Below are 72089 nucleotides of genomic sequence, written 5' to 3' on the forward strand. Positions count from 1 at the left end.
ATTAATTCTATTGGAAAAACTTCAACGATTATTATTGGAGGTTCTGAATTTCCTCTTCCTACTGTCAAGAAGAAATATGAAATTCTTATTGTTGGGGACATGCATATCCCCGTTGAGGTAACCTAGTGTTATTCAAAAATTCTCCGGTTTCATGCGATTCGGAAAGAGTTTGTTAACAAGACTTGATCAACCTAGTTAGTGGATTCCTTTTGATGAGCCTGAGATGGATGAAGTTAGAAAGCACAACTCTCTGTACCCTATTTTTACTTTCTGTTATTTAGATTAAATAAAGGAAAAATAGTATTTTCTATCTGTTTTCTGAATTAACCTTGCAATAAAAATACTCCAAAAATAAAATTTCTCCAAATGTCCTGAAAATTTTATATGATTTTTTCTAGAATATTTAAGAATTATTGGCACTGAGAACACACCTGGGGGCCACACCACCTGGCCACGAGGGTCCAGGGCGCGCCCCCTGCCTCGTGGACCCCACGTGGGCCCCCTCCACTTATTTTTGCACCCACACACTTCGTCTTCCTCCAGAAAAATCCTCCACCAGCTCAAACCCGAGTTCTAGCTCATCTTGCTGCCATTTTCGATCTCCTTGCTCAAAGCTCCATTAACAAAACTGCTTTGGGGGATTGATCTTCGGTATGTGACTCCTCCAATGGTCCAATTAGTTTCTGTTCTAGTGCTTTATTTATTGCAAATTTTTGCTGCTTAGGTGACCCTGTTCTTGAGCTTGCATGTCAAAATTATGTGGTCAAAAGTAGTTTTAATGCATGATATGGCCTCTAGGCACTTGTAGGAGTAGTTGCTATCAATCTTGTTGAGTTTGGTTCACTTTTATTTTGAGTCACTAAAATTTCAGAAATTTTTCAGAGGGAGAAATATGTTTAGGAAAATGTACCAAAGTGGTTCCTCAAGGAAGGAAGGCCCAAGGCCTGTGATACGTGAGCCAGACAATGAACTACCAAGGGAAGCTCTAGTGCGGCCTTGTGAATGACCGTCAGAGGATTTCATGGTCCAGGCAGGCATCAAGGATGAGTTTGACGCATATGTGCGTAACGCTGATCTTGAGAGCTTCGTGTCAGATAAGTGCCAGCAATACCTCTATCTAACTGATTCATTTGTGAGAAGGTTTAAATTTACATCCTCGCGCAATTCTCACACTGTCCTATTTGATCTTTATGATAAATCATATACCATGGACCTATAAGATTTAATACTGCTTGTAAACTCCCGCAGTGGGGCAATGTTAGTGAACCTCACAAATCTGAATATAAAGACTTTCTTGCTAGTATTGGTGTGGGGGAATCTAGGGAGGTTACACAAGCTACCATAGGGAGCATTCATTTCCCTTCCATACATTATTTTGCTCTCTTCATTGGTAGATGCATTAACGGTAAAGACGAGGCTTGTCACATGTGTGTTCCAGATCTTAGTGTCCTAAAGAGGGCGGTATTAGGTGATAAACAATATAATTTGGGGCCTATTGTTGCACGCAGGTTGCATCACAACACTATAAGTGGAGATTTGTTTGGTGGAATTTATGTAACTCATGTGGCTAGCTATCTTGATATACCCATACGTGGAAATGATATTGAGTTGCCTCCTGCTTACCTAGATTATAATGCCATGGTTCTCCATCAGTTTGTTGAGAGGAACGATTAGTTGCTCCAGTACAGACTAATCTTTGACAGACGGCGCACCATCCATGGTGCTCTCCCTGCTCCTGCTTACTTTGACTTTCAGGCAAAAAGGAGATATGTTATAACCAGGGAAGAGGCGAATGTGTACGAGAGGAGGATGGAGCTGCAACTCGTCAAGCAGTTCATCAGGCAGTAGCTACTGCATCTTAGTACGACCCAGCTTCAACTTCGGATATCCACCAGGCCAGTCATGGCCATAGACCAGCTTAGTCCAAAACCCTAGGCTTGGGGGAGTACGTATCTCTCACCGACATTACATTCATGTTCACACACTCATTCTACTTGTCGGTGCTCATACTTTTTGATTGTAAAATACATGCTAGTTTATTTTCTTTTTAAGCCTCCTTCTTGTGTGTTTGAAAAACCTTAAGAAAAACAAAAAAAATTAGTTGTAGCTTTTAACTAGTTTACTTTCCATGCTTGTAGTAGTAGTAATTAAAATAAAACCCAAAAGATTTCTCGTTCTTCTTTTGCTTGTTGGGAGCTTTCCCATGTAAATAGTTCTGTTTCTTTTCTTTTCTTTGGGGGTCGAGAGGAGAAGACCATGATGAAAATGTTGAGTGGCTCTCATATGAATTATTGTTGATCTGACAAAGAGCCTATATTACCTTGTCTTCTCCCATGTATTGAATGCTTGCAGATTCTAGCTTAGTCCAATGCACGTGCACTATTATTATTATCCACACCGTTCAGTTGTGCGAGTGAAAGGCAATAATGACGATATATGATGGACTGATTGAGATGAGAGAAGCTGGTATGAACTCGACCTATCTTTTTTTGTAAATATGACTAGTTCATCGTTCCTGATTCAGCCTATTATGAATGAAACATGTTTGCAATGACAATTAGAGATTATAGTTGCTCATGCCATGCTTAATTAGCTAGGAGTTTATAATAGTTTACCTTGCGTGCCAACATGCTATTAAAATGGTTGTGATGTGGTATGATAGGGAGGTATCCTCCTTTGAACGATGCGAGTGGCTTGACTTGGCACATGTTCACGCATGTAGTTGAAACAAAATCAACATAGCCTCCACGATATTTATGTTCATGGTGAATTATATCCTACTCATGCTTGCACTCAGTGTTGATTAATTTTAATGCATGTTCATGACTGTTGTCGCTCTCTAGTTGGTCGCTTCCCAGTCTCTTTCTAGCCTTCACTCGTAATAAGCGGGAATACGGCTTGTGCATCCACTTCCATAAACCCCGAAAGTTATTCCATATGAGTCCACCATACCTTCCTATATGAGGTATCTACCTGCCGTTCCAAGTAAATTTGTATGTGCCAAACTCTAAACCTTCAAATAAAATTCTATTTTGTATGCTCGAGTAGTTCAAGTATCAACTAGGGTTGTCTATATCTTCCATGCTAGGCGGGTTATTCTCAAGAGGAGTGGACTCCGCTCCTCACTCATGAGAAAATGGCTGGTAACCGGGATGCCCAGTCCCATGCTTAAATTGAAATAATTGCAAACAAAACTCCCCCAGGATTGTTGTTAGTTGGAGGAACCCGTTATTTCAGACAGGCCATGGATTGATGTTTGTTGGTGGTAGGGGGAGTATAAACTTTACCATTCTATTTGGGAACCACCTGTAATGTGTGTAGCATGGAAGCTATCGAGATCTCTCATTTGTTATGTTGACAATGAAATTATACCACTCAAAATATTATTTATCTCTATTTCAAAATCAAGCTCTGGCACCTCCACAAATCCCTACTTCCCTCTGAGAAGGGCCTATCTATTTACTTTTATGTTGAGTCATCATCCTCTTATTAAAAAGCACCAGTTGGAGAGCACTGCTATCATTTGCATACATTACTATTAGTTTACATTGAGTATGACTGTGACTGGATCTCTTTACCATAAATTACAATGTTTAGTCAGTCCTTGATCTTCAAAGGTGCTCTGCATTTATGTTTTGCGGTCTCGGAAAGGGCTAGCGAGATACCATCTTGTTATATCATATTATGATTGTTTTGAGAAAGTGTTGTCATCCAAGATTTATTATTATTGCTCGCTAGTTGATTATGCCATTGATATGAGTAAACATGAGACCTAAGTGTTATTGTGAATATGGTTAGTTCATAATCTTTGCTGAAAACTTGAATGCTGGCTTTACATATTTACAACAACAAGATCAAACCGATTTTGTAAAAGTTTTTTCTTTATCACTTTTAGTTTGTCAACTGAATTGCTTGAGGACAAGCAAAGGTTTAAGCTTGGGGGAGTTGATACGTCTCCATCGTATCTACTTTTCTAAATACTTTTGACCTTGTTTTGGACTCTAACTTGCATGATTTGAATGGAACTAACCCGGACTGATGCTATTTTCAACAGAATTTCCACGGTGTTATTTTTGTGCAGAAATAAAAGTTCTCAGAATGACCTCAAACTTCACGGAGAATATTTTTAGAATATATAAAAAATACTGGCGAAATAATCAACATCAGGGGGCCCACTCCCTGTCCACGAGGGTGGGGGCGCGCCCCCTATCTCATGGGCCCCCTGAGGCTCCACCGACCTCAACTCCAACTCTATATATTCATGTTCGGGGAGAAAAAAAATCAGAGAGAAGGATTCATCATGGTTTACGATACGGAGCTGCCGCCAAGCCCTAATCTATCTCGGGAGGGCTGATCTAGAGTCCGTTCGGGGCTACGGAGAGGGGAATCCGTCGTCATCGTCATCATCAACCTTCCTCCATCACCAATTTCATGATGCGCACCACCGTGCGTGAGTAATTCCATCGTAGGCTTGCTGGACGGTGATGGGTTGGATGAGATTTATCATCTAATCGAGTTAGTTTTGTTAGCGTTTGATCCCTAGTATCCATTATGTTCTGAGATTGATGTTGCAATGACTTTGCTATGCTTAATGCTTGTCACTAGGGCTCGGGGGCCATGATTTTAGATCTGAACCTATTATGTTTCCATCAATATATGTGAGTTCTTGATCCTATTTTGCAAGTCAATAGTCACCTACTATGTGTTATGATCCGGTAACCCTGAAGTGACAATAATCGGGACCACTCCTGGTCATGACTATAGTTTGATGAGTTCGTGTATTCACTAAGTGTTAATGCTTTGTTCCGGTACTCTTTTAAAAGGATGCCTTAATATCCCTTAGTTTCCAATAGGACCCCGCTGCCACGGGAGGGTAGGACAAAAGATGTCATGCAAGTTCTTTTCCATAAGCACGTATGACTATATTCGGAATACATGTCTACATTACATTGATGAACTGGAGCTAGTTCTGTGTCACCCTATGTTATAACTGTTACATGAGGAATCGCATCCGACATAATTATCCATCACTGATCCATTGCCTACGAGCTTTTCATATATTGATCGTTGCTTAGTTACTTTTATGTTGCTACTGTTACAATTACTATAAAACCAATACTGTTACTTTTGCCACCGTTACAATTACTTCCATATTACTTTGCTACTAAATACTTTGCTGCAGATATTATGTCTTTCAGGTGCGGTTGAATTGACAACTCAACTGTTAGTACTTGAGAATATTCTTTGGCTCCCCTTGTGTCAAATCAATAAATTTGGGTTGAATACTCTACCCTCGAAAACTGTTGCGATCCCCTATACTTGTGGGTTATCACACATGTTCTGTACGATGACATCCCTCGAGCTCTTGATCCAGTAGAGGGTCGAGGGAGAGTTCCGTCAGCACGACGGCGTGTCGACGGTGTTGGTGACGTGATCCGCGCAGGGCTTCGCCTAACCACTACGACAATATGACCGAGGTGGTAAACTGTGGAGGGGGGTACTGCACACGACTAAGAAACGACTGTTGTCCTTTGGGGTGCCCCTGCCCACGTATATAAAGGAGGGAGGGAGGAGGAGGCCGGCCCAAGGGGGGCGCGCCATGGGGGAGTCCTACTAGGACTCTGTTCCTAGTAGGATTCGGCCCCACTTTCCTTCCAACGGAGAGGGGGAAAGAGGAAGGGAGAGAGAGGGAGAAGGAAAGAGGGGGGGCACGCCCCCTCCCCTTGTCCAATTCGAATTGGGGAAAGGGGGGCGCGCGCCTCCGCCCATGGCCTGCCTCCTCTCCTCCACCATGGCCCATTAGGCCCATTAACTTTCCCGGGGGGTTTCGGTAGCCTCCCGGTACTCCGAAAAATCCCCGAACCATATCGGAACCATTCCGATGTCTGTATATAACCTTCCAATATATCAATATTTACCTCTCGACCATTTTGAGACACCTCGTCATCTCCATGATCTCATCCAGGACTCCGGGCAAACTTGGTCACCAAAACACATAACTCATAATACAAATCGTCATCGAACGTTAAGCGTGCGGACCCTATGGGTTCGAGAACTATGTAGACATGACCGAGACACATCTCTGGTTAATAACCAATAGCGGAACCTAGATGCACATATTGGTTCCTACATATTCTACGATATCGGTCAAACCGCATAACAACATACGTTATTCTCTTTGTCATCAGTATGTTACTTTCCCGAGATTCGATTGTCGGTATCAGCATGCCTAGTTCAATCTCGTTACCGGCAAGTCTCTTTACTCATCCTGTAATGTATCATCCCATAACTAACTCATTAGTCACATTGCTTGCAAGGCTTATAGTGATGTGCATTACTGAGAGGGCCCAGAGATACCTCTCCGATACACGGAGTGACGAATCCTAATCTCGATCTATGCCAATTCAACAAACACCTTCGGAGACACCTGTAGAGCATCTTTATAATCACCTAGTTACGTTGTGACGTTTGATAGCACACAAGGTGTTCCTCCGGTATTCCGGAGTTGCATCATCTCATAGTCAGAGGAATATGTATAAGTCATGAAGAAAGCAATAGCAATAAAACTAGATGATCATAATACTAAGCTAACAAATTGGTCTTGCCCATCACATGATTCTCTAATGATGTGATCTCGTTCATCAAATGACAACACACGTCTATAATCAGGAAACTTAACCATCTTTGATTAACGAGCTAGTCAAGTAGAGGCATACTAGGGACACTCTGTTTGTCTATGTATCCACACATGTACTAAGTTTCCCGTTAATACAATTCTATCATGAATAATAAACATTTATCATGATATAAGGAAATATAAATAGCAACTTTATTATTGCCTCTAGGGCATATTTCCTTCAGTCTCCCACTTGCACTAGAGTGAATAATCTAGATTACATAGTAATGATTCTAACACCCATGGAGTCTTGGTGTTGATCATGTTTTGCTCGTGAGAGAGGCTTAGTCAACGGATCTGCAACATTCAGATCCGTATGTATCTTGCAAATCTCTATGTCTCCCTCCTTGACTTGATCGCGGATGGAATTGAAGCGTCTCTTGATGTGTTTAGTTCTCTTGTGAAATATGGATTCCTTCGCGAAGGCAATTGCTCCAGTATTGTCACAAAAGATTTTCATTGGACCCGATGCACTAGGTATTACACGTAGATCGGATAAGAACTCCTTCATCCAGACTCCTTCATTTGCTACTTCCAAAGCAACTATGTACTCCGCTTCACACGTAGATCCCGCCACGACGCTCTACTTGGAACTGCGCCAACCTATAGCTCCACCATTCAATATAAATATGTATCCGGTTTGTGACTTAGAGTCATCCGGATCAGTGTCAAAGCTTGCATCGACGTAACCATTTACGACAAGCTCTTTGTCACCTCCATAAACGAGAAACATATCCTTAGTTCTTTTCAGGTATTTCAGGATGTTCTTCACCACTGTCCAGTCATCCACTCCTGGATTACTTTGGTACCTCCCTGCTAAACTTATAGCAAGGCACACATCAGGTCTGGTACACAGCATTGCAAACATGACAGAACCTATGGCTGAGGCATAGGGAATGACCTTCATTTTCTCTCTATCTTCTGCAGTGATCGGGCATTGAGTCTGACTCAACTTCAGACCTTGTAACACATGCAAGAACCCTTTCTTTGACTGATCCAATTTGAACTTCTTCAAAACTTTATCAAGGTATGTGCTTTGTGAAAGTCCAATTAAGCGTCTTGATCTATCTCTATAGATCTTGATGCCCAATATATAAGCAGCTTCACCGAGGTCTTTCATCAAAATTCTTATTCAAGTATCATTTTATGCTATCTAGAAATTCTGTATTATTTCCAATCAACAATATGTCATCCACATATAATATTAGAAATGTTACAGAGCTCCCACTCACTTTCTTGTAAATACAGGCTCCTCTAAAAGTCTGTATAAAACCATATGCTTTGATCACACTATCAAAGCGTATATTCCAACTCTGGGATGCTTGCACCAGTCCATAAATGGATCGATGGAGCTTGCACACTCTGTTTGCACCTTTAGGATCAACAAAACCTTCTGGTTGCATCATATACAACTCTTCTTTAAGATATCCATTAAGGAATGCAGTTTTGACATCCATTTGCCAAATTTCACAATCATAAAATGCGACAATTGCTAACATGTTTCAGATAGACTTAAGCATCGCTACGGGTGAGAAGGTCTCATCGTAGTCAACTCCTTGAACTTGTCGAAAACCTTTCGCAATAAGTCGACCTTTGTAGAGAGTAACATTACCGTCAGCATCAGTCTTCTTCTTGAAGATCCATTTATTCTCTATGGCTTGCCAATCATCGGGCAAGTCAACCAAAGTCCACACTTTGTTCTCATACATGGATCCCATCTCAGATTTCATGGCCTCAAGCCATTTCGCGGAATCTGGGCTCATCATCGCTTCCTCATAGTTCGTAGGTTCGTCATGGTCAAGTAACATGACCTCCAGAACAGGATTACTGTATTAATCTGGTGTGGATCATACTCTGGTTGACCTACATGGTTCAGTAGCAACTTGATCTGAAGTTGCATGATCATCATCATTAGCTTCCTCACTAATTGGTGTAGGAATCACTGGAACTGATTTCTGTGATGAACTACTTTCTAATTCAGGAGATGGTACAATTACCTCATCAAGTTCTACTTCCCTCCCACTCACTTCTTTCGAGAGAAACTCCTTCTCTAGAAAGGATCCACTCTTAGCAATGAATATCTTGCCTTCGGATCTGTGATAGAAGGTGTACTCAACAGTCTCCTTTGGGTATCCTATGAAGACACATTTCTCCGATTTGGGTTCGAGCTTATCAGGTTGAAGCTTTTTCACATAAGCATCATAGCCCCAAACTTTTAAGAAACGACAGCTTAGATTTCCTGCTAAACCATAGTTCATTTGGTGTTGCCTCAATGGATTTAGATGGTGCCCTATTTAACGCGAATGCAACCGTGCATCACCCCGGATACAACATTGCATATTTGTAACTCCGACTCTTGCCATTTTTGGCTTTAAGTTATGAGATTCCCTTCGTGGTTGGGTTTTGTCTTCCGTTTTGCATTTTGTTCATGTCATGCATTTCATATCATGTGCATCGCATTTGCATTCGTGTTCGTCTCATGCATCTGAGCATTTTCCCCGTTGTCCGTTTCGCAATCCGACACTCCCACATGCACCGGCGCACCCCTCTTGTCTATTTTCATGAGCGGGAGTTAATACGTTCTCAGAATGGGCTGAGATTTTTCAAGTGGCCTTGGTACAGCACCGGTAGACCGCCTGTCAAATTTCATTCCATTTGGAGGCCGTTTGATGCCCGAACGGTTAACCGGGTAATCACAAAGCCTCTTTTGTGTTGCAGCCCAACACCCCTCCAAAATAGCCCAATAACCCATCTAAACCATCTCCATGTCCTCCGTCGTCGGATCATGATCGTGTGCGCGAAAACCGCACCTCATTTGTACATTCCTACCTCCATCTACCTATAAATATGTGCCCCTCCCTGAAATTTCGCGCAGATGAACCCTAGCTTCTTCCTCCTCACGCCGCCGGACATGTCCGACCCGAACCGGACACGTCCGTCCACCGCCGCCCAGCAAATCGCGCGCCACCACCTCAGCTCCGCCACCTCCCGCGCCCAATCCACCGCCGCCACGTCACCCTCTCTCTGCCCCGCCGCCGCAGCCCACCAGGCCTAGATCCGGACGGCCCCCGGGCCGAACCGGGCTGCGCGCCCGTGCCGGCGTCGGAACCCCCCTGCCTCGCTGCCTTGGCTCCTCCAGCGATCCCCGCCAGCACAGGCCTCCACGAGCCCGCGCGCGCTGCCCTTCTTCATCAACCTGCCGCCCCGGAGATCTCTGCCCGAGCGTCGCCCGCCTGAGCGCCTCGCGCTGCGCCGCTCGACCTCGGCCTGCTCCACCCGACCCCGCCGCCTTCGCATCGTCGCTGGCGAGTAACTCCGGCAACCATGCACCGCCCCGCCACCGGACTTCACCGCGTGCGCCCGAGGCACCTGCTCTGGCCACCTCCTATGGCCTCCGCCGAACCGCGCCTCCTCACGCCATGCCCTCGCCCGGATCCGGCAAAGGTGCCGCCGGATCCGCCCGTCCCCGAGGCCACCTCATCTTCCGCACCCTTGTCGGAGTCGCCAGAATCCTCGTCGCCGAATCCATGGAAGATGGATCAGATCCACCATGTCGATGAACCAAACATGAACCCCGTCCCGGATCCCGCTATCCCGCTCGGCTTCGTCCAGCTTTCGTCCATGGGGTATAATTTTCCACTAAGTCTTTTCTAGTCCCTAACATTTTCATGCCTCCTGCATCATGTCGTATCTCGGTGACCGTGACTCCGATTCATGCATATGATATGTCAAAATCTTCGTCTCATTGAGCTCTTCATGTTAACAGCATATACATGCATGTTACTGTCGAGTATAATGCCATTTTCATTGTTGCAAGAGTGCTATAAAATGTTAGCTGTTGATACCTATCAAATCATGGTGATTTGTCATTTTTTTGCATTTGATGTGTGCATCCTTTGAGCATGAGGTCTACATGTGTTTGGAACTACATTATGCCATCTTTACATAGGTGCAAGTATTGTATTTTTGTGATATATGTGGTGACTAGCACAAGCATGCAAACTAGGCTCCATAATGTTGTTGTTTTCAGGGACTTAGGATTTTGCTAAGTCCTTTTCCTGCTGTTATTTTGATGCCATGTAAACTTGATGCTACCATGAGATACATGCTTAGTTTGAGATACTTCAGTAAGGATGTTTTGAACATGTGGTTATGCTCTATCCATTAATGCCTCTGGTGACAATTATGGAGTGCTCTAGCATGTTCTTTTCTTGCTCTACTTTTCCTATAAAATGTTCTTGGCAGATTGTTAACATGTTAATCAATATTTCCATGGTTGTTGCTAGTGATCCATGCATCCTATGAACTTGATCTTGCCATGGTTAGCTTCATGAACATGTCTTCTTACTGTTGGTATGCTTGTTTTGTCATGCAATACTTTGTCGTGAGTGGAATAAGCTCGCAAAGTTGCTATCGTAATTCTGTTTATGCCATGCTCTGTTTTTCTTTTAAGTCTGAAACTGTTAACAAAACTTGCTATCTTTACATGGGTGCCATCATATGTTCTGTGCCTTTTTGGCTCATGTGCAGTAAGGGACCTTTGTTCTATGCTTTTAGTAGAATCATGCCATGCCTTTATTTGCCATGATATGTTCCTGTAGCATGTTGTTTGCTTGCTCTAAACATTGTTTCCTGATGTTCTTTTGACATGTAAGTATTTTCACTAAGTCTGTGAAGCTGATATCTTTTGCACTTTTGCCATGCTTGTATTAGCCATAGCTCAGTGTTCATGTTTTGTCAAGAATCTCTTGTACATCACTGCCATATGTCTTGTTGATATGTTGGAGTGCAGTAACTTAGTTTGTTGTTGCATTCTAAGTGCTATCATGCTGTTAATCGCAGTTTTGTGTCATTCTTGTGATGCTTGCCATTTGCAAATGTGCATCCGTTTCCGGTGATCCTTATATCGATTTCGACCGAAATCACCTCATATTTCCATCGGCATACTTGGTTTTCCAAGTTGATTCCTTGATCATTCTTTCCATTCCGGAGCACGCATATGCATTGCATATCATATCTTGCATATCATGCCATGTATTGCATCATGTTTCTTGTGCATTGCACCATGATTGATTGTTGTTCCATTGCTTGTGTTCTTGACTTGGGTAGAGCCGAGAGACGAGTATGTGACCGAGGAACCTGTTGAGTACGCGTTCGAGGATCAAGCTTTCGACAACTCTGAGAACTTTGCAGACAAGATGATCATACCCTCGAAATCACTTCTATCTTTGCTTGCTAGTTGTTCGTTCTATCGCTATGTCGCACTACCTACCACTTGCTATATCATGCCTCCCATATTGCCATGTCAAGCCTCTAACCCACCTTTCCTAGCAAACCGTTGTTTGGCTATGTTACCGCTTTTGCTCAGCCCCTCTTATAGCGTTGTTAGTTGCAGGTGAAGTTGAAGTTTGTTCCATGTTGGAACATGGATATGTTGGGATATCACAATATCTATTATTTCAATTAATGCATCTATATACTTGGTAAAGGGTGGAAGTCTTGGCCTTATGCCTGGTGTTTTGTTCCACTCTTACCGCCCTAGTTTCTGTCATACCGGTGTTATGTTCCTTGATTTTGCGTTCCTTACGCGGTTGGGTGTTATGGGAACCCCTTGACAGTTCGCTTTGAATAAAACTCCTCTAGCAAGGCCCAACCTTGGTTTTACCATTTGCCTCACCACCACCTATACTTTTCCCTTGGGAGTCGCGCTCCCGAGGGTAATCTTTATTTTAAACCCCCCCCCCCCAGGCCAGTGCTTCTGTAAGTGTTGGTCCGAACTAGAGCCCCTTGAAGTGCCACCTCAGGTAAACTTGAGGGCTAGTTTTAGTTGTATGGATTGCTCATCCAGTGTGCCTTGAGAACGAGATATGTGCTGCTCCTATCGGGATTTGTCGGCACATTCGGGCTGTCTTGCTGGTCTTGTTTTACCATTGTTGAAATGTGTAGGATCGAAAGTATGTCTAGAGGGGGGGTGATTGGACTACTTGACCAATTAAAAATCTATCCTTTTCCCAATTTTAGTCTTTGGCAGATTTTAGCTATCTTAGCACAAGTCAAGCAATCTTAACACAATTCAAGCAAGCATGCAAAGAGTCTATGAGCAGCGGAAAGTAAAGCATGCAACTTGCAAGAATGTAAAGGGAAGGGTTTGGAGAATTCAAATGCAATTGGAGACACGGATGTTTTTTTCGTGGTTCCGATAGGTGGTGCTATCGTACATCCATGTTGATGGAGACTTCAACCCACGAAGGGTAACGGTTGCGCGAGTCCACGAAGGGCTCCACCCACGAAGGGTCCACGAAGAAGCAACCTTGTCTATCCCATCATGGGCATCGCCCACGAAGGACTTGCCTCACTAGCGGTAGATCTTCATGAAGTAGGCAATCTCCTTGACCTTACAAACTTCTTGGTTCAACTCCACAATCTTTGTCGGAGGCTCCCAAGTGACACCTAGCCAATCTACGAGACACCACTCTCCAAGAAGTAACAAATGGTGTGTTGATGATGAACTCCTTGCTCTTGTGCTTCAAATGATAGTCTCCCCAACACTCAACTCTCTCTCACAGGATATGGATTTGGTGGAAAGAAGATTTGAGTGGAAAGCAACTTGGGGAAGGCTAGAGATCAAGATTCATATGGTGTGAATGGAATATCTTGGCCTCAACACATGAGTAAGTGGTTCTCTCTCAGAAAATGTGTATTGGAAGTGTAGGTATGTTCTGATGGCTCCCTCCACGAATGAAGAGTGGGTGGAGGGGTATATATAGCCTCCACACAAAAACTAACCATTACACACAATTTATCAATCTCGGTGAGACTGAATTGAGAAACTCGGTCGGACCGATATAGCAAACCTAGTGACCGTTAGGATTTTCGGTGGGACTGAGATGCAACTCGGTAGGACCGATATGGTTAGGGTTAGGGCATAACGTAATCTCGGGGTGACCGATTACACAAACTCGATGGGACCGATTTTGGTAATAAGCTAACCAGAGAGTTGGTCAGGTAAACTTGGTGGGATCGATCGCTCATTTCGGTGGGACCGAAATGTTACAAAAGGGAAACAGAGAGTTTACATTGCAATCTCGGTGGGACCGATCGCTCATCTCGGTAGGACTGAAACGTTACGAAGGGAAACAGAGAGATTACAACTCCATCTCGGTGTGACCGAGATCCCTATCGGTGAGACCGATTTGCCTAGGGTTTGTGGCAGTGGCTATGGCATCTGAACTCGGTGGCGCCGGATAGAAAGAATCGGTGGGGCCGAGTTTGACTTTTGGTTTAGGTCATATATGGATGTGGGAAGGTAGTTGAGGGTTTTGGAGCATGTCACTAAGCACTATGAAGCAAGAACCTCATCAAGCAACACCTCATCCCTCCTTGATAGTATTGGCTTTTCCTATAGACTCAGTGTGATCTTGGATCACTAAAATATAAAATGTAGAATCTTGAGCTTTGAGCTTGACCCAAACTTTTTGTCCTTAGTATTTTGAGGGGTCCACTTTCCTCATCCATGCCATGCCATTCATTGAGATTTTCCTGAAATATTAGTCTTGGAATAGCATTACCTCAATGAGCTATATATTGTTAGGAATTACCAAAACCACCTAGGGATAGTTGCACTTTCAAAATGTCCTGTAACCGAGATTTCGAGACTGATCGGGTCTTCCCGAGAGAAGGAATATCCTTCGTTGACCATGAGAGCTTGTGATGGGCTAAGTTGGGACACCCCTGCAGGGTATAAACTTTTGAGAGCCGTGCCCGCGGTTATGTGGTAGATGGGAATTTGTTAATATCCAGTTGTAGAGAACTTGACACTTAACTTAATTAAAATGAATCAACCGCGTGTGTAGCCGTGATGGTCTCTTTTCGGCGGAGTCCGGGAAGTGAACATGGTCTTATGTTATGCTTGAACGTAAGTAGTTTCAGGATCACTTCTAGCTTCTCGACCATTGCGTTGATTCTATTCTCGCTCTTATTTGCGTATGTTAGCCACCATATGTGCTTAGTGCTTGCTGCAGCTCCACCTCACTACCTTCTCCTACCCATAAGCTTAAATAGTCTTGATCTCACGGGTGTGAGATTGCTGAGTCCTCGTGACTCATGCATACTTCCAAACAGTTTCAGGTGCCGATGATACCAGTGCAGGTGACACAACCGAGCTCAAGTGGGAGCTCGACGAAGATCTTGGTTGTTGTTATGTGTCTTTTCCGGATGATCAGTACCTGGAGCCCAGTTGGGATGATCGGGGATCTAGCATTTGGGGTTGTCTTCTATTTTTTGGTTCCATGGTCGGACATTGATTGTATTCTGGATGTTGTATGTTTAACTTGTTATCTGTGTGAAGTGACGATTGTAAGCCAATTCTTTATTCCTTTCTTATTCAGTACATGGGATTGTGTGAAGATTACCACTACAAAAAGAAGACACATCCATGACTTTTTGGGCCGAACGAAAAAAATTTCTATCATACATATGACACTTCTATGACGATAATTGTGACAAAACCCGGTATCATCATAGATGTGGTGGGTTACTTCTATGACAAAAAATCATGATAGAAAATGGGCTTTTCATCCTGGGCGGGCCGGAGACGCAGCTGCATGACATTCTTTGGGCTGTCCATGACGGAAAAAAACGTGGTAGAAGCGAGGGGGAGGAAAATTTCGGGGAGTTCCCGGTTACGGTGGGAGGTCGGGGGCCGAGCGATGCGCGTTTCTCTCGTACACGTACGCGCGTGTGTGCGAGGCGTTGGCTCTAACTGAACCCGAGCGAGGCGTTGGGCTCTAACTGAACCCGAGCGATTGCATTGCAGGCTACGTGTTACTGAACCCGAGCGATCGATCGATGGATGTTAACTGAACCCGATAGAGCGATCCCTTTGCTACTGCTGCTAACTGAAGTCGATCGATGCTGCCTCTCGGATGAACAGTGAGCGTTGGGGAGGGGGGTTGGATGAACAGTGAGCGGTGGTGTTGCCTCTGGATGAACAGGACCCCGTGGTGTGGTGGAGGGCTGGATGAACAGTAGACGGTGGAGGGGTGCCCGTGGAGGGGTGGTTGAACAGGACCCCGTGGTGTGGAGGGCTGGATGAACAGTAGACGGTGGAGGGGTGGTTGAACAGTAGCCGGTGGAGTAGCGCGCGGTGGAGGCTGGATGAACAGGAGCCCGTGGAGGCTGGAGGAGGTCGACGATGGCCCGTGGAAGCTGGAGGAGGATGACGGTAGCCCGTGGAGGCTGGAGGGGATCGACGGTGGAGATGAACAGTATCCCGTGGAGTCCCGTTTTGCGGTACGCCACACCCCTCCCGATGAACAGGACCCCCGTTTTGACCGTAGGATGTCCGTTTCGTCCGTTTTACGGTATGCCACACCCCTCCCGATCAACAGGACCCCCGTTTCGACCGTAGGAGGTCCGTTTCCTTCGTTTTGCGGTATGCCACACCCCTCCCAATCAACAGGACCCCCCATTTCGACCCTAGGAGGTCTGTTTCCTCCGTTTTGCGGTACGCCAGACCCCTCGCTATGAACAGGATCCCGTTTGGAACGTGGTCGGTCGAACACAAGGCCGTTTCCTCCGTTTTGCAGTATGCCAGGCCTCGTTTCCATCGCCTGCTCCGTCCAAGCCCTCCAGATGAAAACAACCACGCATTCCGTTCCGACCCAGCCGGTTGGCTCCCACGCGTTCCGTTGCCTCCCGATGAACACGACGCATTTCGTTGCCTCCCCATGAACACGACGCATTCCGTTGCCTCCCCATGAACACGACGACGACGCTGTTTCTCTGTACCGACCCAGCCATGTACACGAGCCCTGGCCATACGTATGCGCGAGTAGGCGTTTGAGACCCTGCTCGTATGTACGTACGTGGCCGTATTTTCTTTCTTGCACCCTGGCCGCTGTACGTACGTGTACATGCTATGTGCGCGCCTCTACTACGACACGTACGCGCCTCTACTACGACACGTGCGTGCCTCTACATCAACTAGTATATATGTACGTACACGTTCGCGACCAGGATGACAACGCTACGTATGCTTCTACCAGTTGGGTCCCGACTGTCAGGCACTTCCTTGCCTGCGAAGATGTAGCTGGTGGGTCCCAGCAGTCAGGGGGGCAAATCGTTTTGTTTTTTTTGCCCGGACGCACTTCCTTGCGTGCAAAGATGTAGTTGCTGGGTCCCAGCAGTCAGGGGGGAATCGTTTTTTTTTCGGAGGCACTTCCTTGCGTGCGAAGATGTAGCTGGTGGGTCCCAGCAGTCAGGGGGGCGAATCATTTTTTTTTGGACGCACTTCCTTGCGTGCGAAGATGTAGCTGGTGGGTCCCAGCGGTCGGGGGGCGAATCATTTTTTTCGAACGCACTTCCTTGAGTGCGAAGATGTAGCTGGTGGGTCCCAGCAGTCAGGGGAAACGTTTTTTCACGAAATATGATGGCCCGTCCGGTGGGTCCCCGCTGTCAGGTGGAGGAATAATTATTTTGCGCGTAATAAGGAGGCACTTCCTTGCTGCGGCTGTGGACCCAGCTGTCAGTCTCTCCACGTACAGTCCACATCCGATGGAAGCCATTCCTTGACCACGTTGACCACGCCGCGCCGAGAGCACCAGGGCGGTGGATGACGGCGAGGCCTTGGAAGGGGACGACGTGGATCCGGGGAAGACACGGCAGTGGATGCCCACGCGTAGAGGAGTATGAGGGTTCACTCGTTCGGCTGCGGTGTGAGGCTGTCGTCGCCGCAGAATAACAGGGGGTGTGGGTGCGTAGATGGATGGCCTGCCCAGCGGTGGGAGTAGTAGGGGGCGGTGAGGCCTCCGTGGCATCACAGCTGGCCACGGGCGGCAGGAGCAGGCGGCACGGCCGGCGCTGCTTTGGGCGACTGGAGCAAGAAGACCAGAGGTTGAAGAAGCACTACGGCCGTTGGATGGACATCGTACGGTCACTAGAGCTAGAATTGTTCATATATTGACTAATGTTGACAAAGGCCTCCGTCCCAGTCAACTTAGTAGGCCCACAAGTCAGCCTGCCACCAAGGTGGGTACCAGGTAGCAGGGGGTATTCATTTTTTGTGCGTAATAAGGAGGCACTTCTCGTGGGTCCGAGCTGACAGCGGGGGGGACGTTTTTTTCGCGAAATACGGTGGCCTGTCCTGTGGGTCCCAGCAGTCAGGGGGAAATGTTTTTTTCGTGAAATACCGGTGGCCCGTCTGGTGGGTCCCTGCTGTCAGGTGGAGGAATAATTATTTTCCGCATAACAAGGAGGCACTTCCTTGCGGCTGCCATGGACCCAGCTGTCAGCCTCTCCATGTACAGTACTCTTCCGATGGAAGTCGGTCTTTGACCACATTGACCACGCCGCGCCGAGAGCACCACGGCGGTGGACAACGGCGAGGCCTAGAAAGGGGACGACACGGAGCCGGGGAAGACGCGGCAGTGGAAGCCCGCGCGGAGAGGAGTACGAGGGTTCACCAGTTCGGCTGCGGTGTGAGGCTGCCGTCGCCGCAGAATAACAGGGGGTGTGGGTGAGTAGAGGGATGCCCTGGCCAGCGGTGGGAGTAGTAGGGGGCGTTGAGGCCTGCACGATAGCACAGCCGGCCACAGGAGGCGGGAGTAGGCAGTCCCGCCGATGCTGCTTTGGCGGCTGGAGCAAGAAGATCAGAGATTGAAGAAACACGACGGTCATTGGATTGACATCCAACGGTTACGTCTGCTAGAATTGTTTGTTGACGTATATAATAACTAAAAAAAATCTTGCATACGCGTCAACTAAACAGGCCCACAAGTCAGACCACTCCCTCTTTTTTTAATAATTTATATATAGCTCATGGCAACTTCTTATGCAATTTATTGCAGTCGTTTTTTTGGTTGGCCAGGGCCAATTTCGCATATTTCTGTGGGTTCCAAACTATTTTTAATACCGAAATGTCAAGCCAGATTTAAAGTACTTTGAAGATATATTTAAATTAGGTTAATGCCCAGTGAAATAGGAATCTGAAAAATGTGAAAAAATTCAGAAATTATAAAGTAATTGCCAATTTGGCATCTGTTTTTATATTTACAACCCATTTCATATTACTTTCAAGATTTGCAGGCGTCTTGAAAGAGTTGCAGCCCATCAGGGTGTAGAAAAATAAGTAGGCCTGGATTGGGTATTCTTCAAAAAAAATAAACTGGGCTCATTTTCACAAAGAAAAAATAGCTGGGCTGGTCACATGGTGAACATAAAATATAAGCCTGGGCTAGATGGGCCACAGCCCAGTTCAAACCCTACTCCGTCTCAACAATAGCAAACAAGAAAATACTGCTCGAGTAGCTACATCCCAGGTGTCAGCCAATCTTGTGTTGTTCTCTTGTCTATTGACTATATATGCTCACAATGTCGTGGGTCCCAGATGTCAGGAAAACACTAGGAGGAAGCATTTTATTTTTCCATACGCTGACGTGGTGGGCCCCTACTGTCATCCTCTCCACGTACTTCTGCCGATTCCTGTTGTTTGTTGACCATGTTGACAACGCGAGAGGGCGGCGCCGCGGCGAGTGCACCAAAGCGCACGGAGGTCGTTGGCGTTAACGATTTTGGAGACGGTGGGGCGGCAATGCGTGCGCTGAGGCGTAGCCAGCCGTGGGAGGCGGAAGCAGGCGGCCCCGCCGGTGCTGGTTTGGTTTTGGCGGCTGGAGGAAGATTGGACTGAAGAAACACGACAGACTGTAAAAGCAGCAGGAGTACTTAACAACCTTAACTGAAACCAGCAAGGGCACTTAACAACCAAAGCTGAAAGCAGTATGAGTACTTATACAGGTTCAACGGTACAAAGCACGCCTCGAACAGTGCTACTTTGCCTAAAATTAACCAATGGTGGGGCCGCCAAGCCCCAGGACAAGGCCCAGGCGCCACCCCGTGCATCCACAACCTTCTGAAAGCGGCTTCATCTCGCAACATGGTCAATAAACAGGATATTCGCTTTAGATCCGTGGAAAAGCATGAACATAATCTTCTGTCCTATTCTCCAAGATGGATGGGCCTTCATTATTTGAGACCACCCATGAATAAGTATCTTTTCACCTCCAAGGGGAATTGAGTAGGTCGACATAAACATCATGTTGTGACCAAGCGCAAGTCTGACCCGACCATGGTCGGGCATCTGTATAGGAACAATAGAACTCGGCAGTTCCTGTTTCAAGAAGATCACAACTGTAAAACTGTGTATAAGCAATAGTTTATGAACAACATATATAAAAAAACAGCTCGTACCGTAGTTTCTCGACACAGTTGGACCTGTTCAACGAGTGCAGTAGTGGCACACATATCCAACGTGGCCTTCCACCATTGAAACGCCCCACAAGGACCTCCAGATGATCAATAAAGTGTAGGAACTTGTGGATGTCGATCCAGTCAACTTCAGTGCCATTAGTAGCAGCCGAGTTATTACAGAGTAACAAACGAGCCACCAATTATAAGAAAATATTAGTTAGAAGTAGCATCTTCGTGAGAGATTCGTTGCTACATCTAAAGTTAAATTGTGATTAGTTAGACAGAATAGGTGGATTAAGAAGTAATCGAGGCAACAAGCAAGAACCAGATACAAAACTAACATGGATGAACAATTGGAACGATGTCGGGGTGGAAGATCGCAGTGAAGATGAGACCAGGTTCTGCTATTTCCATCAACATTTGTGCGCCAACTTTCAGTCCGTAACACTTAAGAAAGTTTATCCAAGTTCGGCCATAAAAAAAGTAGCGATCTTCTTGGTTCATGAACCCAACTCGGAACTTATATCCATGGCTTGTCTTCACTGTGACCATTAAACTAGTGTATTCAGTTATAGCAAGGCCGAGCATCTTGAGTACATGTGTTCTGGCAGAGCAAATAATACACTGTAGGAAAAATAGTATGAGAACACAACATGTTCAAAAAAACCCCACCCTCCTGGATAGAAAAGAGGATTCTAGGAACATACTGTGCGCGTTTCAAAATGATGTGCTAGAATGAGAAGGAACAAGTGTGGTGTCTCGCCGAGGGCGCAGAAACCTTTAGGGTACTCGCACTTTGGGCACTGCACGTGAAACACACTAGATTCAGTAGGAAGAAAAAATGCATCAACGGCGGCGGCTGCCATCCTAGGATTTCCTGCGACCAAGGGACTTGGATTTATCGGGGATGGATGAAGAATTCGTACCTGGTTCTCCATGAGAAAACCCTATGCAATCGCCGAGAGGGGGTTTTCTCTGAACAAGCAGACGAGGGAGAAGGGGATTCAGGCCCAGAGAAATATTGCTGCTTCGTCTGTCCAGCTTACTGCTAAAGCTGGAAAGGGGGGTTGTGATTTGACGGCTCATTGGGCATTACTGCGGTGCTACGACTGGGGTGTGTCTACCATGAAGTTGTGCACTCTAATTTGTGCATATGGCACGAGGACCCCGTTGCCGGTTGCCCCACATATCAGCGAAAGGAAGTAGAAAGACAGGAGTAACTAGTTACACATAAATATATATTTTGACAGAGAGATACTCCCTCTGTAAAGAAATATACAAATCTTTTATATCACAGGCTCACCTTGCCGCTCTGCAACGCGCAGGCATTATGGGGGTTCAGCTGAGAATATAATACTCGGATAGGCTCACGGTTCTGGACTTTGGGCCGCAGGCCGACCCTGCATGTTTGGGGGCCCATGTGTTCTACCTCAGTGCTTTTCATATTGCAAGCAATCAGTACGACGCTGGTTTTAGATGCTGTCGCAAGGCGAATACACAAAATTGAATAAAGCACGGCAGCTGTTGGAATGAAATCGAACGACGGTTCCTAACCAGCAATCAGAGTTGCAATTCTATCAATGATATACCATGTGATAAATAATAATGTTGTACTACTCATACACAAAGGACACTTGTTTCACCATGCCAGATTATTACATCAAAATCTCTCGGGGGATAGATCACTTCGGCAGTTGTGTGCTGCTACTGAAGAATTTCAAAGTTGATTTTGACCAGCTCTCGTTGCCGAGAAAGTTCGATTTTGACATCATCCCCTACCGCAAGATATGATTTAGATTTGAACGTTGACCATCCTTTAGCATCAATCATCATGCGACCATCCTTTGTACTTACGGTATATTGAGCAGGTTCATTCACACCAAGGGCGCGCATGGTAAGAGAAACTTGGCCGCGGTCACCCGGATTGTTGAACGACTCCCTCGTTGCTCTAGGAATTCTCTGTTTGCAAACAAGAAGACATACCCAAACAGTTAGATCAACACAGTGAATCATGTGAAACAACATGGAAAGAAAAAAGAACGAAGCACTTGGGCGGCCAATGCTTACCAAGAAGGTGGACATGTCGGTTTTTGTAAGGACTTTGGTATATGAAGTGCGAACTGCAGCCCAGTCTGTTGCTGGTGCAACTGCATGGGCCGGAGCAGATGCAAGTGCAAGTGTTGCTGCAGGTGCCGAAGCCGCTGTTGCAGCCGGAGATGGTGCTCCTTGTAGAGCTGGTGCCGGTGTCGGAGCAGGTGCCGGTGTCGATGCCCGATTCTCCGATAGATCAGACTGATCCGCCGACGCGGTCGGTGCCCAATCCTCAGCTGGATCAGACTGAGCTGCTGCCGCTGTCAGTGCTAGAGCAACTACCGGTGCTCGATCTGTGCGAGACAGCGGCGATCATGTCTGGTCTGCTATGATCAGCTTTCTAACTTGACTAGGATCCATGATCGTGATCCATTTTTTTTCTTCAATTCTTTTAAACGCGAGAAGGACAATTTGTGGCATTTTTGTTAAACCAAACTGCAGTTCATCATAGGGATTCAGCTTGTACTCAGACAACAGACTGATCCAATTTTTTCCAGTAATATAAGTGATGGACAGTGCCTTCGTTACTGACATGACATAAGAAGTGAAACATGCAAAAATAGCCATCGTAGAGCAAACCAAATGGTTTATTCTGTGATGAATGTCACATGGCAAAACCTGCATCATAAAATTGCAGGAAAAGAAAGAAAACATGACATTAAATCAATAAGATTTAGACAGTAAATCAATAAGATTTACTTGATGTGACACAAGTGAATCCTTACCAGGAAATCACTATGTTGAAGTACTAAACAGAAGATTGATCGTCCAACTACGCGTGGCATGCAGGGGCCCCGCCTACTCCCACAAGCAGGACAGTCCAAAGGTCGTGACAAATCGTATGGACCGAACATCCATGGGACTGGAAATCCTGGTGGGTGCGATAAACCCTGTAATGCATACAGATATTGGAGTGTAACCATAATTGATAAACCGTCCTCACAAAAAATATGATCTGGATACTTCAAAATATACAGACTGAATTGAGTCGACAGACATTAACATAGACTGTTCTCGGGACTGACCACACACCAAAAGCGGCAGTACTAATAAACAATACAGGGTTCACAAACACAAATCAAGTACTGAACAATAGTACTTACTACAGACAAGCAAATTTGCACTAACTAAACTCTGCAGACTATTTCTTGCCACCGACCTACGGGATGAACCCCGCATAACTGACTAGGCCATGGACTTCGTGCGAGATGTCTACATGCACCATCACCATCTTGTCAACCTTGGAGAACCTAACAAAGTGGTCTTTCCACTCAAAAACATGATGATGAAGACAGGCCGCATCAGATTTGTTGGGAAGCTTTACAAGAACCACACCATTCGTAATCGAAGGCAAAGCCAGGAAATTGTTGTGGTCAAGTACAGCCTCGAGAACATGCCTGACGACAATGCTACAGGAAAACACTAGTTCAGGACACGTGGCGACAAGGACACAACAACTGGATAGTTCAGTAGTAGAACTCATCATCAGGTCTTCCAGTTCACACGGCATGACTTTGAGAACTTCATCTCCACCGCGGACCTGGTTCTAATTCAAACAAAAACCATATTTTATTACTACCTCCGTTCAGAAATATAAGATGATTTTCGATATTATACTCCATATATGACTACATATACGCACAGAAATGAGTGAACAAAGACACTAGAACATGTCTTCAAAGGCATGAGAGCAGAGGGATTACATGCAATATCCATAACACAAGTTACTGAGGCAAATATACCCTCTTAAAAGGTAGCATTGATGTTCATAAAGTACTCCCTCCATCCCAAAATTCTTGTTTAGATTTGTCTAGATACAGATGTATCAAGTCACATTTTAGTATTAGATACATCCGTATCTAGACAAATCTAAGACAAGAAATTTGGGACAGAGGGAGTAGTTCAAAGTAATCTATAAGAAATCAGTGTCAACCTCTCGCATGTTTTGGTCAAAAGAGGAATTTAGAGCCGTCATTTGGCACACTAAAATCACATGCAAGATCACCCAGAAAGTTGTACTACTAGTACTAGTACTGCATGTTAGATGAAAAAACACAATTAAGATCGAGAAAAAGATTGTCAACAAGAGACATTACCTGGACTTGCTTAATGATGGATCCCGGGGAGGGGGGCTTGGACAGGGCGATGGCTTTGAGCTTGTCTGCGGTAGTCTCGGTGGGGTGCTTGCGCTTCTTCGTACCATGAGCCTCGACGGTTTTGGCCAGAGCCATAGACATCACATCGGCCGGTGCTCCGGCGTCCATCCAAGAGAGGACGCTGAGAGAGAAGAGTGAAAGGAGGAACGAGAAGAGGGAGAAGCGAAGCGAGTGGGGGTTTTCTTCAAGAGAGGAAGCTGAGAGAGAAGAGTGAAATGATGGTTGCTTCATCCGCCCAACTGGAAAGGAGGGGGTTTTGTGATTTGACGGCTCATTGGGCATTACTGCGGCGGTTCAATCGGGGTAGTCTACCGTCACTCTACTATGGAGTAATTTAGTGCATGGCTGGTGGACCCAGGTGCTGGCTGTCCCACACGTCGGTGAAAGTGAGTAATTTAGTGCATGGCTGGAGGAGGATCTGCACGCTAGAGTGTGTCCACTGTTTTTCTGAAGAAAAAAATGATTACAGCAAGCATTTCCACTCTTACGACGGAGGAGTGTGAAACATGGCAGCCACTTGAACATACAGAGTGCTCCTACGACTAGGCATGTGCAGTGGTTCATACGTCAGTACTACACAATCTTGTTGCTAGTATAGTAAGATATGACGATAACAAATGATGTTGTGCGCATGTTAACTACTCCTATATGTAACATAGCACCGCTTTTTCGACTGTCCGGTTGAGAATGAACGGTGAGATCAATGTCAACAGAACTAGGTCCACAGCGCACGGAGAGTGCCGTGCTACAGTACTCCACGAAACATGAACCATATGAAGCACGAATGGATTCCGGTGACGGAGCCCTGAAAGGATTCGCCCGGCAACGGCGACGGCAACCTGCAACCCCTCCTTGTTCAGGTCAGCACCCACCATCGCGTGGAGACGGCTCAGCTCCTCAGAGATATATGTAACGCCCCGAGACCGATGTGCCAGGTGTCCTCCAGTTATTCGCTGTTGTTGCCTTGTGTTTGCTTGCGTGTCATGCATCTCATATCATGTCATCATGTGCATTGCATTTGCATACATGTTCGTCTCATGCATCCAAGCTTTTTCCCCGTTGTCCGTTTTGCATTCCGGCGCTCCTATGTCATCCGGTGTCCCTTTCTACCTCTTTTCATGTGCGTGTGTTAAACGTTTTCGGATTGTACCGGGACTTGTCATGTGGCCTTGGTTTACTACCGGTAGACCGCCTGTCAAGTTTCGTGTCATTTGGACTTTGTTTGATACTCCAACGGTTAACCGAGGGACCGAAAAGGCCTCGTGTGTGTTGCAGCCCAACACCACTCCAAAGTGGACAAAAACCCACCTAAACCCCCTCCATCATCTCGGTCGTTCGATCACGATCGCGCGGCCGAAAACCGCACCCCATTTGGACTCTCCTAGCTCCCTCTACCTTTATATGTGTGCTCTCCTCCGAAATTTCCGCGCAGTCTAACCCTAGCGTCTTTGTCCTCGCGCCACCGGACATGTCCGCGCCGCACCGGACATGTCCACCGCCGCCGGCCACCTCACCCGGGCCAATCCGGTGCTGCCACCTCAGCGCCCGCCGCCGCCCTCCGCCACTCCCGCGGCGCCACCTCACCGCTCTCTCTCTCCTCCCGCGCGAGGCCCTGAGGGCCCAGATCCGGCCCGCGGGATCCGGATCCTGTCGCCGCCCGAGGAGCTCGGCTCCCAGCGCCCGAGCCGCCAGATCCGCCGCGCCGCCCAGCACACGAGGCGCCGCCGCCATGCGCCGCCGCGTATCCTCGCCGTCGGCCGCCTCATTCGCCGCGTGCCGCCGCCTCGCACGCCATGCGCCCGCCGCCTCCGTTCGCCAGCGTCCTCCGCCACTGCCTCGCCGGCGTCGTCCTCCGGCGAGCCCGCGTCTCCTTCTCCATCACCGGCCACCTCTCCGTAGTCTTCTCCGGCGAACCCCGGCGAGGTCCCGTGGATCGTGACCAGATCCACCAACCCCTCCAACCGAACGGCCTCCCCGCGTCCCGCTCTGCTCCGTCCCGGATCCCTCCGTCCCGCGTTGACTTTCGCGGAGGTAGAATTTCACTAAGTCCCCGAAGTTTCCAGATTCATGTGCCCATTTTCATCATGCCATAACTCTGCATCCATAGCTCCGATTCGTGCGTGTAGCATATCAAAATGTTGGTCTCGGCGAGTACATCATTTCATCTCATTGTATCATTTTTATTTGAGCTCATCTTGATGCCCGAAATGCTATTGGAAGAGGGCTATGTGAGGAATTTGTCAGATCTATTTCAGCAAATGGCCTTTTGTCATTTTTGCCATGATTAATGTGTGCATGCCATGATCCTGAGCTCTACCTGTGTTTTGTAATATGCCATGCCATCTTTACAGGGGTGTATGCCATGTATTTTTTGTGATCTTTTTGGTGACTAGCACAGGCTTGCAAAGTAGCGTAATCGTTGATGCTGATTTCAGGGACTTAGAATTTCACTAAGTCATTGTCCTGTTTTTGTTGTTATGCCATATGTTCATGTTGTTTCCTACTGATCCGTGCCTCTTTTAAGGATGATCAGTAAGGATGTTTTGTTAACATTGTGGTGCTCTATCCATCCGTGTCTTTGTTTGCATTTATGGAGCAACCTAGCTTGAGTCAATCGAGCTCTACTTTTGCTATAAAATGTTCCTGGCAGATCGTTGACAAGATTAGCGATTTTGCCGAGGTTGTTGCTATTGATCCGTGCATGCTATGATGTTGTTCTTGCCATGTCTAGCTTCTATGCCATGTCTTCTTGATGGGTGTATGCTTAGTTTGTCATGCCATGCTCTGTAGTGAGTGCATCGAGCTCGTAACCATGCCTACTTGTTATCTGTTTTGCGTGCTCCAGTTTTTCACTAAGTCTGAATCTGTTTATGTTTTTGCTATGTTCACATGCTTGCAATTGTATTTTCTGATCCCTTTTGGCTCAAGGTCACTAAGGGACTTTTGTTATATGCTTAGAGTAGCTTCATGCCATGCCTTGCTTTGCCATGTTATGTCCCTGTAGCATGTAGTTATCATGCTCTAAACATTGCTTCCTGATGATAAATTCCATACTTGTGTTAATTTCTCTAAGTGTGTAACTTGTTATCGTTTGCTCTTTTGCCATGGTTGTTTGAACCTGTGAATGGATGAATTAGCCGTAGATCAGTGTTCATCTTTTTTCAAGCATCATGAGTGGATCCCTTCCATGTATTTTGTTGCCATGTTTGAGTGCTGTAGCATATTTATCTTGATGCATTTAGATGGCTACTTGCTGATTATCGCAGTCCGGTGCCATATTTGTTTTGCTTGCCTTTTCCAAACCGTGCATCCGATTCTAGTGATCTTTATATCGATTTCAACCGAAATCACCTCACCTTTCCAGTGGCACTCTTGGTTTTCGAAGTTGAGGCCAGGTTCAATCATCCCTTTCCAAATCATGCATATGCACCGCATACCGCATCCCGCATACCATGCCATGTTCATGTGTTGGTTGTTTACTATGGTGTGTGCTTCTATCCGGTGTTGCTTCTTCAGGTTGGTTCCGATAACGTCGCGGTTGTGAGGACCCGTTCGACTACGTCTATTTGTCTTCTTCATGGACTCGTTCTTCTTCTTTGCGGGATTTCAGGCAAGATGACCATACTCTCGAAATCACTTCTATCTTTGCTTGCTAGTTGCTCGCTCTTTTGCTATGCCTATGCTGCGATACCTACCACTTGCTTATCATGTCTCCCATATTGTTAAGCCAAGCCTCTAACCCACCTTGTCCTAGCAAACCGTTGATTGGCTATGTTACCGCTTTGCTCAGCCCATCTTATAGCGTTGTTAGTTGCAGGTGAAGATTGGAGTTTGCTCCTTGTTGGAACATGGATATCTTGTTGGGATATCACAATATCTCTTATTTAATTAATGCATCTATACACTTGGTAAAGGATGGAAGGCTCAGCCTTATGCCTGGTGTTTTGTTCCACTCTTGCCGCCCTAGTTTCCGTCATATCGGTGTTATGTTCCCGGATTTTGCGAACCCCTTGACAGTTCGCCTTGAATAAAACTCCTCCAGCAATGCCCAACATTGGTTTTACCATTCGCCACCTAGCCTTTTCTTTCCCTTGGGTTCTGCAGACTCAAGGGTCATCATTATTTAAACCCCCCTGGGCCAGTGCTCCTCTGAGTGTTGGTCTGACCGAGTAGACTGCGGGGCCACCTCGGGGCAACTTGAGGGTTGGTTTTACTCGTAGGATGTCTCATCTGAGTGTGCCTTGAGAATGAGATATGTGCAGCTCCTATCGGGATTTGTCGGCACATTCGGGCGGTGTTGCTGGATTTGTTTTACCATTGTCGAGGATGTCTTGTAATCGGGATGCCGAGTCTAATCGGATTGTCTTGGGAGAAGGAATATCCTTCGTTGACCGTGAGAGCTTGTGATGGGCTAAGTTGGGACTCCCCTGCAGGGATTTGAACTTTCGAAAGCCGTGCCCGCGGTATGGGCAGATGGGAATTTGTTAATGTCCAGTTGTAGAGAACCTGAAGTTTATCTTGATTAAAATGCACCAACCGCGTGTGTAACCGTGATGGTCTCTTCTCGATAGAGTCCGGGAAGTGAACACGGTGTTGGAGTTATGCTTGACGTAGGTTGTTCTAGGATCACTTCTTGATCATAGTTGTTCGACCGTGCTTTTGCCTTCTCTTCTCGCTCTCGTTTGTGTATGTTAGCCACCATATATGTTAGTCGCTTGCTGCAGCTCCACCTCATACCTTTTACCCTTCCTATAAGCTTAAATAGTCTTGATCGCGAGGGTGCGAGATTGCTGAGTCCCCGTTACTCACAGATACTTCCAAAACCAGTTTGCAGGTGCCGATGTTACCGATCAGGTGACGCAACCAAGCTCAAGGAGGAGCTCAATGAAGATCTTCCCCTTTGTGTTGTTTCGTTCTAGTCGATCAGTAGTGGAGCCCAGTTGGGACGATCGGGGATCTGTGTAGCATTTGGGGTAGTCTTCTTTCATTTTGGTTTCGTAGTCGGACCTTGTGTGTATCTGGATGATGTAATGTTATATCCATGTATTGTGTGAAGTGACGATTGTAAGCCAACTATGTATCTCTTTCCCGTATGTAATACATGGGTTGTGTGAAGATTACCTTACTTGCGACATTGCTTTCAATGCGGTTATGCCTCTAAGTCGTGCTTCGACACGTGGGAGATATAGCCGCATCGAGGGTGTTACAAGTTGGTATCAGAGCCTTCCCCGACCTTAGGAGCCCCCTGCTTGATCGAATCACTGGCGTTGTTGAGTCTAGAAAAATGTTTTGAGTCATTTAGGATTATATATATCGAAGAGTAGGATTCTTTTTACCCCTCAGTCCCTTCGTCGCTCTGGTGAGGCATCCTGATGTAGAGTTTTGACTCTTCTCTTCTCTTCTCAAATTTCACTAAAAAATTTAGGATCACGCGGGTATCTTGGAATTGTTCTGATGGTTTTGTGACGAGAACATTGTTCTTGGTGCCTCCTGCCATTTAGGGGTTGTGGCAGCGTCCCGGGGAGTTGAGCTCCGAGGTGTTGTCGTCACAATTTTATCGTTGCAGTTCTGGAATACCTGAGTTCGCCGACATCGAAAATATCTTTTATGCAGTTGTTGGTGAGATAACCACGACGCCACCCAGTACTGGGGCGGGAGTTCGGGAGTATTGCCATAACTCGTATAACGGATGCTTTTCGAAGGTTGAGGTAAATGATTTCCGAAGGCTTCTTGGTTATGTGTTGAAGGATGGATACAGCTGGATGTAGGATTTGCTAGTTTTGGGTGAGATATTATGCTTCCCCTGTATCCCCAACACCTGATTGCATAACCAGAAAGTTTTGGAAGTTTATAAGTGGGAATTCAAGTAGCTCTTAGGATATCTTTCCGACGGATGTATGATATGAAATTGGGGTTCGACGTCTAGTGGTCCGCCTATCCACGGTTGGTTTTACAGTGGTCTCATTGTGTCTTAAAGAGTCCTTGGCTATGCCGACTCGAGGACGCTTCGCATGTCATGTGCACTGCCTTGTACATGATGGTGCTGTACGATCGAGCCCGTGTAGGCCCCACCACGAAAACTTCGGACGAAATCTCTATCATATGTTTGTTCCGGCTTATTCTGCAAGCCAATCCTTTGTTTTTGTTTTTGTTTTTGAGTTGTGGTATTCGAGTTGCTTCGAAGTCAAATGTTGATTCCATACCTTCCCTAAATGGTGTTCTCATACTCCGATGTGAATACCAATCCTTCTTGATCATCAAGATTGTTTTGTCAATCCTTTTTAACCGGTGTGCTTCTCTTCAAGTGGATCCGATCATTTCAACATCCTCAAGATCAAGTATCAGTTCTTCTCAACGGTGTTTGTTTCATCCGTCTCCAAGTTGCCTTTGTTTTTCCCCCCCCCCCCCCCTTTTTTTTTTTCAAGGACTAAGTTATCTTTATCAAGTATCTATCTTATTATTATGAAGTCGCTCCATTCTTTTCCGTTAATGCTCTTACCCGGTAGTTTTCATGAAGATGCTCTACTAGTTCATCATTCTTCGCTCTCTTTCTTCTCTGGTGGAACCAATTCTAGCTTTGTTGATCGTATTCTTTCCTCGTTTCAAATGCCTTCTCATACTGGTGCACCTAATAATAATTCACTTCTCGCTATTTTGTTGTTCTGGAGTGCTGAAAATATCTCGGATGATTCATTTCAATTCTCAATCCGTTCAAGATATTTCGAGGATGTTATCTCATTCAAGCCTTTTAATTCAACCGACGCAATATCTCTTTTAAATCGTTCAACGGTGTTTCCCTTGAGTGGGCCCTAACCCACAGGTCTTTTCCCAGGATCTTACCTGACTCTTCTAATTCTTCCCGGAGTTATTCTCAAATTCTTTTTAAAGTTTGACGTAAGAATGAGTTATCATCAGTCAAATGCCTTTCTCCAAGATCTTTCTATTCTTTCATCGTTGGTTCAACCTTTCTAATTTTCGTCCCGGAGTGTCTCAACGATTCTTGGTGGTGTTTCTCGTTGTCATTCTCAACATTTGAAGACCGAAGAAGAGTTTTACCTCCATATCTTACCCGTTCTCTCAGGGATTCGTGATTCTAGCTTAATGCCATCCTCTCATAATTGTTTTCGATTGTGAGAATTCTTTTCAACCATCCGGAGCATTTCATGAGTTGTTTTCCATTTCTTTTCCCCGAAGGCCAACTTTTCAAATATTATTCATTTCTCAGCTTTCAGCTCTCGTTCTCCAATCTTACCGGTGCATCATTCAAGTATATTCTCTAATCAGCTCGTGATCTTTTGTTCTCGTGGATCTAATTTCCCTCAAGTATTTTCATTCGTTCTCTAATCCTTTCCGGTGATTTATCCCTTTACTTCGTTCTTTGTCAATGATTACGGTGGTTCGTTCCAGATTTTATTTCTTATCATATCAATTCATTCATTGTTTCCTAATCCTACCGGTGGTTCATTGAAGACCTTCTCAAGTTTGCGCAATATCTCTCTTAATATTTTCTCCGAGAATAAGCAGTATGCCAAATCCGTTGATTGTTATCAATTATATTGGTGAAGGATACGGATAATATAATTCTTATTCTTGTTCCATCCAAATGATAAATTTCTTCCTTCGGAGTTTATTCATTTTTTTCTTTCTCGAAGTTCCAAGCTCTAATTATAACGGAGATCCATCTAAAACATTACAAGGTTTCACCTTATGTTTTCAACTTCTCTTTCTTTTCGTTATCCTTTTGTTTACCAGAGTTCTTCATGGAGGTTCTACATGATGGTTCATCAAGGATTTAATCCCTTCTCGAAGTGTTCATTGAGATTCTTTTCAAAGGAGCTCAAGTTTTCTTCATCTTGCCATCCGGAGTGCAATTCTTTCTTCCATATCATTGGAGGTGGTATTATGTCATTCTTGATAATTTTAGTTCATGCTTCATGATTCACATGTTGTCAAGAATGAGGTATTTTAAATCCATCAACCTCGTCATTAGAGTTATCTTGGGTTATATTCCACCTAAAGCCTTCCCTAAGGATTGTTGCTATTTATGGTGCTGTTAAATGACCCAAGCTCTTCATTTATCCTCCCGGTGAAATAAGACTCTCGTCTCCTTGTTCTTATCAATCCAATCTATTGTTTCCTTTGGTGGCATAAATTCACCTCAAGTCTCGAGATGTTTTCCATAAGCCCACATCAAGCTTATATTTTCGTTGTTGTTAACCCAACAACTCCGTTCTAGCAGGTATTGTGAGCGTGCTCTCTCAAGATCTTGTTTTCTCCTCCGTTCATTCCATTCCGTTCTCTCTTTTCTTCCGGAGGCATTGTGATGCTGCTCTCTTCGACGGATCATCTTGGTTGTCAAGATCTTGGCCAATTCCTTCCATTTATAGTCGAAGTGTTGTCCAAATTATATCAGTCTTATTCCTTCTCTATCTTGTTTTAACCAGAGTGTTGTGTCTATCATTCCTATTCTAACCGGAGTCTTATCCAAGTGCTTTCATATAGCAAATCTCATATTCTGTACCTCCATTCCCAACCGGAGTACTGTCCGAATTTATTCGTCTTCGTTCCTTTTTCTGACGGAGTGCTTTCACGTCGTTCATCTCCGTTGTATCCTTTCTTTCAAGTTGTTCAACATTTCAAGGTTCGTGGTTTCACTCGTTTGTCAAAGGAGCAACTTAGTTTTACCTCTTCTCTCCCTCTTCTATTTTTCCCTCCGGTGTCATTCTAGATCTCGGGACGAGATCCTCTCGTAGTGGTGGAGTGTTGTAACGCCCCGAGACCGATGTGCCAGGTGTCCTCCAGTTATCGCTGTTGTTGCCTTGTCTTTGCTTGCGTGTCATGCATCTCATATCATGTCATCATGTGCATTGCATTTGCATACATATTTGTCTCACGAATCCGAGCTTTTTCCCCGTTGTCCGTTTTGCATTCCGGCGCTCATATGTCATCCGGTGTCCCTTTCTACCTCTTTTCGTGTGCGGGTGTTAAACGTTTTTGGATTGGAACGAGACTTGTCATGCGGCCTTGGTTTACTACCGGTAGACCGCCTGTCAAATTTCATGTCATTTGGACTTCGTTTGATACTCCGACGGTTAACCGAGGGACCAAAAAGGCCTCGTGTGTGTTGCAGCCCAACACCCCTCCAAAGTGGCCCAAAAGTCACCTAAACCCCTTCCATCATCTCGGTCGTTCGATCACGATCGCGTGGCTGAAAACTGCACCCCATTTGGACTCTCCTAGCTCCCTCTACCTATATATTTGTGCTCTCCTCCCAAATTTCCGCGCAGTCTAACCCTAGCGTCTTCCTCCTCGCGCCACCGGACATGTCCGCGCCGCAGTGGACATGCCCACCGCTGCTGGCCACCTCACCCGGGCCAATCCGATGCTGCCACCTCACCGCTCCCGCGGCGCCACCTCACCGCTCTCTCTCCTCCCGTGCGAGGCCCTGAGGGCCCAGATCCGGCCCGCGGGATCCGCATCCCGTCGCCGCCCGAGGAGCTCAGCTCCCAGCGCCCGAGCTGCCAGATCCACCGCGCCGCCCAGCTCCCGGCGACGCCGCGCCCCGCACGTCACCCGAGGTGCCGCCGCCATGCGCCGCCGCGACTCCTCGCCGTCGGCCGCCTTGTTCGCCGCGCGCCGCCGCCTCGCACGCCATGCGCCCGCCGCCTCCGTTCGCCGGCATCCTCCGCCGCTGCCTCGCCGGTGTCGTCCTCCGGCGAGCCCGCGTCTCCTTCTCTGTCATCGGCCACCTCTCCGTCATCTTCTCCGGTGAACCCCGGTGAGGTCCCGTGGATCGGGACCAGATCCACCAACCCCTCCAACCGAACGGCCTCCCCGCGTCCCACTCCACTCCGTCCTGGATCCCTCCGTCCCGCGTTGACTTTAGCGGAGGTCGAATTTCACTAAGTCCCCGATGTTTCCAGATTCATGTGCCCATTTTCATCATGCCATAACTCTGCATCCATAGCTCCGATTCGTGCGTGTAGCATATCATGATTTTGGCGAGGTTGTTGCTATTGATCCGTGCATGCTATGATGTTGTTCTTGTCATGTCTAGCTTCTATGCCATGTCTTCTTGATGGGTGTATGCTTAGTTTGTCATGACATGCTCTGTAGTGAGTGCATCAAGCTCATAAACATGCCTACTCGTTATCTATTTTGCATGCTCCAGTTTTTCACTAAGTCTGAATCTGTTTATGTTTTTGCTATGTTCACATGCTTGCAATTGTATTTTCTGATCCCTTTTGGCTCAAGGTCACTAAGGGACTTTTGTTATATTCTTAGAGTAGCTTCATGCCATGCCTTGCTTTGCCATGTTATGTCCCTATAGCATGTAGTTATCATGCTCTAAACATTGCTTCCTGATGATAAATTCTAGACTTGTGTTAATTTCTCTAAGTGTGTAACCTGTTATCGTTTGCTCTTTTGCCATGCTTGTTTGAACCTGTTAATGGATGAATTAGCCATAGCTCAGTGTTCATATTTTGTCAAGCATCATGAGTGGATCCCTGCCATGTATTTTGTTGCCATGTTTGAGTGCTGTAGCATATTTATCTTGATGCATTTAGATGGCTACTTGCTGATTATCGCAGTCCGGTGCCATATTTGTTTTGCTTGCCTTTTCCAAACCGTGCATCCGATTCCGGTGATCTTTATATCGATTTCAACCGAAATCACCTCACCTTTCCAGTGACACTCTTGGTTTTCGAAGTTGAGGCCAGGTGCAATCATTCCTTTCCAAATCATGCATATGCACCGCATCCCGCATACTATGCCATGTTCATGTGTTGGTTGTTTACTATGTTGTGTGCTTCTTTCCGGTGTTGCTTCTTCGGGTTGGTTCCGATAATGTCGGGGTTGTGAGGACCCGTTCTACTACGTCTGTTTGTCTTCTTCATGGACTCGTTCTTCTTCCTTGCGGGATTTCAGGCAAGATGACCATACCCTCGAAATCACTTGTATCTTTGCTTGCAAGTTGCTCGCTCTTTTGCTATGCCTATGCTGCGATACCTACCACTTGCTTATCTTCCCTCCCATATTGTTAAGCCAAGCCTCTAACCCACCTTGTCCTAGCAAACCGTTGTTTGTCTATGTTACCGCTTTGCTCAGCCCCTCTTATAGCGTTGTTAGTTCCAGGTGAAGATTGGAGTTTGTTCCTTGTTGGAACATGGATATCTTGTTGGGATATCACAATATCTCTTATTTAATTAATGCATCTACACACTTGGTAAAGGGTGGAAGGCTCGGCCTTATGCCTGGTGTTTTGTTCCACTCTTGCCGCCCTAGTTTCCGTCATATCGGTGTTATGTTCCCAGATTTTGCGTTCCTTACACGGTTGGGTTCTAATGGGAACCCCTCGACAGTTCGCCTTGAATAAAACTCCTCCAGCAATGCCCAACATTGGTTTTACCATTCTCCACCTAGCCTTTTCTTTCCCTTGGGTTCTGCAGACTCAAGGGTCATCTTTATTTAAACCCCCCCTCCCTGGGCCAGTGCTCCTCTGAGTGTTGGTCCGACCGAGTAGACTGCGGGGCCACCTCGGGGCAACTTGAGGGTTGGTTTTACTCGTAGGATGTCTCATCTGAGAGTGCCCTGAGAACGAGATATGTGCAGCTCCTATCGGGATTTGTCGGCACATTCGGGCGGTGTTGCTGGACTTGTTTTACCATTGTCGAGGATGTCTTGTAACCGGGATGCCGAGTCTGATCGGATTGTCTTGGGAGAAGGAATATCCTTCGTTGACCATGAGATCTTGTGATGGGCTAAGTTGGAACTCCCCTGCAGGGATTTGAACTTTTGAAAGTCGTGCCCGCGGTTATGGGTAGATGGGAATTTGTTAATGTCTGGTTGTAGAGAACCTGAAGTTTATCTTAATTAAAATGCACCAACCGCGTGTGTAACCGTGATGGTCTCTTCTCGGCGGAGTCCGGGAAGTGAACACGGTGTTGGAGTTATGCTTGACGTAGGTTGTTCTAGGTCACTTCTTGATCATAGTTGTTCGACCGTGCTTTTGCCTTCTCTTCTCGCTTTCGTTTGCGTATGTTAGCCACCATATATGTTAGTTGCTTGCTGCAGCTCCACCTCATACCTTTTACCCTTCCTATAAGCTTAAATAGTTTTGATCGCGAGGGTGCGAGATTACTGAGTCCCCATTACTCACAGATACTTCCAAAACCAGTTTGCAGGTGCCGATGTTACCGAGCAGGTGACGCAACCAAGCTCAAGGAGGAGCTCGATGAAGATCTTCCCCTTTGTGTTGTTTCATTCTAGTCGATCAGTAGTGGAGCCCAGTTGGGACGATCGGGGATCTGTGTAGCATTTGGGGTAATCTTCTTTCATTTTGGTTCCGTAGTCGGACCTTGTGTGTATCTGGATGATGTAATGTTATATCCATGTATTGTGTGAAGTGGCGATTCTAAGCCAACTATGTATCTATTTCCCGTATGTAATACATGGGTTGTGTGAAGATTACCTCACTTGCGACCTTGCTTTCAATGCGGTTATGCCTCTAAGTCGTGCTTAGACATGTGGGAGATATAGCCGCATCGAGGGCGTTACAATATAGGTGAAGAAGGAGACCAGGTCAGGAAGCCGCAGCTCGTTGAAGTCGACCGGGTGGTCGAACGGGTTTAGCCCGACGGCCGGCATCGTCGCGCTGGCACGACGGTAGGCATCGCGCAGCCGCAACACGCACATTGCAACTTGGTTCACCAAGTGGGTGAGGCGATCCTGGACCTCGTCACGATCGGCCCCCTCGCGCTCCAGCCGGATCCCCTGACGGCCTATCGTATCTCTCGCTTTCTGAAGCAACACCGCCGACGCCTCGAGCATCTTTTTCGTGGACGCCTGCCGCTTTTCGGAGGAGCATGGCACTCCTCTCCTCCTTGAGCTCATGGAGTTCCACATCCTTGGCCCTGAGGTCTGCATCCTTGGCATGGAGCTCCTGTGTCAGGAGCCTCACCTCGGACTCCGTGATCTGTTGCGCCGCCGCGGCACCAGGTAGAAGCAGTGAGGAGAGGAAGCAAAGGGGGCGAAACGGCTGAAAGGCAATGCAATTTACAGGAAGGCGGAGGGAGCAGTGGGTTTTTACAGGCGGAGTCATCGTGACTAATTGCTGCCGCGCCTGCTCCCGTTAATCAAAAAATTAAAAATCCTGCCGCGCCTGCTCCCATCAATCAAAAAATTAAAAATCCTGCCGCACCCAAACACCAGAGCAACACCACGGTGGATATTTAAATTTACCTGCCGGCAAGTAGATAAAAAGGGGTGAAAAAACAAATGTGGCGGCGGCCGAGCTAATCGGTCGAACTAGCCCAACTAGCTAGCCACCGTGCTTCACTGATGTACTCGGCGGGAAAGGTGGTCTTTCGTGATTTGACGACTCATTTACTTGCTTCGGTGCTACGACCGGGGAGGACCCCGAAAACGCGTGGTAGGGCATCCCACGTCAGGAAGAATATATGCGTGCACCACCCGGGAGGACCCCGAAACTGCGCGGTAGGGTGTGCCACGTCTCAGCACGGAGGAAAAATGTGCGTGTAAAAATATACTGTATCAGACGTAGTACCTATGGTTCGTCCTCGGGACCCAGCTAGTCGGTCGAAAACACCCCACTAGCCACACAACTTCATCATGCAAACGTGGCACGGAGGATAGATGTGGTTAGCTCCGTCTCGACCAGCCACAACGTCTCTTGTTCTAGGCGATTTTTCTATTTTCCAAGCTTTTTTTTAGTTGTAATAACACCACATCAAGCTAGCGCCGCTCTTCGTGTGTGCCCGTGCAAAGGTTAGACAATGGAGAGAAGAGAGATTGAGGTCGCAGACCTGTGACCCACCAGTAAGTGAGACAACAGTCATGCACGTGTTGATAAGGTACTCCCTCTACTCTACTCAACGCAAGTACTGTATAAAATCAAGTTATGGGACAAAGCCAACAACCATTCGTTTTTTCAGGCTATCAACTTACGCTTTGTAGTCCAGGTTGCCAGTTCGAATCTCGTCTTTCAGATTTGTTAGTTTTAGGTCCAAATTTGATTAATGACAAGTGGGACCCCTGTGTGTTGTTCCGATATTTCAGTGTAGGATGGTTTTTTTGAACAAACACTTTGCACGGTTAGACAAGTAACGTCATGAGTTACATGTATTTTGCAAGTTTACGAACAAAAATGACAGCGGCATAGAATATCACATCCACCCCGCAGCTTAGATACTATGGTGATACGAGTTTTTACACTGTTGGAAGTGAGATCCAATGGCTTGGGAGTAGTCTTTGTAATTATGCGCAATTTCCAAACTCTCCAAAGGTTTTTTTGCATATAAAACATTCAGGCCTTGTGTGTGCCGCTGCATCTTCGATCCAACGGCTCCCCGGTGCTCATATTAGGTGCTCCCCGTAGCTTAATTACCCGCTAAGGTGATATGAGCATGTAGGTCGTATGATCAGTGATCAGATGGCACATGCGTAGTACTTGTACTTTCTGCGCATTTCCCAAACTCTAGCAGCCGTATATTGCAAAAACATTCAAACCTCCTACTGTGGGCCGTTAGATCTCAGTGAACTCGTATCACCATAGAATCTAGCTACGGTGCGGGAGCACCTCATACTCTCCCGTGCGAGAAAACATAAGGTGCTATCACAACTTGGATGCTACGGTGATACGAGCTTGGAGGTCGTTTGATCTGAGATCCAATGGCATCTGAGAAGTCTTTGTGCTCGTAAGAAGTGGCTGAACTCTTTTGGGGCTTTTCTGCAAAAAACCATTCGAACCACCGAGGAGGTGTTGGGTCACAAATCCAATGCCTCCGAAGAGCTTGTATCACCAAAGCATCTAAGGTGTGGTAGCACATGATATTCTTACATACAGGAGAATATGATGTCCTCCTTCATCTTAGATGCTATGGTGATACGAGCTTCGAGGTCGTTGGATATGGGATCAAAGGGCATCTAAGTAGTTTTTGTACAAATTGTGTGCAATTCTCAAACTCATCAATGTTTCCCGCAAAAATATTAAGACACATCATGTGAGCTGCTATATCTCAGATCTACAAGCTCCAAGCAACTCATATCGGCATATAGCATCTAAGGTATGGGGGCACATGATATTCTCCCGGGGAGGAGAGGTGGGGGTGCACAACCAATCGGTGGTTGGGAGGGTGGGGACAAATATAATCTAAACAACCCTAAACAGAGCTCCACAATTTTATCTAAGGTCGAGGGGTTGACCCCCGACAATCATACCTCTGCCTAAACACAACATTTGCATGTACTGTAGTACTAGACTTAATATTCATGTTTCAGTTTCATGTTCATTTTAAATATTGAACTGAGGACCATGGATGTCTTACATTTTACTCCCTTCATTCCTAAATATTAGTCTTTTTAGAGGCTTCAAATGGACCGGCACATACGGATGTATATAGACATATTTTAGAGTCTAGATTCACTCATTTTGCTCCGTATGTTGTCACTTGTTGAACTCTCTAAAAGAATAATATTTAGGAATAGAAGGAGTATTTTTGAATTTGTGTCATACATGCATGGTTTGGAAAAATATATGCACTATACTTATTGGATTGTTGTTGTGTTCGTGCGTGTGTGTCTCTGTGTGTGTGGTCATATGCTTGATACATACAAAGTTTTCTCACCTCCATATTGTTCATATTTTAAATTTGAATTTGCATTGGAAAAATTACTAGGGATACCATGAAATGTGAAATCCACGTTGAGATCATTATATCACAAACTCATTCTAATTCAACAACTCGTCATAAATCAATTACCACGTTGAGATTAGTATTTGCAAGGAAAATACGGGTATTGTAATACACATAGATTCGTTCGGCAATTTAAAAGGTTCCTTTCGTATTCTCGAATGGTAGGACCCAACGGAGTACCAGCCAGACCTTAGCTCGTGTTGATCCTAAAAAAACCGGGCTCGTGTACTTTGGTGGCGTGCGTGGTACGCACATTAGGCAACCCCAACCAGATGAGCCTGAGCGTTTCAAGTCGAAATATCTGGAGGCCAGAATTCTAGCCCTAGGAAATTCCCCTCATGTCCCTGGTCCATAATGACCACTGATGAACAACGGAGGGATGCTTTAGTAACTAGACAACGTTACCTACCGTGCCGAGCACGGTTAATTCCCTCGGTCGCCGCTCGTCAAGGTCACCCGTCAACTGCATTGCCTAGTACTACTACTACTACTACACCAGGATGAGCACAAAATTGAGCCGGTTTGTTCGTGCCTAGTACTTGAGTTAATATATCAGGCAATGCACTGGTACAGAGGGATTATCCTTTTACTCTGCATATATAACTTGTCTGAAGTCTAACTAAGCAAAATGTTTGACCAAATCCTTTCTTAAGAAATACAACAGGACAGATGTAAGGCTTGAAAATTTATTGCATGATGCAGGTTATGATATTGTTTCAAATCCTGGATCTTAATTTCAGAAAATCCAAAAGTGAGCATAAATTCTTGAAACTAAGCATGGTCACATGATATGGCACAAATATTACTTCGTAAGTTTTTTCTTCAATTTGAGACAAGCTGCTTATGACAAGTTGCACAAATGAAGAGCCAAGGTATTTTGGAACAAAGAAAGACCTGTCACGTTAAGGCGAACGCTTTCACTATTGAAACTGTGGGCGTTTACGTGCCGCCATGAGTCCCAGCTTCTCATCGGCAGGTGCCATCCGAGCAAGCGTGTGAGTCGATGGGAGGCGTGTGAGCAGACCGATGCGCCGGCTGTCAGGGAGGCGTGCGAGCAGACCGCTGTGCAAGCTCACCGGGAGGCGAGCCCTTTGACCAGGCTCCGCCGCCCACCGTCGTCCCAACTGCCCCCACTTTTAATGTCGCCGGCGCCACAGTTTAAAATCAACCCCGCACTACCCGGTATCGCTACAATCCTCTCTCTTCCTTTCCGATTCTCCTGTCGTCTACCTCCAACTAGCGTGACCTAAACGTACGCCATGCCGCATCACGATGGTCTGCCCTTAGTGTTCCAGTTTCCTAAGGAAGACACCCAGCCGGAGTCTCAAGAACATAAGGCGCTTTGGGACGAGCTTGAACTGGCCTTGTAGGAAGACGTCGTGCCTGTCCCCGCTCCCGTTCTGGCTCCCGTCGCCCCGACTGCGCTAGCGCCCATCCCCGTGCACCTGCCAGCGCATGCGCCTGCGCGTGCACTGATGCGCACGCCCGTGCCGGTGCCCGTGCACCTGCCAGCGCATGCACCTGCACGTGCACTGACGTGCGCGCCCGTGCCGGTGCCCGTGCACACGAATGTCTCTGCCGCGCCGTTGACAGCGCCTGTCCCCGCGCGGCTGCCAGTGCCCCCCTCAGCGGCATGGATGGGCGCCGTCGACCACTTCCTTGCACCAACACCAGCCTCCCACCAGTTGACTCGCTCCGAAGTCCAGAACATTTTTTCGTTCCTTGAAGCTAGGCCAACGTCCAGGAGTACGCCAACAATGGCGCAAGACGCTGCCGTCGCCGTCGGTCAGTGGCCCGACGACACATAGAGCACGGCAGAGGAGCCGCTTCCCCCCGCGAGACGCCCCCGCCGCCGCCGCGTAATTTAAATTTGCCATGAAAAACGTTCGGATTGCCATGCTTAAAATCCGAACGTTTATCATTGCCGTTTATTTTATATCGATCGTCGTATAATTTAAAGTCGGAGTTAGACTGAACGAAACGTATGGTTTGATCGATTGATTGTTCTGCTAGAGCCGTATCAAATTAAATATAAAACGTCATCAAGCCACATGTATTCCTTGTCCAATGACCTAGACTGCTTCAATGTCGAGCGCTCAACACATTTAGCGTGCAGTTAATTTCATGCCAAAAATAGTGCTAATCACATGACAACACGCAAATAATATCCTAGTAGTTAATATCCGCATGCACTTAATATACTTCCAAATTAACGTGCATTGCACGTACACACTGACTAGTGCTGCTAGTACGTGAAACTGGTGCCGTGACTTGTGAACGAGTTCAGATATGGTCAACGGCAACATCGCCCGCAAGTTCTTCCTGTTTGCCCGTGCGTCTAAACGCAGAAGGGGAGGAGGGAGAGAGAGCACACATGGAACCCACCAGTAAGTGAAGGCGAAGAGAGAGAGAGCATACATGTTATCCATTAATTAGGTTGTGGTAATATAAAAACATTATGTGAACAAAGGGGGTACAACAAACATTTCTATTCTACGTATGTTGCCTATTGACGTGCGGCTTGAAGGCCCGGTCGCATGTTCAATCCTCGTCCTTTATTTCTTAATTTGTATATGGGTCCAAATTTGTTTCATGACATGTGGGCCCCTCGGTGTGTAGTTTGTAGCACTTTAATTTGTGGGTCAAAATTTGTTCCATTCCAAGTGGACTATCGGTGTGTAGTTTTGTAGCTTATTTATAATAATTAAAGAGAACAACATAGTTTTTTCAATAATACCATGGTGCGACGTTGAAGGCGAGAAAGGACGTGCGAGAGAGCGATGACCGAGCCAGAGGGAAATCAACTAGGGGAGTTGTGTGGGTTGCAACGGTGTTTGGAGTAGTTGTGGGCCGAATGCTACGAAAATATAATCTAAACCGACCGGAACAAATGCCTACACAAATTAATCCAAGGTTGGAGTGCCCCTCGCAATGTAAATAGCTCCGGCTTTGCGAGGGATGGAGAGGTAGTAGCTTCAATGCGTGGAAGATACGGTGTGAGAAAGCGAGGTCAATCGAGAGACATATAGATAGAGAGACAAAGTGAGTGTGGTCCGACATTCATTGAACAAATATATATGCTCTGGAGAGATATTGTCCGATTGAGCTTTTTGGCAAGGGTGAGGGCTGTAAGATAGATCTTGAGAGATGATCCAGTCACAGACGTGTAGATATATTTTGTGCGTGGGAGGAAGCAAGGTCAACCGATCACATAGGGTCGCCGTGCGATCGAAAGAGTGAGATGGGTTGGAGAGAGTGACCTAGATAGATGATGTGCGTGAGAGAGTATACAATGTGAATAGGTCAAATTGGGCTCAAACATGGTGATATATCGTTTTCGTCCGAGAAAGAGCGAGGTCAATCGAGACATACAGAGAGAGAGAGAGAGAGATTGAGTGAGTGTGGCCCACCATGATGTCGAAAGAGTGGCGGCGGCTTGGATGGACAGACCTAGATAGACAATCTGTGTGAGAGAGTATAGAGTGTGTCGATCGAGGCCCGAACAGGGAGATATATCATTTGTGTGTGAAAGAAAACGAGGTTAAACAAGACTCGGATAAAGAGAGCGAGATTGAGCGAGTGTGGCCCGCCGTGCGGAAGAAAGAGTGAGACGGTCTCGAGGGAGTGACCTAAATATACAACGTGCGTGCGTGCGCACGAGAGGTTGGGGGGCTAGATAGGCAATGCATGTATTTAGCGCAAGAGGGTGAGAGGGAGAGGGGGAGAGAGAGAGAGCTCGGCATGGGGTGCAATGGCGGGTGTGTGAGATAAATACATTTGGTAACAGAGTGGAAAAGGGGGTTGTGTAGTTGAGAGACTTAGAGATCGAAACATGGAGAGAAAGAATGAACGTGTGTTGGAAACCGATAGCTTCCTAAGGTGGTTAGGAGAGGAAGATTGACCAATACATGAAGTATGTAGTGTTTGTGCGGGGGGGGGGGCTAAAAACAACATTTGAATGTACTCCCTCCGTTCGGAAATACTTGTCTTAAAAATGGTTGTATCTATAACTAAAACAAGTCTAGGTACAACCATTTCTAGGACAAGTATTTCCGAATGGAGGGAGTACATAGTATGAGACTTAATATCGATGTTTCAATTCGGTGTACATTGTAAGATTTCAACCGAGGACCAGGCATACGGGTAATTATTTCGAATTCGTCCCATACTAAGTTTGGAAAAGTTGACATTGACTTAGTTTGTTGTGCTATTTTGTAGGTCATATGTTTGAATCCATCCAAAAGTTTTCTCACTACCATGGTGTTCATCATATACATATGAATTTGTATTAAAAAAGTAGCGTGGATACAGTGAAATGTGAAATCCACGTTAGAATTGGAGATCGCCACGTGACACACACTCTAATTCAAATAACTAACTACGTGACACACACTCTAATTCAAATAACTAATTATGTGACACACACTCTAATCCACGTTAGCGTGGGTACCGCTTCGATTTTTTTCAAATAACTCCTCATTAATTAATTTATAGTACTCCCTCTGTTCACTTTTATAAGACCTTGAAGACATTTCAGACAATGTGCAAAACTGTTCATTTTAAGTTGTCTGAAACGACTTACAAAAGTGAACGGATGGAGTATCTCATTTCGAATGACTAATTATTGCAAGGAAAACACGGGCATGGTAATACATACAGATTCATTTGCAAATGAAAGAAGATTCGTTTGCATTCTCAAATGTAGGCACACCAGGCAGACCAGGGTCGTGTCAGGGTGGACGCTGCTTCGGTGCCTTAAAGGCAACTGCCTTTGGGTCACTGACATGTGGGGCAGCCACCTGTTGGGCCCACATGTCATGGACACAAAGGCAGGTGCCTTAAGGCACCGAAGCATAGTCCTGTCAGGGTGGTCGTGTGTGTCGGACCGACGCGTAGCACCCAGCCACCCACCCCCCCTCCCCCCATAAAAAGGACGACGACAATATAAGTTCGCGCTTCCACGTTTCGGATTGAAATATCTGGCGGCCCCAATTCCAGCCCTGCAAAATCTCTCTTCTCCACCGTCCCCTTCCGCGCCCAGATTGCTCAAATCCCTAATTCGCCGCCAACCCTCGAATCACCCCTCGTCTCGTCTCTTTCCCCACCGTTTCCCACCTCTGTGCCGGACGACGATGACAAAGACGACGATCGCGCTTCACCACCGCACCGGAGCTACCTCATCTACGCCCTCGTCCACCGCACTGGGTGGTCCACCAACAATGTCGGCAGCTGCAACCGACATGCCTCACAGACACCGAGTTCCACCGCATCAGGTGCGCTTCACCAACGCCGTCTCCCAGCTCACCGGGGCTACTTCACCGAGCACAGAGTCGCACCTCCGCCCCCCGAGGCCGTTGGGGCTTCACCAATGGTCTCGTCCACCGCATCGTAGTGCTCCGCTGCCACTCAAGCTCTGCATCCGTGCGCGGCCAGCCAACGCCAGCGCATCACCCTCAACGGCTCTAAAGTGACCCGCACTCTAGCTACGCGAGCATGCCCAAACGCCAGCTCGAACTAGGTATCCACACATCACTCCCTTGTGTAATGTTCCCACGATGTTTGGATATCCTTTCACTGCTCTCTTAGCTTACACGCCTATGCAACTCTGATTTTAACTCTTATTTCTTCTGGAGATATCATCTGAAACAAGCAAATCCATTTTTTAGCGTAGCATGACGGTGCTACGGGATCTGGTACACATCCTGCACACCCGTATAACCTTGTAAGTATCTGTCCTCCGGTACAACATCAAGGTTGATTCCTCTTATTTGATCAACCATTCGCCGTGTCAAAATGCAGAGGTGGATGCAAGGAGCACAAGGCCTGCACATCCAAGCAAGTGGTAACATGGACTTGTACATGGAACATCCCAAGCGCAAGCAGAGCTGCAGTGAGCCTGTACAACTAGCTAGCGTAAGTCCCTGCATTTCATTTAATCCGTACTGGCATTCGTGTATGATTTGTGTGCAGTGCCTGATCCACGAATTCAAGTTACCAGGGGCGAACATTTAACTTAAAAAATACGAAGGCACTTGCACTCCAAAAATCAACATAACTTGAGAAATGTGAAGCTACATGCACTTTGAAAACCAGCTAATGATCCAAAGTAGTTTAGATTATAAACACTAAATGATGCAAGCACCAAAAAACACAAAATGCAACATGGTGTACAAGGACTACAAACATGGTCTGTACCTGCTTGAATTATTCGTTCTCTAGCTGAAAATATCGAAGTGTAATTGCACGTATAACCAGTGCGCAAAGTGCATATCAATATATCTATCCTGCACAAGTATGCCAATAGTTTCAAACAACAGATTAGAAAAGTATTTATGCTATGTTGTCATGATATGGGGACTTTTTGGTAGATGGCCTCGACGTTTCCTCAAGCTATGAAAATGCACTATAATTTGCTTGTCATCAATGCCTGCAAAATCTCTGTCTCTCTCAACATAGTAGATCATCATTAGACACTAAATCCTTCAATGAGCTTGCAAAATGCTTGCTTAGATCCCTCATTAGACACTATATGTTCATCACCAGCAGCATGTAAAATGTTTGCATCAAATCCTTCATTAGCAGTCTGTTCATTAGGCACTTTAGGCTCAAGAACAACATGAGCTTGTATGTTTGCACCGGAAACTTGATTAGATACATCAGATTCAGTCAGTTCAGTATTGATTGGGGGAGTTATAAAATAAGTAGAAATTGGTTTCATTTTCTCATAGATTCCCTACATACAAGAAGTCTTACAACACCGTCGGGTTTAAATCTTGGCCGGAAATTGAAGAGTTGAATTAGATATAATCAGGGATGTGATGTACCTGCTCATTGCGCATGCTACTCTTGCAAGCTGCGACTGTCCGTTTGCGCAAGCTCGATGCCATGCCCGTGCTGCCGCCGCTGCCTCCCACGCAGGCTACACCCAGGGTTGGATCTTCATCTTCTTGTCCTTCCATTCGCTTGAAGCCCGGCGACCGCCCTCCAATGAGGGCGCGAGGAAGTGTTGTGTCGGTCTGTCCAGCGGCAGCTAGGTTAAGAGCAAACCAAACTGGAGGCTGGAGCGAATGAATTGGGATTTTTCCTGCTGTCGATCGATATGGGAGGCGCTCGTTTGGGCCGTGGGCCTGCTATAGGGCTTGCCTTATTGGCCCATCCAAATTGAAACATTTTTCTTCATTTTTTACATTGCCTGCTCGTGCGTTGGGACGAACAAAACTAGCATGGGCCAACCTGGACGACTCAAACTAGGTGCACACTTTCCATCCACCTGAGGCGGCCACCCATACCAGCCCCTATGGTGGCGTCACCCCTTTTTGCGTGTATGATTGGATAGTGAAAAATATTCGAGTGGCGCTTTTGATTTACCCACAGAATGGTTGAATTGCTTGTTTCTATGAACTGAGTTCGCCAATAATGTGAAGGATGCCAGTCTTCTCATCCTATTGTAGATTGCTTAGATCTCGATATGCCAAAAGTAATCGCATGAAATATATAGTAAAAGCCAGTGTGATGTTTTTGGCTACAACTAGTCTGACTACACATCCTCATATAACATATCAAGGACACACCATTCAACTTACCCATGCAGTGTGGGAAGAAAGAAGTATTGGGACTGCGTATCCTACTTGTTTATTTAACTGCTTTGCTGCTGCAACAGCGGGTTACAATGATGTTAATAACTACTTTTCAGCATCCAATTGAAACTCTTTAATTCCTTGTTTGTTTAACTGGTTTGCCGTTATAACTCCCAGTTGAGATGTTTTGCTAACTTCAACTTTTCTGAATCCAATCGGAACTTTAATGGCAAAACAGGTTAGCCCAAGATCAAAGAGCGAGGTCCCCATGGACGTTGCATCATCCCACAGCAGTGGCACTAGCCCAATCGTGCATTATGAATTGACAACTGTTGATGCTCTAGAGGCTAAACTAGTGGTAGAAAGAGATTCTGCTTCTGCACTTAGAGATGAAGTTGACATGTTAAGGAAGCAAACATCACAATCACAAGCAGTACTCAAGACAACCATTAAATATTTGGTGGATTTCAAAATGAAGCAAGCTGAGACTGACCAGATTGTTAAGGTCCTGAAGGAAAAAAGGAAGTTAAATTCCTACTTGGTAAATCATAGGTGAAATGTTCTTTCCATAGTTGAATAACCTTTGTGTTGTCTATTCATGTAATCAATCAAACCATTTGTTTTAGAGATCATGTAATAATTGTTTTTTTGGTTTGTAATTTTATTTGAGCACAAGTCTATATTAATTGATAAGACTCGGAGACATTTCATTTGGATTGCTGTGCCAGACCTACAAATATGCCAATCAGGCTGAATGTGCATTCAGCAATAGTAGTAGTATAGATGGACCATAAGTGGCACGCATCGGAAAGGGCCAAGATGCTGGCTAAAAAAGGATGTTGTTGAAGCCAAAAAAAGTACAGCGGCCTAGCTTATGTATGTTAGTTGATATTATTGATCCATATACTCTATAAGTGTTTATATGTCTGTTAGTTTTGTACATTCTTGGTTGATTGACTCGGTATTTGAATCTTGATACATCGCTTGTGTACATATATAAATGGGAGTACACATTATGCTGCGTGTGACATTTGAGTTGGACATGAAGTGTTCCAAATATTCGAATTCACCTTAAACTGGATTCTAGTTTCTTAATTTGAGTATCGGAATTTGTAAACCATATTCATATATGACAGTGGAATACATCTTTGTCGTCCTTTTGAAGATATATAAAAACACATAGAATGATTTATAAAGATTCATATAGGAATACAAAATGGAATCGAATTTAGTTGCCAGGGTAAACGTGGATGCCTATTGTTCCAAAATTCGAAAGAAGCAGCAAAATGTCCACTCCCACGTCGGCTGCCTGAAGCCAAGTGTTTGGGAGATGGAAATTACTGTCTACCCATTACACAGACAATCCATTGGCCCGATTTCCACTGCTCTAAATAGGGGTAGGTTAGTAACTTCAATTAGACGTGACACGGCCGCCTCTGAGCCCATTCCGACACGGTGGGCGTCAAACATGGGTGGCAAAACTCATTTGATTCAAGCTCGTCCGAAAGACCTCTGTTTCTCCCTCCATTCCCCATTCATACACGGTGGGTGGCAAAACAAACTCGACTCAGCCGAAATCGATGTAGGCAAATATTTTCAATAGGGGCAGGTTTGTAACTTCACTCAGACGTGACACAACCGCCCTACCTGTCAGCCCCGTTCATACACCGTGGGCGCCAACCATGGGCGCCAACCACCCTCTCCTCGCCCGAAATCGCTCTGGGCAAATATTGGCGAGATGCAAGATTACCATTCTATCCCCAACCGACGAGACGTCCAAATTTTAAACGGGGGCTAAGTTCGTAACTTTCCCATATTTCAAACAGGCGCGTCCCAAAAACATGGTTCCTCGTACCTCTCCCTCCATTTTCCCATTCATACACCATCTGTGCTAGAACACCCCATCCCCACACCAGCCTCCGTCCGCCACCCCATCCATCGTCGCCGTCCTCCACCACATCCATCACCACCATCCTCCACCATGCTGGAGCGCCTACCAAGACCGCGTCGCCCACTGCTAGAGATGGACATTTCTCATCCACAGTGACGGACCAATAGCCTTGCATCGCGTCCTCTCGCTTCATCGGCGTCGTCGTCCTCTTTGCCGGGGCCGCTCACATGACCTTCTCTTCCACCGCAATGGGACTTATCCCCCGATGCACCCGTCTACCATCGCAGATCTGCTTCAACGCCACCGATAGCCATCGCACCCCCGATGCCTACACGGCGCCGCAAGAGAGGTGGTACTTCATATCTCCTCAACTTTTTGATCTCAACCAGAAAATAGATCTTAACTTGGTTACTCTACTTTCTTTTCAGCTCTTAGAATTTAGTTCTTAGTTCGAAGCAAACAATGGATGCTAAATATCATTTCTCCGGTTTGCAGCTTCAAATCTGCCATGGCACAGCCATAATATGATTTAATTGATCATGCTTAGGGTTTAATTGATCATGTTGGTTCCATGGTGGTTTCTTTAATAGAAATCGAAGGGGAAACCCTCTTTTTCTAAACAAATATGCTTAGAGTTTCCCCCTTTTATGATCACTATACGATAAGAATACGTGCTTCGTGTCATAATAACACTGCTCCACCCATCAAGCTAAACAAGCTTAGTTGTTCAAATACGAATCTGATATTATTAAAACAGAGTTGTTTAGTTGGTCAGCTAAATGTTCCTAAATTAGTTTTGAAAATGCATGTTCGCTGCTCGGGTGTGTATCACTACATGGTGCCCACGGTGGACCGGCCCTCCCTGGGATTTTGGGTCGTCCCAGGCCCCGATTCCCCTTTGTTCTGCTGCGCGCTTCCGATCTCTACTTGCCCCCAGCCGCCTGCCTCGCCGGCGACTTGCCATCCCCGGATGGCATGACTCTAGGAGGAGACGCCGGACTAACAGGAGGCCAGGAGCCGCTCGCCCAACAGCGTCACCGCTCCCCGGGCGCGCCGCCGTGCCTACCTTCCCAGTTCGTTCAGGGCTCAGGCGTGCAGCACCCACCAAGCCAACCCGATTTATCCTGAGATACGTCCTCAACACTCAACAGCCACCCCTCATCACCCATTTTCTAATTGATTCATTACTCATTAGGCAGGACTGTCATTAGGGTTTGTTGTGTGCTCAGTGCTACCTACACTTAATGGTTCAGATGTATTTCGGTAATCTTTAGTACCTCTAAAGTTCACAGGGTTTTCAAAATTCCGTCCCTCGGAATAGATAATCTGACTACTTTTTATGTTTTCATGAATCTCAGATTCTGAACAGCATCATAATGATTATGAGCTTGCGCGCATGAAAAGAATAAAGCAGAACAATGCCATGGCTGTCAAACTTGGCATTAAGGGACTGAAATCAAGTCTGGATGCAATGCAATGCAATGCAAACGCTCTCCACCTACAGATTCATGCTCGGAATATGATCCTAACAGTGATTCTGAGCTAGAGGGAGACCTAAGTCAATGTAGCTCCCTAGTGGAGGAGTCAGAGGAAGATGCCCTATCTTATTCACCCATCAAGGTACTTGCTCTAACTTTCCAAGGTTACATTGCTCGCACATATCTTGCAACTGATGCTTTGCATTGCTTCTACTTTGTTGAACTACCATTAGCTTAGTTTACACATCGTGTATGTGAATATGCCCTGCCTATCCATTTTCAGTACATATTCCATCTGTCATCATACCATATTTATCCATTCAAATGTTGTTCTTGTGTATCAGACGTTCAAAAGGAAGAGGGCGATTGCTGATCGTGGAGGAGCACAAGCAAAGTATTTGGAAAAGGAAGTGGCACCTGATAAATCAAATAGCCCATTAGGTGTAGTTGCAATATCACCTGACCCACAAAATACCCCAACTCTAGCAGACTCTAGCCCTACTACACTGGTCATTTCTGATGCCCCAACTCAGCAGACCCCAACTGCAGCAAACAGTATGATTATGCCAGTTGACATAGCACCGGTTGTACGATGCAAAACCCCCATTCCAGCAAAGAGTACACCAAATCCAGTTGCCAAGTCCCTTTTCGAACCAGACAGAGCCCCAATTGCAGCAAATAGGATCCATGTTCCATTTCTTCCCAGTTTACAAGAGGAAGCTTATGTTGTTGTCAGGAACTTTGTGCGCATCTTTCCTTCATGGAAAGATTATACCGCAGACACAGAACAATTTTCAGTCTTCCTCCGCAACTTACGCGTATGTAATGTACTAATGTTATTCATGATCATTACTGCATATGTTTCTGCTGACAGAAAAGATTTCATTCTTTTGAACAGGCGAGGAGCAAACTAGATTGTGATGAGCAAGGGTTGGTTGCGCTTTTCAAGCACTCGTTGATGAAGTATTGTTCCTACTTGAGGCAAGCGCACTTCGATGGCAAGCCTCTGAACGAAATTTCTGTAAAGTCTCCGGTGCTACATTTATCCGACGGTGACTAGAATAATCTTGTTACACATTGGTCTCGGCTGCAGCGTAAGGTACTATCTATGATATCACATCACAATTTGAACTACATTTCTGCATTTGCCTTAATGTCTCACTTGTACGAAAACTGTTAGCAGAAGAACATTCTTTCTAAAGGGACCACAGAATCTCGCAACTATACTGCACACTGCATTGCTCTTGTGAGTACCTCTTGCCCTGTATGACCATACTTACTTTCATAGCTGTTTGATTATGTAGCATCACTGCACATGTTAGCCTCGTAATCATCCATTTGGTGGACATTATAAGATCCGTATGGACTCTTACATAAATTTAGAATCAACCCAATGCTTTTGAAGAGGTTTAGCTTTGCAGTCCTCTTGTAAGGACTGAACGTGGTCTATCACTGTACTTACATTAACAGCTACTCCCTCCGTCCCATAATATAAGAACATTTTGTATAGTACACCAGTGTTCAAAACACTCTTGTATTATGGGAAGAGGGATTTGTTCATTTTGTAGCATTCTGCATCTTATCTCCCTCGCCCACCATTTACTAAAAAAGATCATATCTATATTTAATCTCACCAACAAGTAGAATACACAGACAATGCCAGTGCAGAAGTGTAGCCCATTGCTCTTTTCAGTACATTTTGTCCTGTAACGCTTGTACTTCCAAGGATTGGTAGTTGATTATGTAGCATCAATCTGCATCTTATATTCATTATCCTCTATCCCTTCCAGTATTATCATATCTATAATTACTCTCTACAAAATGTAGAGTACAGGCAATGCTTATGAAGAAGATTTTGTGCTGAAATTCTTGAGTTATCCTTCCCTTGACATGGAGAAGGGCATTATAAAGCCGGTGTTAACTGTTAATGTAAGTTAGTCCTTCTAAAGCCTTTATCCTCAACTGCTGTTTAATTTGCTCATACTCCCTATCGTTTACTGCTGTTTAGTTTGCTGTTTCTACCAAAATGCATGTTCGTAAGAACCGTAAGTTCTAAGTTTTACTTGTAAAACCAAATTCCTTATTCATACCATGTACATTACTTAATACTCCCTATATGTATGCTTATTTTTGTGGATCTATAATCTAGTGTGTGGTGAAGCAGCCCACGTTTGCACCTTGTCATCTCATGTTTTATCTTACTGATGTGGCTGATGATATGAACAACATGCCATGCACATTATCCAAAATAGATAAAATGATTTTCTTTGCCCTTCATCTATGCTTGTTATGTTGACATGGTAATCCAGTAGTGTGGTGAAGCTCCCCGCATTATGAACAGTGCCAAATTATGCTATTGATATTTTGAACTTACTGTTTATTTTCTAATTTGAAATTGGATAGAATTGACAGAACAGTTATCATCTTTGTTTATACATGTGCAAAACCTGTCATTTCTCTTCTTTGTTTCAGGGTGATATGCCTGATGGCATGCACAAGTCTGCTGAAGGCTGTGAGACAAACCCAACATATATTGCAGCAAAGAAGGCAAAACATCTTGAAGATAGCGAGACAACCCCAAAGTCTTGTCTTGATGCAGTGTTCAAGTTACTTGAGACTAACAGTCAGACAAGCTCACAGAATTCGTTGTTTGAATCAGTTCGACTTCTTCAGTCCCAAGTTCTAGCAGAAATGCATTCTGCAACTCAACTTCGATTTGAAGTCCTATCTCTAAGAAAGATTGTGGAGAACACCAATCAGAACCTCATCACTAAACAGCTACACCTGGAAGCTATGACCGACATGCTAGGCCGGTCTCACAGCCTTGCTCAGCAGCTTGCACAGCAGTTCCCCCGCAAGGCTAACCTTTCTTGAACTGTCTTGGAAGTGGTCTCGGTTTAGTATTATTTTGTTACGCTGCAATGGTGCCCAGTTTTCATAATCTGCTTCTTCATTGCGCTTTATGATCACTGGTGGTGAACTTCGATGCCCAGTGGATGTAATATACCTTAAATCCTTTATTGTATAGTGTAGGTTTATTCTTAGTTACTATGACGTAATTTCTTTATTGTATAGAGTAGGTTTGTTCTTAATTCCTACTAGTTACTGCCATCATTCGCTATCTGAAAAAAAATTAGATGTAGTCGACCGGACCGAAACATTCGACTCTAACGGGCCAGGTTTTTAGCGGGCCTGAAACATGCCGAACAGCTCACAGGCCGGCAGCAGCCCGAAATGAACCCCGGCCCATGATTGTGCGAATCAAATCACGGGCTTTTAACAGGCCAAAATTGTCTCAGTCCTAGTTTGGCCCAATCAGATATCGGCTGCGAGCAGGCCGGATGTAAATCGGGCCGTAGTTAGGCCCAACTATATGACGGGCTTTTAACAGGCCGAAATTAATATAGGGCTGAAATGTTAAACGGGCCCTTAACAGGCCAAAACTAATATCAGGCCGAATTACTAAGTGGGCCTTTAGCAAGTGGGCCCAAAAGCATAGTGTCTAGTTGACGGGCCGAATTTGATATGGGCCATAATTGAGCCCAAAGCCTCTTAAAGGGCCAGACCTGATCTGGGCCGTAATTTGGCCCAGAACATGGTAGGCTTTTACGGGTCGGATCTCATATGGGCCACTATTAGGTCCGGAGCGTGGCAGGCCATTAATGGACTGGATCAAATATGGGCCGGCATTTGGCCGAAAACATGGCAGCGAGTTAATGGGCCGGCCTACTAGGGTCCTCAAAATCTTGCGGGCCTACAGCTGGGCCGGCCCATATGATCCGCAAGAATCTTGTGGGCCTTTACCTAGGACGGCCCATTATGGCACACAAAAATCTTGTGGGCCTTTACCTGGGCCGGCCCATTATGGCCCGCAAAATCTTGTGGGCCTTTAGCTGGGCCAGCCCATTATGGTCCGCAAAATCTCGTGGGCCTTTAGCTGGGCCGGCCCATTATGGTCCACAAAATCTTGTGGGCCTTCAGTTGGGCCGGCCCATTTAAACTTGATGGGCCGGTCCACGTGTCAACATATCATAGGCGCGTCTCGCCCATTGGATGAGTGACACATGTGCCAACGCGGACCTGACACGTGTCTCCTCCAGCCAATGATGATTTTACACGTGGAAAATCCCCATTGGTTGGGGCTCTTAACGGGTTATCGGATCCAAAACCCGACCCGATAGATTAACGACGTTCCGTTACGGTGGATGCCACGTGTCGGTCACCCTTGACGAAAGAACTTCTGTGACGCGCGATTTATCGTCATGGAAGTGGACACTTCCGTGATGATAATTTTGGTAATGTCATGGAACACTTCTACGACAGCACAGGTATGACTATCTTGATTCTGTCATAAATTTGTCATGGATGTACATGCATGACAAAAAACGCGACCTACTGTGACAAACACGTATCATCACAGAAGTGTATTTTTTTTGTAGTGTACCCCTCTTGCGACAAAACTACCATGCGGCTATGCCTCTAAGTCGTGCCCCGACACGTGTGAGATATAGCCGCATTGTGGGTGTTATAAGCCGTCTCTAAAGTATAAACCCAAACGATAGCGGTAAATCGGTAAGAGACATCATAGATCGCACCATATCTAATAAAGTATGATTACGATGTTCAGACACACCATTACGATGTGGTGTTCCAAGTGGCATGAGTTGCGAAACTATTCAACATTGTCTCAAATGAAGACCAAACTCATAACTCAAATATTCACCTCCACGATGAGATCGTAGAAACTTTATTTTCTTGTTATGATGATTTTTCACTTCACTCTGAAATTCTTTGAACTTTTCACATGTTTCAGACTTATGTTTCATTAAGTAGATATAGCCATATCTGCTCAAATCATCTGTGAAGGTCAGAAAATAACGATACCCGCCACGAGCCTCAACACTCATCGAACCACATACGTCAGTATGTATTATTTCCAATAAGTCAGTTGCTCACTCCATTGTTCCGGAGAACGGAGTCTTAGTCATCTTGCCCATGAGTCATGGTTCACAAGCATCAAGTGATTCCAAAAGTACATCAGCATGGAGTTTCTTCATGCGCTTTACACCAATATGACCTAAATGGCAGTGCCACAAATAAGTTGCACTATCATTATTAACTTTGCATCTTTTGGCTTCAATATTATGAATATGTGTATCACTACAATACAGATCCAACAAAAATAGACCACTCATCAAGGGTGCATGACCATAAAAGATATTACTCATATAAATAGAACAACCATTACTCCATGATTTAAATGAATAACCGTCTCGCATTAAACAAGATCCAGATATAATGTTCATGCTCAACACTGGCACCAAAAAACAATTATTCAGGTCTAAAACTAATCCCGACGGTAGATGTAGAGGTAGCGTGCTGACGGCGATCTCATCGACTTTGGAACCATTTCCCACGCGCACCGTCACCTCGTCCTTAGCCAATCTTCGCTTAATCCGTAGCCCCTGTTTCGAGTTGCAAATATGTGCAACAGAACCAGTATCAAATACCCAGGCGCTACTACGAGCATTGTAAGGTACACATCAATGACATGTATATCAAATATACCTTTCACTTTGCCATCCTTCTTATCCGCCAAATACTTGGGGCAGTTTCGCTTCCAGTGACCAGTCCCTTTGCAGTAGAAGCACTCGGTCCCAGGCTTAGCTCCAGACTTGGGCTTCTTCCCTTGAGCAGCAACTGGCTTGCTGTTCTTCTTGCAGTTCCCCTTCTTCCCTTTGCCCCTTTTCTTGAAACTAGTGGTCTTGTTCACCATCAACACTTGATGCCTCTTCTTGATTTCTACCTCTGCAGCCTTTAGCATCGCGAAGAGCTCAGGAATTGTCTTTAACATCCCTTGCATATTATAGTTCATCATGAAGCCTTTATAGCTTGGTGGCAGTGATTGAAGAACTCTGTCAATGACACTATCATTAGGAACATTAACTCCCAGCTGAGTCAAGTGATTGTGGTACCCAGACATTCTGAGTATGTGTTCACTGACAGAACTATTCTCCTCCATTTTGCATCTATAGAACTTGTTGGAGACTTCATATCTCTCAACTTGGGCATTTGCTTGAAATATTAACTTCAACTCCTGGAACATCTCAGGTGCTCCATGACGTTCAAAACATCTTTGAAGTCCCGATTCTAAGTCGTAAAGCATGGCACACTGAACTATCAAGTAGTCATCAGCTTTGCTCTTCCAGACGTTCATAACGTCCGGAGTTGCTCCTGCAGCGGGTCTTGCACTTAGCGGTGCTTCTAGGACGTAATTCTTCTATGCAGCAATGAGGATAATCCTCAAGTTACAGACCCAGTCCATGTAGTTGCTAACATCATCTTTCAACTTAGCTTTCTCTAGGAACGCATTAAAATTCAAAGGAACTGTAGAACGGGCAATTGATCTACAACAACATAGACATGTAAAAACTATCAGGTACTAAGTTCATGATAAATTAAAGTTCAATTAATCATATTACATAAGAACTCCCACTTATATAGACATCCCTCTAGTCATCTAAATGATCATGTGATCCATATCAATTAAACCATGTCCGATCATCATGTGAGATGGGAGTAGTTTTCAATGTTGAACATCACTTGTTGATCATATCTACTATATGATTCACGTTCGACCTTTCGGTCTCAGTGTTCCGAGGCCATATCTGCATATGCTAGGCTCGTCAAGTTTAACCCGAGTATTATGCATGTGTAAAACTGGATTGCACCCGTTGTATGTGAACATAGAGCTTATCACACCCGATCATCCCGTGGTGTCTCGGTACGACGAACTGTAGCAACGGTGCATACTCAAGGAGGACACTTATACCTTGAAATTTAGTGAGGGATGATCTTATAATGCTACCGCCGTACTAAGCAAAATAAGATGCATAAAAGATAAACATCACATGCAATCAAAATATGTGACATGATATGGCCATCATCATCTTGTGCCTTTGATCTCCATCTCCAAAGCACCGCCATGATCTCCATCGTCACTGGCTTGACACCTTGATCTCCATCGTAGCATCGTTGTCATCTCGCCAACTATTGCTTCCACGACTATCGCTACCGCTTAGTGATAAAGTAAAGCAATTACATGGTGATTGCATTTCATACAATAAAGCGACAACCATAAGGCTCCTGCCAGTTACCGATAACTTTTACAAAACATGATCATCTCATACAAAAATTTATGGCTCATCACGTCTTGACCATATCACATCACATCATGCCCTGCAAAAACAAGTTAGACATCCTCTACTTTGTTGTTGCAAGTTTTACGTGGCTGCTACGGGCTTCTAGCAAGAACCGTTCTTACCTACGCATCAAAACCACAACGATTTTTTGCCAAGTGTGATGTTTTAACCTTCAACAAGGACCGGCCATGGAGAAATAGACACCCGCCAGCCACCCGTGTGTGAAGCACGTCGATAGAACCAGTCTCATGAATGTGGTCATGTAATGTAGGTCCAGGCCGCTTCATCCAACAATACCACCGAATCAAAGTAAGATGTTGGTGGTAAGCAGTATGACTATTATCGCCCACAACTCTTTGTGTTATACTCATGCATATATCATCTACGCATAGACCTGACTCGGATGGCACTGTTGGGAAGTAGTATTTTGAAAACAATTCCTATGATCATGCAAGATCTATCTAGGAGATGCATAGCAATGAGACGGGAGAGTGTATCCATGTACCCTCGTAGACCGAAAGCGGAAGCGTTTAGTAACGCGGTTGATGTAGTCGAATGTCTTCATGATCCAACCGATCCAAGTACCTAAAGTACGACACCTCCGTGTTAAGCACATGTTCAGCACGATGACGTCCCTCGAGCTCTTGATCCAGTAGAGGGTCAAGGGAGAGTTCTGTCAGCACGACCGCGTGGCGACGGTGTTGGTGATGTGATCCGTGCAGAGCTTCGCCTAAGCACTACGATAATATGACTGAGGTGGTAAAGTGTGGAGGGGGGCACCGCACACGGCTAAGAAACAAATGTTGTCCTTTAAGGTGCCCCCTGCCCGCGTATATAAAGGAGGGAGGGAGGGAGGGAGGGAGGAGGCCAGCCCAAGGGGGGCACGCCATGGGGGGGGGGTCCTACTAGGACTCCGTTCCTAGTAGGATTCGCCTCCCTTTCCTTCCAACGGAGAGGGGGAAAGGGGAAGGGAGATAGAGGGAGTAGGAAAGAGGGGGGTCGCGCCCCCTCCCCTTGTCCAATTAGGATTCGGGCAAGGGGGGGCACGCGCCTCCTCCCGTGGCCTGCCTCCTCTCCTCCACTATGGCCCATTAGGCCCATTAACTTTCCCGGGGGATTCCGGTAGCCTCCCGATACTCTGAAAAATTCCCGAACCTTATCGGAACCATTCCGGTGTTCGTATATAACCTTCCAATATATCAATCTTTCTTGTTGACCATTCTGAGACACCTCGTCATGTCTGTGATCTCATCCGGGACTCCGAACAAACTTCGGTCACCAAAACACTTAACTCATAATACAAATATTCATCGGATGTTAAGCGTGCAGACTCTACGGGTTCGAGAACTATGTAGACATGACTGAGACACATCTCCGGTCAATAACCATTAGCGGAACCTGGATGGTCACATTGGTTCCTACATATTCTACGAAGATCTTTATCAGTCAAACCGCATAACAACATACGTTATTCCCTTTGTCATCGGTATGTTACTTGCTCGAGATGCGATCGTTGGTATCATCATACCTAGTTCAATCTCATTACCGGCAAGTCTCTTTACTCGTTCTGTAATGGATCATCCCGTAACTAACTCATTAGTCACATTGCTTGCAAGGCTTATAGTGATGTGCATTACCGAGAGGGCTCAGAGATACCTCTCCGATACACGGAGTGACAAATCCTAATCTCGATCTATGCCAACTCAACAAACACCTTCAGAGACACCTGTAGAGCATCTTTATAATCACCTAGTTATGTTGTGACGTTTTATAGCACACAAGGTGTTCCTCCGGTATTCGGGAGTTGCATAATCTCATAGTCAGAGCAATATGTATAAGTCATGAAGAAAGCAATAGCAATAAAACTAGACGGTCATAATACTAAGCTAACGGATGGGTCTTGTCCATCACATCATTCTCTAATGATGTGATCCTGTTCATCAAATGACAACACATGTCTATGGTCAGGAAACTTAACCATCTTTGATTAACAAGCTAGTTAAGTAGAGGCATACTAGGAACACTCTGTTTGTCTATGTATTCACACATGTACTAAGTTTCCAGTTAATACAATTCTAGCATGAATAATAAACATTTATCATGATATAAGTAAATATAAATCACAACTTTATTATTGCCTCTAGGGCATATTTCCTTCAGCTACTTGGAAGCAACATTGTGCGAAGGGCAAGAATTGGAGACATGATAATCTCCATTCTCCATAATGGAGAGTCAGGGCCTATCTTGTTTTATGCTATTTTACCTTAGAGAGGGTATTTAGGTCCTAGTTAATACTCATGATTATGTGCTAAGAACAATTAAGTAGGGTTGGTTAGATGACTATGATGATGATGAGTATGACTTGTTATTATGATAACGAGTAGAAATTGTATGATGATGATGAGTAGGACTTGTTATTATGAAACCAATGATGAGTTATTTATTATTATGATCGATGATGCATGATGCTAAGTTGTTATATGAGCATGATCAGTTATTATATATATATTAGTAGGTGAAATGAACATGCATTAGATTCAGGTGGAGGCAACATGTGGTGCACATCGAAAGTACTACTAATCCAAACTAGATCAAGTTTGGATTAGTAGTACTTTGGACATGTACCACATGTTGTCTCCACTTGAATTTAATCCACGTTCAATTCACACACTGTTATATATAATAACTAATCATGGCATAAAAATCATATGATGAAAGTACTATATATAAAACCTATAGCGAAAATAAGCTGTATTTTCAAAAATACACGTATAGTTAGCAGGAGCGCTTTACAAAAGAAACACTACTTCTAATTACTATTATCAGTAGCGCTTTCTCAAAAAAGTGCTACTGCTAACTAGGTATAGCAGTAGCACTCGCTTATCAGCGCTACTGCTACCAGTTAGCTGTAGCGCCTTAGTGGTAGCACTTGTACAAGAGATACTGCTAGCTATAAAACAAGCGTTACTATTAGGGTTTTCTCTAGTAGTGTCTAGCCAATGAGCTTATGCCACCTTGTCTCGTATCTGACTCCAACCGGGTGTATTTGATTCCTTCGCTACTTTTGCCGTGATGGTATTTCTCTGCCAAGGGCCCATAACTTTATGATATGTGGCCCACCACATTCACATCTCTGAGACACTATCCCATCCCATTGTCTCTTGAACCAGGAAGTGACTTTAACTATTTATTCTTTCTAAAAATAGTACTCCTATTTATAGCTACTCTATTCTTTCAGAACAACGGCTTTAACTAATCACAACACTTTGAATAATTCGAACAGTTTCAATTGGTTAAAAAAGATTTCAAATATTTCATTAAAAGTTGTGGTCAGGTCCTTTAACGAACATATTTCAATTATTTCAAATACCTAATTTCACTAATTTCGTTCATTTTGAAAAACTAATTTCACTTATATGAATAAACTAATTTCAGTAACTCAAGAAATCGATTTCATTTCTTCCATGAAATAGATTTCAATTTTTTACCAAAATTGATTTGTATTTTAGAAACTCATTTCATCATATCAAATAACTGATTTCAACTCTTTTAAGTAATAGATTTGTATTTCAGAAACTCATTTCACTCGCTCGGAACAACTAATTTCAATTCTTTCAAAAAACACAATTCAATCATTACAAAAACTAATTTCACTTATTGGAATAAGTAGATTTAAATTCTTTCAAAAACTGAGCTCAACTCTTTCAGACCATATTTCAGTTATTTCGAAAACAAATTTCAGTTGTTTCAAAACACATATTTGACCATTTCAGCTATTTCACTAATTTCATCTGGCAGATTCGAAGTCTTTTAAATAACATATTTCAACTGTAGTTCAGCTATTTCGCTAATTTCAGTGATCACAAAAATTTAATTTCATATATTTACACATTAATTTGGACAATTCCAGAAAGAAATTTTGTTTGATTTCACAATATCAATTATATCCATTGATTTCACTGGATCTCAAAGTGCACAAGTTGTGTTTCACAATTTCACAATTGACATATTTTGTAATTGCTCTCAAAGTGCGATGGATTTCACACAAATTTCACATTAAATACACCTATTGAATTCTCATTTCACCTCCAGTAAACAATAACCAATCATCTTAGTCAAAAACATAACAAGATCTAAAATTGAATCCACGACAAGGAGCAGGGGATGCCAACCATCTGGGAAAAAACAAGGGAAGTTCAAATCATGCACAATAAAACCGAAATCACGAGGAACACATAGAGAGATGAAAGGGGAGGTGGGCTTCATAGCTCACCAGATGTTCTCGTTGAGAGATAGGGCGTGGCAAGTGGTTCGTCCTGGTGCAGTCGGGTCTGAGAGAGAGGGAAACGGGAAGGGATCTGGTGGAGCCATGCTTGGAAGTCGCCGGATCCGGCAGGCGACCATGCGCAGGGACGCATCGTGGTGGCCGCTGCAAGATCCACTCACGGCGAGCACCGCGGCTGGGCAGCAAGGACGAAGGACGATGGGTAACTCGCACTAGCGCGTAGCTATTGCCGTTGGTAGAGTTGGATCCCACGACGGCCGATGTTGGAGAAGACACGTAGCCAACCGCCGGTTCTGGATGGAGAGGCGAAGCACTAGTTATTGGATCGAGCGAATATTCTGAAGAGCGAGGTCGTGGGTAGGCAGATATTTATTCGGGCATGGGGTCTAATGGTTGTATTTAGGACGGTATTGGTTTTGTATAGGAAGAAAAGGATATATAATAGCTGGCAGACGCGCGAATCTTGAAGCAGCTGTGGAGGGCGGATTTTTGACCGGTAGCTCCCGACTCCGGTAAAAAGGACTTTGCGGTATGATGCTGATACGTCTATTTTGCATCATGTTTCCTTGCTATTATTATAATGTTTTTATCCATAATAATGCGTTTTGAAGTAATTCTAATGTCTTTTCTCCCATAATTTATAAGGAACACATCAAGAGGGAGAATTGCAGCAGCTGGAAATCTGGACCTGACAAAGCCACGTCAGGCCACCTATTTCGCACAACTCCAAATAGGATGAAACTTTATGGAGATTTTTATGGAATATATAATAAATATTGGAGCCAATAAGTACCAGAGGGGGGCTACCAGGAGGGCACAACCCACCTTGGCGCGCCCTGGTGGGTTGTGCCCTCCTCGGCCCCCTCCGGTGCCCATCTTCTAGTATATAAGTGGTTTTGACCTAGAAAAAAATCACAATAATACTTTCGGGATGGAGCGCCGCCGCCTCGAGGCGGAACTTGGGCAGGAGCACTTTTGCCCTCCGGTGGACCGATTCTGCCGAGGGAACTTCCCTCCCGAATGGGGAAATCATCGTCGTCATCATCACCAACAACTCTCCCATCTTGGGGAGGGCAATCTCCATCAACATCTTCACCAGCACCATCTCATCTCAAACCCTAGTTCATCTCTTGTATTCAATCTTGTTACCGAAACTATAGATTGTTGCTAGGGGTGACTAGTAGTGTTGATTATATCTTGTAGTTGATTACTATATGGTTTATTCGGTGGAAGATTATACGTTCAGATCCATTATGCATATTAATACCCCTCTGATCATGAGCATGTTTGTTGATTGTGAGTAGTTACTTTTGTTCTTGAGGTCACAGGATAAATCATGTTACAAGTAATCATGTGAATTTGATATGTGTTCGATATTTTGATAGTATGTATGTTGTGATTCCCTTAGTAGTGTCATATGAACGTCGACTACATGACACTTCACCATATTTGGGCCTAAGGGAATGCATTGTGGAGTAGTAAATAGATGGTGGGTTGCGAGAGTGACAGAAACTTAAACCCCATTTTATGCACTATTCCGTAAGGGATTGATTGGATCCTAAAATTTAATGCTATGGTTAGGAATTATCCTTAATACTTTTCTCATAGTTGCAGATACTTGCGGGAGGGTTAATCATAAGTAGGAGGTTTGTTCAAGTAAGAACAGCACCTAAGCACCGGTTCACCCACATATCAAATTTTCGAAGTAGCGAACACAAATCAAACCAATATGATGAAAGCGACTAGATAAAATTCCCGTGTACCCTCAAGAACACTTTGCTTATCATAAGAGACCGTTTTGGCATGTCCTTTGCCTCAAAATGATTGGGCTACCTTGCTGCATACTTGTTACAATTATCATTACTTGCTCATTACAGATTATCTTACTACCAAACTACTCGCAAGTTACAATTTCAGCACTTGTAGACACTACCTTACTGAAAACTACTTGTCATTTCCTTCTGCTCCTCGTTGGCTTCGACACTCTTACTTATCGAAAAGAGCTACAATTGATCCCCTATACTTGTGGATCATCAAGGCTATTTTCTGGCACCGTTGCCGAGGAGTGAAGCGCCTTTGGTAAGTAGAATTCGGTTAGGAAACATTTATATAGTGTGCTGAAATTTATTGTCACTTGTTACTATGGAAAAAAAATTCTTTGAGGGGTATGTTTGGGATATCTTCACCTCGACCGGAACCACAATTAATTGCCCCTCAACCTACATCACCTACTGAAAATTGTCGGGGGTTTGCTGCGACATATGCCAACGGATGGCTTATCATGGTGGGGGCGAGTAGAACGTCGCCGGTGCCTGGAAACGGGATGAGGCGTAGACATGCACGCCGGCGAATCTTACCCAGCTTCGGGGCTCTCCGGGGAGATAATACCCCTACTGCTACTCTGCGGGGTCTCCGCATGATCACTAAGGCCAAGTGTTTACACGGTTGCTCCTTGAGTTGTTTCTGGTGGTAGAAGAGGGTAAGGCTAGCTCTCTCCTCCTATCTGGTATGGTCTAGAACTACTGGGATCCAACCCCTTGCATGGGTGCCCTGGGGGGTTTATATAGACCTACCCCCCAGGGGTACAATGGTAACTCGACTGGGCGCGGGCCCTGCCGTTAGTGCCTCCGACCTCCGACTTCTCCGCCGACTGGTGGGCCCCGCCGACTGGTCTGGTACGGAGCCGACAGGCCGCGTCCGCCGCGGGCGGGTCTTGCCGGCCGCTGATTACTGTAGCTGTGCTTCTGATGACGCAGGCTTGGTCATGGGGTCATGGCAACAGCCCCGCCACCTGGCGGGCGATCACTGTGGCCACTCCCCATCTTATCTTGATTAATGGCGCGTGGGCCCCGGGGGAAGGCTCGGCCGACTCCCCCGGGTCGACTCCCGACGGGTCCGACTGGCGGTTCTCCCGCCGTCTCCCGAGGTCTCGCTGACTGTTGGGCCCTGCTGCCTCTAGGCCGTACAGACAAGCCGTCGTGGGAGCAGGACTTGGTACTATGGTGCTGATGTCAGGGTCGGCCGGGCAACAGTGCCACGCCGCACGGAGATCTTCCCGGGTACGGCGTGCTGTGGCCATGCCTCCCCTTGGTAAGGGGCGGGGAGTGGGCTTTACTGTAGCCACGCCCCTGCCCCGTCCCCTTTGATGAGGTCATGGTTTGTTGGAGTCGCCGGCTGACTCCCCAAAGCTGGCTTCTCTAGAAGTCGTCCCTGGAACTCAGCCGCGAGCGGGCAGTCGGCCGCCCTGCCGTCGACTCCTCAGGAGACGGCTCTTCGCCCTGGGGTCTTGAGGGGCGCAGCCTGCCCCGATGTCTTGAAAGGTCATGGGACTCGGCTTGGCCTACCCGTGGCCCATTACCCTGACAAAAATATTGAATATGAAATTCCCTCGAGAGATGGAACGGAACATCCTGATATGCACTTGATACATGTGGAACAAATTTGTGGATTGTTTAAGCTTGCAGGTTTACCCAGGGATGAAGTTATGAAAAAGGTTTTTCCTTTATCTTTGAAGGGGAAAACATTGGCATGGTATAGGCTATGTGATGATATTGGATCATGGAATTGGAATCGTTAGAAATTGGAGTTTCACCAAAAAAATATCCTATGCATCTAGTTCATCGTGATCGGAATTATATCTATAATTTTTGGCCTCGTGAAGGAGAAAGTATAGCTCTAGCTTGGGGGAGGCTTAAGTGAATGTTATATTGATGCCCCAATCATGAGTTCTCAAGAGAAATTATTATTCAGAATTTTTATGCTCGGCTTTCTCGCAATGATCAAACCATGCTGGATACTTCTTGTGCTGGTTCTTTTATGAAGAAGACTATTGAATTTTGATGGGATCTTTTGGAAAGAATTATACGCAACTCTGAAGATTGGGAACTCGATGAAGGTAAAGAGTCAGGTATAAAGCTTAAGTATGATTGTGTTAAATCTTTTATGGATACCGATGCTTTTTTTAAAGTTTAGCACTAAATATGGACTTGACTCTGAGATAGTAACCTCCTTTTGTGAATCTTTTGCTACTCATGTTGAACTCCCTAAAGAGAAGTGGATTAGATATCAACCACCTATTAAAGAAGAAATTAAAGAACCGGTATCAGTTAAAGAAGAAACTATACTTTATAATATTGATCCAGTTGTTCCTACTGCTTATTTTGAGAAACCTGCTTTTCCTGTTAGGATAAAGGAACATGCTAAAGTTTCAACTGTGGTTAACAAAAGCTCTATTAAAACACCTAAACCAGATGAACAAATTAGAGTTGAACCTAATATTGCTATAGTTAAAGATCTCTTGGAAGAAGATGTGGATGGGCATGTTATCTACTTCTGTGAAGAAGCTGCTAGAATTGCTAAACCTGATGGAAAAGATAAACATAGACGTGTCGTTGGCATGCCTGTCATTTCAGTTAAAATAGGAGATCACTGTTGTTATGGATTATGTGATATGGGTGCTAATGCGAGTGCTATTCCTCACAAGTTATATCAAGAAATTAGGGAGGGAATAGCACATGTTGAGATAGAAGACATAGATGTTACTATTAAACATGCAAATAGAGACACTATATCACCAGTTGGTATTGTCAGAGATGTTGAAGTCTTGTGTGGGAAATCAAAATATCCTACCGATTTTCTTGTTCTTGGTACTCCACCTGATGACTTTTGTCCCATTATCTTTGGTAGACCTTTCTTGAACACAGTTAATGCTAGGATAGATTGCCAGAAACAAACTGTGGAAGTTAGCTTTGCTGATGAGTCTCATGAGTTTAATTTTTCCAACTTTAGTAGAAATTGTCATGAAAAAGAATTTCCTAGTAAGGATGAATTCATTGGTCTTGCTTCTATTGCTGTGCCACCTACTGATCCTTTAGAGCAATACTTGCTAGACCATGACAATGATTTACATATGCATGAAAGAAATGAAATAGATAATATTTTCTTTGAAGAACGCCCTCTGCTTAAACACAATTTGCATATTGAAACTCTTGGAGGTCCTCCTCCACCTAAGGGTGATCCTGTGTTTGAACTAAAACAATTGCCAGACACTTTGAAATATGCTTATCTTGATGACAAGAAGGTATATCCTGTTATTATTAGTGCTAACCTTTCAGAACATGAAGAAGAAAGATTATTGAAATTTCTAAGGAAGCACCGGGCTGCTATTGGATATACCCTTGATGATTTAATGGGCATTAGTCCCACTCTATGCCAGCACAAAATTAATATGGAACCTGATGCTAAACCAGTTGTTGATCACGAATGTCGGTTGAATCCAGAAATGAAAGAGGTTGTTAGAACGGAAATATTGAAACTTCTAGAAGCAGGTATAATCTACCCTATAGCTGATAGTAGATGGGTAACTCATGTTCATTGTGTCCCTAAGAAAGGAGGTATTATTATTGTTGCTAATGATAAGAATGAACTTATTCCACAAAGAATTGTTACAGGCTATAGAATGGTAATTGATTTCAGGAAATTAAATAAAGTACTAGAAAAGATCATTACCCTTTGCCTTTTATTGACCAAATGCTTGAAATATTATCTAAGCACACACATTTTTGCTTCCTTGATGGATATTCTGGCTTTTGACAAATACCAGTTTCTCAACCTGATCAAGAAAAGACCACTTTTACTTGTCCATTTGGAACCTATGCTTATAGATGTATGCCTTTTGGTTTATGTAATGCACTTGCTACCTTTCAAAGATGTATGATGGCTATATTCTCTGACTTTTGTGAAAAGATTGTTGAGGTTTTCATGGATGACTTTTCTGTTTATGCAAAGTATTTTGATGATTGTTTAAGCAATCTTGATCGAGTTTTGCAGAGATGTGAACAAACAAATCTTGTCTTGAACTAGGAGAAGTGCCACTTTATAGTAAATGAAGGCATTGTCTTGGGTCATAAATTTTTTGAAAAAGGTATTGAAGTGGACCAAGCTAAGGTTGATGCTATTGAGAAAATTCCATGTCCCAAGGACATCAAAGGTATTCGTAGTTTCCTAGGTCATGCTAGTTTCCATAGGAGATTTATCAAAGACTTCTCTAAACTTTCTAGGCCGCTCACTAATCTTTTGCAAAAGGATATTCCTTTTTTCTTTGATGATGATTATCTTGAGGCCTTTGAAACACTCAAGAAAGCTTTCATCACTTCAACTATTGTCCAACCACCTGATTAGAGCTTGCCTTTTGAAATTATGTGTGATGCTAGTGATTATGCTGTCAGTGTTGTTCTAGGACAAAGAGTTGATAAGAAATTGAATGTTATTCATTATGCTAGTAAAACTCTAGACAGTGCTCAAAGAAATTATGCTACTACTGAAAAAGAATTCTTAGCAGTGGTGTCGTGGAGTTGTCACGACAGATGTCCTAGTGTGAGGACTTAGTCGTGAGGCCATTGCATCTATGTGGTAGCTTGAGAGGGGTTGATCGGGATGAGAGACGCGAGACGGATCAACACACAAGACAAGGGTTTAGACAGCTTCAGGCCCCAGGAAACATCATCCGGTAACAACCCTACATGTTGTTTGTGGCTAGGTCTCATTATCATCCCGAGGGAGTCGCCGTAAACCGACTCTCCTAGTTATGTCTGGCCTTAAGATTATTCCACTCCTCTCTTGGGGTGCCCTGCCCCTCCTTATATAAGTTGAAGGGGCGGGTTACATGTAGTGTCCATCTCGGACTAAGACTTAAACTATTCCGACTTCTCTTCATGGGCTTATTAACGTCTCGGGCTTATTAACCCCAGGCGACTCTGTCTGCTGGGTTATGACTGTCTACCGGTTTACCATCTGACTTACCATCTGGCTTATCATCTGCCGGCTTATGATCTGAATTAACATCTGTCGTCTTATGATCTGACTTAACATCTGTCGGCTTATGATCTGACTTAACATCTGCCGGGTTACCATCTGACTTATCATCTGCCGGCTTACCAATGAAACACCAAGTCCCGGCCGGGTCATACCACGGGGTATATCCCCGACATTAGCCCCCAGTTTAATTTGGATTTATCCATGTTAAACTGATCCTGTAAACAAAACACAAGAACAAATTTAACAGGTTGTGCTCCAGGTTAAATATTCTTGTAAGCCGGCACTTGAACATCCTTAAGTCCTTGTCATTTCCTTCTTCTAGAAATCCGGGTCAATAGGCCAGCTTCATACTCAGTTTGCTGACATTGGTTTCTCATAGAGAAATACTATGAAAGATAATTCATTTGATTCAGCTCCCAATGCTTAACAAAAAATATTAGTCTTGAAATACTCATCTGATTTACAGCCGGCTTAAAGATGTAAAACTTGCCAGTTTATCATTGCCAAAATTGCTGGTTTATAAATATTGATGGCACCGGGTCATATTTTTTTGTTAACATCAGCTTTGAAAGTGTAACTCCCTTATATGTATATCACTTGTAGCCCCCAAGTCTTAAGAAGGGAACATAGTAAAAGCTTAAGACTTGCTTCAATATGAATGTCACAAGTTTGAAGAAATCCAGGTTGTTCATCTCAATCATTAGTCATAAACTGAGTATTCCACATATGTAGCCCCCAAGTGCCGGGTTGTCATGCTTGCAGCAACCTGGGACTTGTAATTGTCTTATGCTCATAAAAACTTCAACCAGTGTAGCCCCCAAGGGCCGGGTCATTATACAATAAGGAGCCGGGACTTTATAGACATGATCATGTAGACTTGAACAGCAATGTGTAGCCCCCATCATGGGGCTTGAACCCATGTCCACATGTTAAGAGCTTTGTGCTTTACAAACTGAGTTGTGGACCCTTCAATATAATGGAATAAGGCTTGTGTACCTTGAATATTTAACAGGAGCAATTGGTAGCTCCCAAGGGCCGGCTCATTACAAAGTGATGAGTCGGATCTTCAATAAGGCAAGTAAAAAATGACCTTGCATTAGCCCCCAAGTGTCATGGTGCATGCTTGCAGCGACATGAGACTTGCATATTTGATGTAATCTCAACTTGAATAACGTAGCCCCCAAGTGCCGGGTCGTAAGCCTGCAACGATTCGGGTCTATTCCTTCCATTGTAAAATAAATTATATCCATTGATAAAATAATAGCCATTGCGCTGAAGCGACTTTGAAAACCTCAATCATAATACTGGTTATTGATAACCATGATAAAAATCCAGCCATGTTGGCTATTCAAGATTTGAATAATACAATCTGTCACGGGTATTGACCCATAGGTATGTAATATCATCATTTTGATTGCTCAACGCAAATATATCCTGGCAACTTAACGCCCTTTATCAGGACGGGTTATCAAAACCCCAAATATGCTCAAATATGAGTCATAAAGATTAAGGCTACATGGCCTGAATTGTTTTAAACCATATGTCAATATGGTACAAAGATGAACCCAAAAATGTTCAAATAGAAATAATAAATCAGAAAAACAAGGCTTTCATAGGCCGCCAAGCCAAAATCTCAAGTGCTTTCATGGGCTGCACAGCCACTAAGTTAAACCTTTATACAAACCTTATAAGATGGACCTCACATATCCAATCGTCGTTTTAACTTTGACAAGTTCAGGGTCTGCATAAGATTGGATTGTCAAACGTACGGCGGGTCATTCCAGGATTACCTGGGCGCAGTGGTAGACTTAAAAGGCAGGATAACCCGGGGTTTTAGGTGAATACACCTGGCTTCCAAGCCTGGCTTTTAAGCCTATTACAAGGGTCATAAAAACTCTTGCCCATTAGAACAAAGAGCCCCCAAGTAATATTTTTGAGCTGTGCTCAGCGGGTACCTATGTTTGAGTTGTGTTTTGCTACAGACTCTCTTTGGTCCCTATAACCTGGGTAGCAAGCCCCAAAGTGTTTTGTAAGAATGGCGTATAAGCCGGATTAAAGGGTAATCATAGCTTCGCTTCAATGAGCAGGAAGCCCCCAAGTGACCAATAAGATAAGCCCATAAGGCAGGATACCTGCTACCTCTTGAGCATTGCGTTGGTTTTCCCTTGAAGAGGAAAGGGTGATGCAGCAAAGTAGCGTAAGTATTTCCCTCAGTTTTTTAGAACAAAGGTACAATCCAGTAGGAGGCCACACGCAAGTCCCTCGTACCTACACAAACAAATAAGAACCTCGCAACCAACGCGATAAAGGGGTTGTCAATCCCTTCACGGTCACTTACGAGAGTGAGATCTGATAGAGATGATAAGATAATATTTTTGGTATTTTTATGATAAAGATTAAAAGTAAAGATTGCAAAATAAACGGTAATAGAAATAACTTGTTGACGGGAGATTAATATAATGGAGAATAGACCCGGGGGCCATTGGTTTCACTAGTGGCTTCTCTCAAAATAGCATAAGTATTACGGTGGGTGAACAAATTACTGTCGAGCAATTGATAGAAAAGCGAATAATTATGAGAATATCTAGGCATGATCATGTATATAGGCATCACATCCATGACAGGTAGACCGACTCATGCCTGCATCTACTACTATTACTCCACACATCGACCGCTATCCAGCATGCATCTAGAGTATTAAGTTCATAAGAACAGAGTAACGCATTAGGTAAGATGACATGATGTAGAGGGATAAACTCAAGCAATATGATATAAACCCCATATTTTTATCCTCGATGGCAACAATACAATATGTGCCATTTCCCTTTCTGTCACTGGGATCGAGACCGCAAGATTGAACCCAAAGCTAAGCACTTCTCCCATTGCAAGAAAGATCAATCTAGTATGCCAAACCAAACTAATAATTCGAAGGGACTTGCAAAGATAACCAATCATA

This window comes from Triticum urartu, chromosome 3 (assembly GCF_003073215.2).
Source record: "Triticum urartu cultivar G1812 chromosome 3, Tu2.1, whole genome shotgun sequence".
Classification (NCBI taxonomy): Eukaryota; Viridiplantae; Streptophyta; class Magnoliopsida; order Poales; family Poaceae; genus Triticum; species Triticum urartu.